The sequence below is a fragment of the Acipenser ruthenus genome, chromosome 27 (assembly GCF_902713425.1).
Source record: "Acipenser ruthenus chromosome 27, fAciRut3.2 maternal haplotype, whole genome shotgun sequence".
NCBI classification, from domain to species: Eukaryota; Metazoa; Chordata; class Actinopteri; order Acipenseriformes; family Acipenseridae; genus Acipenser; species Acipenser ruthenus.
The window spans coordinates 20850534-20917898 of NC_081215.1; the positions used below are offsets into that span (position 1 = coordinate 20850534).

Consider the following 67365-nt stretch of genomic DNA (forward strand, 5'->3'; position numbering starts at 1 on the left):
AGCAAGGTACTTTACCTAGATTGCTCCAGTAAAAATCCCAACTTTATAAATGGGTAATTGTATGTAAAAATAAATAAATAATAATAATGTGATATCTGTATAATGTGAAATAATGTATAATGTGATATCTTGTAACAATTGTAAGTCGCTCTGGATAAGGGCGTCTGCTAAGAATTAAATAATAATAATAATCTATCAGCTATTACCTGTTGTGTCAACCATGTCCCTTTAAGTATTTAGAAACAGGGCAAGTATTAATTTGCATTTTCGATTTTCACAACTAGTTCTGTCAGATGACAAAATGTAGCAGAAGTAGGTTTAGGTTATGTTTTCATTCTGCACATACTCTTATTATATATATATATATATATATATATATATATATATATATATATATTAGCTATTTATGAGGACAGATGTAATAATTATGTATTGATTCAAATTGTATATCCTTTCATTATGTGTATTCCATAATCCTAACATAAGCCAAGTATCAGTCAACTATTCAAATCATCATTTGAAAAGATTGCATTTTCATTATTATAGATAAACACGTGGTTTGCCGATACGCATGTTTAACATTATTTAAATCAAAAGAAATGAAACCTCTGAATTGGATAACTGTTTCCGTGCCTTGTTAAAAATATATAGAAATCAGATAAAAGCATGAAATAAAAATCAATTTTCTCATCAGTGGAATTACATAATTAATGTATTGCTCTAAACCAGATCCCATAGAAATGATCACACCTGTGATTATTACCAATACATCATCGTTCCATACAAGTTTGAAGATTCCAAGACAAACAGGCTTTTGAAACACAGATGTTGCACGAATCAATAAAAACATAAAAAGTGATGTTTGTTTTTATTAGCTCATAATAAATATCTGATCATAACACATTTTTTTGTGAAGTTGGAAAAAAGATCTACAAATGACATTGATATATTGTACATTTCAAGTGCACGTTAACACTGACCTTACTGAGTGGATGCATGTTATATAGACTGTTCACATATGGTACAAATGTCTGCACAGAATCACCTTGCACTTTACTTTACATTTTAAAAAATGATACAGCATGAAAAGTGAATATATCTGTGTGGTTCCCCCAGTACAATCCGCATGGGATACATCACGTTTTATAACACCAGACTGCAAAACCCTGTTTTATTTTTACAAGACTGAGCTCTTCGTGAAAATCAATCACCAACAGTTTGTAGGTCATGACCTGGCTAGATGGGCCTAGCTGAAACCAGAGACAAAAAAAGGAATACTGTGCTGAAGATAACTCTGCCTTTACAGCGCTTGCTTTAGGTCTAATGGTCTTTTAAAATGTGCGCAGGCCAAAACAGTAATTGTTAGATTTTTGAAAATCTTGGAAAGTTGTCAAAATAGGTACACTAGTCTAATTTAGATGATGTTAATAGGCCACATAGGTAGGTATATAAAGGATATAAATGACAAATCTGGAGGTGTTCTAATACATTTGCACACGACTCTAAGGTCAAATAGTTTTTTTTTTCTATCGCGACTTTTTATTATCACCTGATGAATTTTGAATATATTTTACAATTAAGATATTATCCTTTTGTAGAAAAAAAAAACTAACTCAATGAGCAAATAAACAATGTTCATGACGACCAACTCTCAATTGCTGTATAAACTATGGTACAAAGGGCTCATCTTGGCAGTTCAAATAAATGGCATTTAAGTTATCATAAAACTATGAACACTTCATTTAAAACTACAACTAACAGATCCCAATTAGCACCACCTCATGTTACCTTAGGTAAGGAAATTCAGTTAGAGATAACATTTCCTACCAAGTAACATAAGCATATAAAGTGTGTTTCTTTTTGTTACAGACACGAAACAGTCAGCAAAACACCAAAAAAGAAACCATTTGTATTTAGAAAGACATAAGTTAAATGTACATATAGAAACATGAAAACAATCTGACATAACTTTAATGCAGCTCTAAGCCATTTGATTTCAGCTAACAGGTGGGTTTAATCAAAATACAGAACACTTTAATATAGTGAACTTACCTGTTCACGAGTTCACTAAATTAAAGTCCACAAAAGTTTTAGCACAGCAGTGCTGTTAACAGTGGTGTTCATAGATAGCGTGGTTTTATTGAACCTATCTCCTCTCACTCTCACTTTTGCATGAACCCTCCGAACGTGTCACTGGGATCTGATTGGACGATACAGTGGTTTTGCAGACACTAAGCTGCTGGCTTTTAGTTTACTTACAAGAATAAAAGGTTGTTTTGGGCCAGCTGGCTTATATTATGGATATTTGTTTTTTATTTTTTATGGTCAATGAAAATCTTTAGAACAATTCCACACACACTCTACCCTCCAAGACGAAATGGGACAGAATTTAAATACTTGTCGAAGAATAGTTGTTATATTTAGAGGTATTACTTTGCAGAAAACTGTAACCAGTTGGAATCTAGTTTCTCCTAGTTCAGCCATTCCTGGACACTGCATTTTTTTATTTAGGCTTCTAAATTCCTTTTCTAAGTGCAACAAGACAAATTCTTAGTAGGCAGTTTCAAAAAAAGTTTCAATAATCACGTTTCTCAAAGTCTTACCATTTAATCTGGGCTAGATGGAAACAGGTCCCCAGCAAAGATAGTTTTAGGGTTAAATATCACTTTTTTAAAAAGTAAATATTAATAATATGTTATGATGCAATGGTACCCGTTGTATATATTATTTTTTCAAAATGTTTTATTCCAGTTATATTAAATTCCTTGGTCCCACTATATTAAATGGGCAACAATTACCAGTAATTACATAGCATTAAATGAGGTAATTATCCCTTACACAGCAATAGCTGTTAATTAACAGATTAAGACTAGGGTTAGCATAATACAATTAAATAGTACCGGATTACTTTGTACCATTTTATAACAATGGCAATTATTGGTAATTGGGCCTGGTTAATATAAAGAGTTATGTCACCTTTTTATTGATTTTGTAAAAAGTTCTGAGATTCATGTCTAATTCCAAACAGACAGCTAATCAAGGAACAGTGTAACCTGGCTCCAGTGAACACACACAATCTGATCTCTCACCTCAAGAGCTTTCTTTTAAAACACATACTCCTTAAATTATTGCTTTGCAAGTTATTTGACAGTTAAAAAAAACATTTTTTAACAATGTTTTATAGGACCAAAATGAAAAAGTTTACAAATTAATAAATGCAATAAAGATATATAAAATACAAAACAATAAATCAGCAAATACAATACTGGTGGGGGGGGGGGGGGGCGATAAATAGGCAGCAACACTAAAGAACAATTTAAAAAGTAGGTTTCATTTTGTCTTTGTTTTTTCCTAATAAAATTCCAAAATGGCATGTTAAACATATACAAAGAAGCCCAGAGGATGACGATGATGTGGAGGCCTGTCCCGGTGCTGAGCTGCAGAGAGGTGGAGGACAGGGTGAGGGGGTCTACTCCAGCTTCTGTTGTAGTTTCTTCTGGAAGCAGACCGGTAGAATGGACAGGACAGCCAGTATCCCCAGGACAAAGAGAGAGTTCCAGGACACAGCCTCCCCAGCAGTGGTCAGCTTGTACAGTGTCGTGCCGGCATTAATAGCCACAAACGATGGAGGAGCTACCCCTGAGAGAGAGAGCGAGAGAGAGACTTGCGTTAGCCAGCAGTCTATACATCAATGATCCCTAACTCCCATCAGTCACTGGGCATCTCCAACAGTCCACCAAAACAGAACATGTAGTCTATAGGCCTTATTTAAAGTCAGAACCAGAACAGTCATGTGGACCAGAAATGGTTGCATTTAAAAAAAAATCTTTAAATCACCTTCATTTTCATGGCGAATTAGTACATGCCAAAGTGTTTTTGTTTTGTTTGTTCTGGTTAAACTATATTATTATACTGTTTATGTGTTTTAACACTTGTCATAGTACAGTACAAGGTCTCCAATGCCTAGGGAAACTCCCGTATTTACTAGGGACCATTGATTTAATTGATTTACAAAGATAAATGTAGGCTATTCATCCATAACTTCAAAAAGTAAAAGGATAAGAATCGATGTGATGAAGGCACAATCCAAAACATTTGTCTAGTTGAGTTTCATTTAACTTTCTCATGACAAAACTGGCCTGGTTTCTAATAAATGGTTTGTCACTAGGTGGCAGCATTGACCACTAAATCACAAGGCTGATCTATCTGGGCAACTTCCTCATGCATAACTTGGCCACAAGGTGGTGCTGTGGCTTAAATGAAGTGCAGCTGGTTAGTGAGAGTGAGCAGTGGGGAGATTCACCCAGACTGACCATGCAGTTAACATGCAAACTCTTACCAAAGAAGGTCCCTATGAAGAAAACCCCCAGGGGTACGTTGATCACTGGGGCGGTTATGTTAATAAACCAGTTGGGCAGGAAAGGGGTTATTCTCAGGAAGACGATGTAATTAATAAGGTGACCTCTGTGCTTATCAACCTGCAATTCAAAAATGAAAAGGTTTGTAATTCGTCCCAGGCGGCTGAACACACTAATGTCTATACAGATTAAGGTTATCTTGGTAATAGACAGTTACACTGTATCAATTAGTGTTTTGGTTTCAAAGACATTTCTCAATGTAAAACAATGAAGCCATTGGATTCATATCTCCAGGTGTGCCCTTGTTAAACCTGTTTCAGCCGACTCATGTAATTCTGTGACAGTGTGGTCAACACGATTTGAAAGCAGGATTTCCTGGATTCCTGTCCTTATCTCTAGTCACAGTAAATCGCTCAATAAATTGTTGCAAATTGCCCATGTGGAAAAACGTTATGTGTTTTGCATATGCATGAATATACAGAGAGATAGACAGTGTATTAAATTGCTATGTATCGTATTATGTATATTTAAAAGGAAGGTAATACATATACTGAATGCACACAAGAGTAAAATATATTATTATGGGTTATATATCCTCTCATGCATAAGGCACATCTACCTGTCCCTAAGTTTCTTATGTACATCTTTAGCATCAAAATAAAAAAAAAATATATATATATATATTAAGTGGAAAAAAAAACCCAAAACAAAACAGGATTGTGTGGGTTACCTGCTGGGACCATTTCACTGCCTTTTCTGTTAAATATTTGTAGACCACGGGCCTTCCAACTAGATATGACAACATGTAGCAGAAGGAGGCTCCGAGGCCTGAGCACTGCAAACACAAGAGCAACAACAAGAGTAAGGAAAAGGAATACGGAGCAGGGTGACACACACGGACAAGGGCCTGCATCACCCCTGGGGCTTTATTCCATTAGCAACGTCTCCACACTGCTCCTCATTCGGGATGCTCTGCTGGAGCCTCTCTCCAACGAGGGAGCAGTGATCAAAGACAGGGCCCCACCCCGACTCCCGCATGCTGACCCTACAGAATAACAAGCATGGGATTGACGGGAATTGGGATAGTAACAAGTGTGTGTGAACCTAGAGACACTGCATTTTTTATTTGCTTTCCATTAATGTAGCATTTTGTGACGCCCTCGATAGAATACTGCAAATGTATAAACTGTATAATAAAAATGTAAAAGCAAGTCTTAGATCCTCATCTTCATTCATCTACTGCGGATATGTATTCTCCATTGAATGTCCAGAAATACAATATCTAGGTGGGAAATTTATGAATAAAAAAACAACATTGTATTTTACACACTGTTGACTTTATTTATTTATTTATTTATTTATTTATTTATTTATTTATTTAAAATCAAGTCCTTAAAATAGACCCACATATTTTATAATTTGTTCAACATTAACCTTATACATCTGGATCATTATATTTCTGTTACTGACTTTATAGACATTCAAAGGTTACACGATACAGTTTTGGGTTTGTGTTGTGTTAAATGCCTAAATCACTTTGAAAGATATGATGATATAATGGGAGAAGAAATATTAATACACTGGGAAGATTCTGCAAGAGTGCTTTGACATGAAACCCTTTTTGACACCAATAAGCATTAACAGCAGTGCCTTCATTCCACTCACCAGACAGACTAGAAACAGCGCCAGTGGGAATGGGTAGAGATACCCAGACAGGATGCTCAGGAAGATGGATCCAGGGATGGCAAACGTCTGCAGACTGCAGCAGCAAAGATAAGGACTATAGAAGCGATCACGCACACTGCAGCACAGACGTACTGCCTTGCGATCTTAAAACTCCAGTGACTTGTACGTCATTTGATAGGCAGGTATTGATGGGAGATGCCATCTGATGCACAATTTCATTAGTTTTCAGCATAGGTCACAGTTCACCATTTTGTATGCAGTTTGTGATTGGACCTTTCAACTCAATTCTTTTTTCACATCAACAGACCAGGAAACTGATCATCATTCCTAGCAGGGACCATTTTAGTACCAGACCTGGTCTGTCTGCATCCATGTTGTGTAACAACATTATAAATAAATATGAAAAAAATAGCAAGAACCAACTTAGTTCCATGTAAGGCATTGATAAAGATGTTCTCCTTCTTGTATAACACAAAGTGTTTTATTCCTTTCCAAGAGAACAGAGGCCGCTTTTCCTTTTGTTTGTAAATTGTAAAACATTTTGCAATACTTTTGGCAGGAATGGGCAGCATTATAACCCTCATCCACATCCACACACACACACACACACACACACACACAATCACAAAAGAACAAGCTTAACTAGAAAGCATAATAAACACCAACCATATGGAATCCCAAAACCACAACTCACTGAACTCTTTACCAAGTCAAACAAACATGTTTAAACTTCCATCGAACCCCTCCCCCCCCCCGTCCCACCCGCATTGAAAGACACTTCTGTCCAACAAGAAGTGTAAAGCTTGGGGTCATCCCATTTAAATAGAAAGTTTCGGTTGCATCCTTTAAAAAAATCTCAATAGGCATTATCACCTCCTGGTCAACATACAATAGAAGCCATACAAACAAGATGGCTCTTTTCACCATTGAACAGACAAGAAACCATTCTACAAAACACAATGGCCGTCTGACACAACGGTAACAAATGAACAGCTTTGTTTCAAACTTCACTCCTTTCACACTTCAAGTCCCTCAGTGTTACCAGAGTCGACTCGGAAGCTGAACAGGTAGGTCATTGTTGGCAGAGAAGACGAATGGGCATTATTTAAACACAAGCACGGATGGTAAATACAATTACCCGCTTGGCAAAGCCTTTTCCATTCAAACCACAAGCAAATTATCTGAGTATGCGGGATCTGTCCAGGAGGGCAGACTGTTTTAGACAAGGGTTCACTTTAACACTAAGTAACAACTGAAATTAAACAGAAATAGACAAATACATGTTCAGCATACACAAGACTAGCAATTTGCAGTTTTAAATTGAGTTATCTTTCAAAAACTCTATACAGGTCTGTAGCGTTTACACACATTAGGAAACATAAAAAACTTAGCCCAGTCACTATAAAACTGAATGTATTTGTAGTTACATGAGTCACACCTGACGTGTAGTTTACAGAATGAAAAAAAAAAGTAACTTTATTATGAGGTTTGTATTACGGCAACACAATGAAGCTTCCTCTGCCCAGCTTTGTGCTTCCTTCTGTTCAGATAAGCCCTGACAAAGTGCAATAATGTGACCACCAGGTGGTGCTCACAAGCTTTTCAGGAAAGCCCAGAAGAGGTTTTTAACTTCACAGGAGAAAATCAAACCGGAAAATCTGGTTTAATGTTTAATCACCAATAAAAATTTCAGACAGGCAATTTAAACAATCCAGATCCTTTTTATATACAAAAAGGCTACTCGGTAAGCCTTTCTCAGCTATTTGCTAAGTGGACTAATTTTTACAGCCTGAAAAACATTGGAAACAATTAATGTTGCTAGTTGTATTTTACCAGAAGCACCTTAATTAACTATGTTAGAGAAGCTTTCAGATGCTAAACAATGTCACAAGTTTTAACTGGTATAAAATACTCAAACCTAAATATCCTGTATACCGAATGAAGCAATATCGAGAGAAAAGACTAAAAGTCTTTCAGAGATGTTTGCCGAGTTTCACAAAACAAACAGTCAGTGTGGACTGCATAAACACTGTGAGACAACCCAATCTCTTACTTGGAAATAGCTTACTGATTGAAAAGATTGCATTGTGTCAGCTGCAACTGTACACACACCTGAATACAGTTCAGCACAGAAAGCAGGCACCAAAACTCAACTGTAATCACAAGAAAACCCTTTAAAACAAGTGTAAACCATTCACAGGCCTTCAGCAAATCTCCAGAAAGAGCAACGTCTTAAGGTTTTAAGTTTTAAGTTTGTTTTTTACAGCTCCTCCAAAGCTTTAAAATATTCTCTAGAGTGAAGTGCACAAAAAACAAATCCCTGAAAATACCATGGGGTTTGCATCCTGTTTGTCTATTTAAAAATGGAGCAAAACTCACTGGAGAATCCTAATTCCTGTTTTTGAGGTGTCCTTTTCAAACCTCCTCCCTTCATCCCCCACCTTAGCTGTCTGCCAAGAGAATCACCTTGACTAGCTTCAGTGATGGTTTGTTTAACAGTCTCTAAGAACAAGTTTGTGGGTTCAGATGTATGGGTCAGTCAGTCAGGCAGGCCCACTGAATTCCACAGCAAACTCAATGAGAGCCAGCCCAGTTTCTTCCCCCAAAAAGGCAGGCTTATCTGGACTTAAAAAAAAAAAAAAAAAAAACACAAAGCGCCACCTTTGAATACCAACACAGGGTGTCCGCTTGTTTTTTAGATCCATTGTCTTTAGGTACTTAAAATAATTATTTTTACTTTGTTATTGCAGTAATACATTCTTCAGTATGGACAGTTTCAATCCCCTAAAATCTGTTAAATATTTCACAGGTACAATAAACCAACACACACACACACACACGCAAACAGCCTATACACAAATACACTGCTAAAACATCAAGGTGGTAAAGCACGTAATGGTGGGAATACAGCACTAGCTTTTTCTAATTTAGACTTGATTTTTACATTTCTTTTCAATGATCAGTATTTCACACACACCGTGTGGTTTACCCACAGCAGCAGCACAGAATGGCCCTTTATTTCTGTTGTGCGAATAAACAACTGATGTGAAGGAAAAAAAAAACGACCCTTTATTTTCAAGGTTGCTATGGCTACAGATGATCTTAGATCTGATGATCCTGAGATACATAGTGTGGTGTGCACTCAGGGTTATGTAATACAACTTCAGCAGCAAAGCATTCACAAACGAGAGGTAGCAAATTGCTATGGTTGTTTGCCAAAACTAGGAACATTGTCAAGGACCACTCTTATAAACACCTCTGGAATCATAGAATTCAGTCCAATATGCTAAAAACTTTCCAGCTTTTTTTTCTTTTTAAAAGAGCTGTTCCAGTATGTAGCTTATATCTTAATAATATACGCTGGAAATCACTAAAGAACAAAGACTTCAGCCCCTCCCCTCCCCCATACAGTCCTCGGGCTATTTTTTAAAATCACTTCTCCTCCCTCCCCCCCCCCCCCCCCCCATTCATCATTGTCTTGAGGCCATTAAGCAACACCACACCCCACCCCCAAAACATTGTTCAGCATGTCCTGCAACAAAGTTGAAAACAAATTTGAAATCAACCTCTTTGCTGTCTTTTGCTTATACCCTTATCAGTTACAATAAACTACAGATTGATATTAAACAGACTTTCATGGCCTCCCCCATTTCCCATAAAAAAACCTGACAAACTAAGATTTTTTTATGCTCGGAAATTTCCACCATATAGGCCGAGAGAGACAAGGGAATGGCACACACTAGTCAAACGCAAACAGGTTTGCTGTGCCAGTATCTATACCAAGGATTCTGAATGGTTGCTGATTTTATAACTCATTTCCACTTTTGTTAAGCCCTAATAAAATTTGTGAAAGCTACTAGTAAAAGCAGAGCGAAGATTAGCAATCGCAGCAGGTAGGTACATTTTCAGTCACCTCTGTAACTGGGCTCACTCATTAAAATGCCTTCCCATGGATTCTGGAAATATAAAATTAGGAATACCATTTCTCTGTCTATGAAAGTAAAATAAGACTGCTGTCCTCACTGAATTTACCATGCGCAAGGTTAGCACTGACTTTACTTTCATACTGCAATCTAATCCCATGTATTAATCCCATGGGCAGCAGCGTGGAGTAGTGGTTAGGGCTCTCGCCTCCTGACCGGAGGGTCGCGGGTTCAATCCCAGGTGGGGGACACTGCTGCTGCTGTACCCTTGAGCAAGGTACTTTACCTAGATTGCTCCAGTAAAAACCCAGCTGTATAAATGGGTAATTGTATGTAAAAATAATGTGATATCTTGTAACAATTGTAAGTCGCCCTGGATAAGGGCGTCTTCTAAGAAATGTAATAATAATAATAATAATTATATTACTATCGATACAACAGCCACACTGAAAACACAACTTGTTTTCAACATATTTTGAAAGTACGTAACGGAGGTCCTTTTCAACATCAGTCATAACAGCAAGGTTTTTATTCCCTGCTCTCTAGGCAGCGCATCATCAAAACTAGACAACTGCAGCAGCGACAAGCTCTTCAGTGTGAATAGCGGCTATGTGTACACTTGTGTCCATATTAATGGGTTGGCGTGGGCTGTTCCACATTCCCACACACTCCCAGACAGGTGGAGGAGAGCCGGGCGTCCAGTTCCAGTAGACCACAGATCAACCACTTGTGTTTCTCTGAACACAGAGGCACAGTACCGATTTACATCTTCCATTACAGAACTGAATTGAAAACCCTCCACCAGCCTTTCAATTGCACTGGGTAAGAGTAGTGTTTTTGAGTAACCCTTTTAACAAACAGGGAATATTTAAAACACTTAAATCAGGTTTAAACCTGTCTAAACGTATGTATGCAAACTATAAACTAGTTCCAATTTATAAAAATTCAACAGAATGTGGGTTTGAAAAAAAACTGAAAATGACCAACTTTAAAAAGAGGAACAATAGAAAAAAATTATATATTATATAATTCATTTCCACAAAAGGATACAATATGTAGGTAGTGAAGTAGGCCACCAGTACTTGTGTGTAGTAGGTGTCTTTGTATTTGGAGAGCACGGTCCCCAGGGCCTTGGCATCCTCCATATCTTTAGGGATCTTCATCTTCTCTTTCTCATCACTGCGGAAAAAGCAAAGGGAACTCACCACTGTGAACAGCATCCGCACAATCAGACAAAGCACTGAGCAAATACAGCAAGCCTGGCCAGTTAACAGCAGCTAACCACCATCAACATAGCTCCTATCTGTTCAGTTTGCAATTAGACTACACTATTTGGAGTGGGCAGTCAGAAAGTGTTCTAAATGGTTGACATTCATTTGAGTCTTGACACCAGAGCTGGCAAGTCTAATACTACTAGCAATTGTATAGTAGTAGTCAAGTTGCCACTAGACTTTTAAACAAGAGGGTGTTGCAGAATGCATCATCATACACATTTCAGTATGTCAAACTGGATATACATTAACTGTACAATAACTTACTTGTTTAACTCAGGGAAATTTCGGTACACCAGATACATGACTGAAGCAGCAGACAAGAAAACGGACAACAAAATCAGAAGAGACATGCGGGCTGATCCGCCTTCCAAATGGGCATTTCCTGAAGAGAGGTGGAGTTTGTTCCATTAGGACAGACAGTTAACAAAAAATACATTGCAATTACATTTGTTTACTTCAAGATTTTAAAATGTGTAGGTGATTTTACTGACACATTGTTCTAAAGATGTAGGGATGATATGAAATGGTCTGACAGGCTTCTGAAGTAAAACCTGTCTTTACACACACATGAACTAACTTAACTTTTTGGTCATTGTGCGCAGACTGAACCTATGTAATAACTCTAGCAGTGTTTCATCATTGCTGTTTTGGTGACCCCTGGGAGCAATTAAAACGTTTTTTTTTGCCAGAGTCTACTGGTTGTCAAATTACGTGAAATTATTTCTAAGCAAGTTGTCTGAGTGATGCTTAACAAGCTTCTTCTGAGAATTCCCTGTACATATAGTGTCATTTAAAATGGAAGCAATTCTAATCTATTCCTCTTGGAATGAAGGAAATTAAATTTGTAACAAAATGATCACCAACTTTATTTAATCATATATAACAATATATGCACACTGTATATGGGTTTTAGATACCGTGTCTTTTTAAACAGATTTCTGGGTCATTAGATACAAGTTTTTGTATGCATTGCGTGCATGCTAATAAGCTTTACATGTCATTTGAATATCTGTAACAGCCCTATACTGAAGCTATGCCATAGTAAGTTAAGCATTTCTGCAGCTGTTTGTAATGTAATGAAATTGTTCCATTCAAATGAATTAAACATTTCTATAGTCTGGCAATCTTTTCTTGTGGTTGTATGTATTTATTTATTTATTTATTTTTAACTACCTCCGCGGTACAATAAACTCAAGGGTGTCAAATATGGAAATGCATCATTCACATGTCCAGAGGCTGAAAACAATATGGCATTGAAAAGGTCTATTTCTTCTGGAGGCCACCTGTAATGGAGTATTATACAGCTTGGAAAGACCCTGTCAGGAATGCAGCATTGAAAGGGTGTTTAAATTGACAACACTGCTGATAAAACTTAAGTAAGGCAATCAAAGATTACAGCTGCTTATGGTCCCCAACACAATACGCTTTATATGACCCTCAAGCCTCAACATCAAGTGGTTTCTGGGAGGTTTCTGAGGCTTTGCCACTGTGGGGGCAGACCAGGAGTCAATTACAATTTACTTAAGGTTTAGATTCAATTTATATATCATTTTCTGTTTCAGTCATCGCATCCTGAGGACTTTTTCATCTGATTTCACAGACCCTGATTAGCGCAAATCCTGGACCACTAATGTTACTTTAGATAAGGAAGTTCAAGACTAGTGCTAATCTGGGTCTGTGAAACCAGACATTAAAACTCAGAAGTTCAAAGCTCTCCAGTGGCCTTATAAACATGTCTTCTCTTATGATGTAGGCATTAATCTGCCCTCTGCAACACTCCACATTTCTTGCAGGGGGACAGGTTAATTGGATGCACACTTGTGTGCCAGCTGAACTTACACACAAAAATGTCAGAGCCATTTTGAGGCCAGCATTATGCATCTCCCAAGGAGTAGTCCACTTATTTTTCTAGATGCTTCATGGTATCAGAGTACAGGTCCCCATCATTATTAAGAATATCAATCATTGTAATGCTGACTAGTTTAGACAGCACAGCTAGTGGAAGACAATAAAAACAAAACCAGGGAATTTACTTTCTTAGGTGTGATTGCCTTTAAGCATCAGGATGCATAAGCAATGCTAGTCTGTGCACATAGTGAAATATTTTGTGAGCTGACCATTAAAATAAGCTGTACAAAGTAACCCAAAGTGACACATGGTGAAAAAAAAGAGGAATAAGAAAAAGGGTCATTCTATGCCAACTCAACCAGTGCCCGTCCGTTTCAGATTTTCCTGAGGGTTTTCAGACATGCTTGAAAAACTTCCCTTTCGACCTGAGACCTTGCAAAGGTCAACCTGAAGTGTGAAAGGTACCTTGACCTGAAAAATCACCCTGGGTGCAATTTAGATGCTACCATCATGTGTAGCACCTTGTTCTACTCGTATTGAATTGTGCTTTTCTGAAAAAAAATACTAGGAGCACCCTACTCACTTCTGGGAAATTGCCAGATGAGGGGTAACTGATGAGTTTTTTAAAACCCAACTAAGTAAGGTTTTGATAGTTTGAAATGTGTCATTGTAACAAAGACGTCCCAAGTCCCATGCAAGTTCAAAAGCCCTCAGCTCCAAGCTAATGCCAGTGGAAGCACATACTGTTACTTTTTCCTCTAGATCAATCCTCAGAGAATGCAAAGTTGAAGAAACAGACAGTTTTGAAGTTTGAATAAAACTTGTCAGTTACACCTCGTCTGGCAATTTGCCAGATGCGAGTAGGGTGCTCCTAGTATTTTTTTTCTGAAAAGCCCTATTCAATACAAGTAGAATGAAGTGCTACACATGATGGTAGCATCTAAATTGCACCCAGGGTGATTTTTCTGGTCAAGGTCCCTTTCTCACTTTAGGCTGACCTTTGCAAGGTCACAGGTCAAAGGGAACATTTAAAAAAAAAATAATGGCTATCATTTCTGAACTCAGCATGTCAGAAAACCACCAGGTTAATTTTTTTTTAGGAAAATCTGAGACAGACGGGCAACGAAATGTCCCTTTTCTGGTTGAGTTGGGGTGGAATGACCCAGAAGTAAAAAGCCCAGTAATGACCAGGATTTGTCTGTGCTGGTCAAAGCTGTTAGTTTTCAGGTCACCTGCAATTGCAGAAATTTTCAGCAGGGACGGAAAACAGCGTGTTTCCACTCGTTTGACAAACGGAACCGTGAGAGATCAGTACAGACTACAGTTCAGTTCCGGTAGCATTTTCACTGTACCTAATGGGAATGTCGACTAGTCATTATCATGTGACAGTAAATAATTTAGGAACTAACATTAGGCCTATTACCTTCTAGTAATATAATTTATGAACCAGCATGGAAAAGCCCGTGTCAACATACTGTACACAGAATATCATTTTACCAGAAGTCATGCGAGACATTTAAATAATGTGTGAACTGAAAGCACTGCTTCAGGACTATTTTCTTGTCCAAACTAAAACATTGTAAGCCTTTTATATTTTTTAAGCACTAGACACTAGTACATTAAACTATATCACTTTAGTACTGTATTTGTGAATATATTGTACCTTTAGGTCTTTGCCCATCCTTGGTTTTTGTGCCTTCTCCCGTGAATGACTCTGCCACAAAAGAGTCCACCTCTCGTTTATCACTTCGATTCCTTGCCATTTTCAGTAAAAAAAAAAAAAAATCTGAATCGTAATATTACCAGATGTCCTTTACAGCCAGATGTATGGACAGAAATGTAATGTACAGAGCCCTTTCTCAAAAATCCAGTCCTGTTCCAGATCAGTGACAGCTCTGTGACCTTTTACCTTTTGCACCATCAGCAGTCTCTTCATTGAGCAATGCGAGAAGAATTGGGGCAAGAACGTCTCTTTCAAGTTTAAATACAGTGCAGACTTTTCTGTAGCGCCCCCCATAGGTTTCAAACTACACATAGCGCTTCTTACACTTAAATGGAGGGTATCGTGTAAACTGGTGTTATTGCTAATACATACTATAGAAGTTCACCTTGTGTGTGTGTGTGAGAGAATGTGAGGGGTGTATTCAGTCATATGTGCTACTATCCCCTTGTATACAAAAATATTGCTTTAACAAATAATTCTGATTTTGGAAATATAATATTGTAATACTTTTTTTTAGTTTTATATCATATTAACTGTGCTCCTCTTTACAATAGCTCTACATGTTTAACTACATAACTATCGCAATATTTTACTGCATTTAATCCTGTACTTCAGAATACTGTAATCTGCCAAGTTTTTAACCTGTAGTACCTTGTATTTAATCACATCCTGATGTAACTATCACTATTACCTGCTGTATTATTGAATTGTGGTTTGTCAAACTTGTACTTTACTTGAACAAAAGTTATTGTATTTCTTGCTCTTATTGTATTACTTGTATTGTAACGCTTGAAATGTTTTTGCTTACGATTGTAAGTCGCCCTGGATAAGGGCGTCTGCTAAGAAATAAATAATAATAATAATAATAATAATAATAATATTACCTAGAATTTTCCAACAAAATACCGTTGAACTCCAATTCCCAGTATGTTTTGCGCGACTGGCGGAAGTTTCCTCACGAGAAATTGGCGCTGATCTATCCGGGTCCTGTGGTTGCTTCTTCCTTTCGCGCCGGTTGCTGGAGAACGGGGCGTCCATGTGCGCATCGATTTGGACTTCATAGTTAAAGGAATCTACCGAAACCGAGCCATAACCGAACCAGGACATGGATGCCAACAATCTGATCGAAGCCCTTCGGGGCACCATGGACCCGAATCTGCGGGAGGCCGCCGAGAGGCAGCTGAGTGAGGTAAGGGAGATGCGCGCTGGGATAGCGGGCCTGAGCCGGATAGGAATGGCATGGAGTCTGCTTGAACACGGGTGCAGACATTCCGTGTTAAGGGAAGGAGACAGCCGGGGACAACGAAACGCAATTATATTTATAGCCGTATTTCTAATCCAGCGTCCGTATAATGCCAGTTCACCACCCAACACTTTGACTCGATTCATAATCGTGCTTTCGAGAGAGCCTTGTGGTGCCTTTATTTATTTATTTTTGTATCAAGTTGTTTCTTTGCGTGACGTTAAGATTAAATACTATAGAAATAGTTATTTGATGTGAAATTCAAAAGATTATTCGGCAAATGTTTTTGGCGTTGTTGTCATTTGTGGGAAGATAAGACGTGTTAAAAGTTAAAGTGAAAACGAAATCCTATTTACGTGATCTAGCCTAACTGGTTGAATGTAGCTGTCCTATGCGTACGTTTATTTTGTGAAATAAGTTGTTGTACTTGTTGGATTAGCCTGGCTGAAGAGTGGCCTGAAGTTCATTTGAAATTAACAACTAAATCCGTCGAGATCAAGTCCTTTAAACTTAAGTTTTAGACCGTCATCTAAACCCGATTACGACACGGCACTGTTTAAATCATTCTATTCTGATTGTGTAAACTGTACAACTACTAGTGTTGACTGTGTGTTCTGTTTCGTGTTTTATGAATTGAAAGGAAAAGCAAAAGATTGTTCTGTAGACACAGCAGGCATTTCTCTGACAGCATGCTGACCCAGTGACATTTCATTACTGGCGGTGGGCAGGCAGTACAGAAGAATTGCCTAGCTAAGAGAGATTGTTTAAACGGACAGGAAGTCTGTTTATTAAGTACAGGCTGCAGCAGTCATGTTTTGTGTATAGGCCTCGACGTGAACACGGTAACCTGGTAACCGGCTCCGCGGCATTCTGTAGCTACGTTACACCTTTCAATTGCAGCCAGTCCATAACCATTGGCATACTGATGCGCAATGTAAATAAGCGTTACATACTACGCGACGAACCGTTTCAGGAGTTAGGAATTTTCATATTTTGTAATGGTTAAAATAATTAGAATCTTTTTTTTTTTTTTTTTTACACATGGAGAATCTACTCTTGTTATACATTTACGTACCATATAGGCCTTTTTGATTGCTAGTATATCTATATAATGTCATAATAATAATAAAAACTTAACAGGGGTATATAAAATAAGGACAATACAATCTGGTCACAGGAAGCTGATTTACGATTAATGGTATGTGAGGACATGGTTGACAGTGTTAATATACTTAAACAGATTACATGGATTATATCTGCACAGTGATAGCTTGGTTATTGATGCTTAGATGGCAACCTTTTAAGTATCTTAAAGGTTCATTCATAACAGTGGATTGTGACTTTTGCCTTGCTGATGATGAAATCCAAACATTTTTGCATCTGTGTCAAGAACTTCAGAAAATTAAAAATTGCTGACCTGGTTTATTCCTCCTATTATGATTTAGCCAACAGATTCATACTTCTTAAAGTTACATATTTTCTGATGAAATACAGTGTGTGAGAGTTCCCCCTGGTCTTGGTGTGAGGAGGTAATTGGGCAAAAGATGCAGAAAGCTGAAACAATGCCTCGATATCCCTGAGAGAGGGAAACTATATAAAGATCCTTTTGAAGCAATGTGCAAATTGATTGATGCAAGCAGAAAGTAATGAAGCATGTGTTTTTGCCAGAGGCTGGGCAGGATTCCAGGCTGGCTCCTGTAGACTGCAGCCCTGGCTTTGGGAAGATTCTTCTGTGAAGGCTGTACCAGTGACACTGCATTTCCAGGGCAGGAACAGGGCAATGTTCCTTTCATAGAACATGCCAGAACAGTTTAATTGGATTGTGCTGCCTGTGAAAGTATCAGTGATATTTATTGTCAAAGGTTACTGGTAATGGACTGGCCAATCTCAGAACAAATGTCATTTACCCAGACTGGAGTGAAGTTAATTTACAATGCATGGCTAGGTCCTACCTGTGTAACACTTCAAATTGAAACTTTTCTTTAAATGCTAGTGCTGTATTTCAGACAAAACAAGCTGTACTGGAATCTGTGTTAGACTTGGCATGCTACAATGTGGCTATCCAGAAATGACTAATTGTCTGCACTGTGTTATTCTGCAAAGAACCCATTATGTCACTTGATGAGAGAACATTCTCAGTGTAGCGTCCCATAGCCTGCTGTTCACACTGTGCGAGAGACTGAAACTGAGCTGCTTCTGAGCTTACTTCCTTTCATTAGAATTGGATTAGAAAGGGAAATATAATGTTTATTACTATTGTTGCCACACTCAAAACAGATTTGTCTGTAGGAGTTTATAGGGTATTTCACAGGTTTGGACTGTGGAATGAAGTTCAGAGCCACTCCCATTGTCCAGAACAAAAATAGTGAGTGTTGCATATGGTAGCAAGTCCTGTGGGAAGGGTTGTTTTATTTAAGCTTTTAAAAGGTAAAAGCAGACGCATGGTGTCTCCTAAGACATGACCCGGCTCTTTCAGCATTACAAACACATTCATATTAGCGAAAAATTAAACTTCAATTGCAAAGGTGTCAGTCTTCACTCAGCATACATAACTAACTTTCATCCAGGGTAAAAAAAAAAAAAAAAAAAGTGAGACAGAGCGCCACTGCATTTTATCAGGAGGCAGGAAAACATTCCCTTGATTTACAGCAGAACTAGTTTTGAGATTTTAATCCAAATTTAGTGAGTTATAGACTGAAATTGACAAACTGTATGAGCTTCTTGCCTTGTGTGCATCACAGTCAGTCCTGTTCTTTGTTGCCCACCCGAGTCATCACCAGATAACCGGTCTTAACCAGAACAGATGGTGTAAACTGTATTGTATTAAATCAGGAACCCAGTCACGGTCCTGCAGGGCTATTCCACTCCAGGTTTAACAGGTACAGTGAGATAATGAACTACTTCAGGGTCGGATGGAGGCTTAACTGGTTCAATTAAACAATTCAGAGCAGGGTTGGAACAAAGACCAGGAGTGGAAGAGTCAGCTATGGACACCCCTGTATTAAATAGTATAAAAACATGCAGGTCCCATCTTAGATCATCTTCTAATTTGCCTCCTGTCATCCAACACCTTGATAATTTTGATTTCTGCGTTGCTAACGAGTTATTGATGTTTCTTTTGTGTTCCAGGGCCATAAACAGGTGAACTTTGTCTCCACTCTGCTTCAACTCACAATGTCCGAACAACTGGACCTTCCGGTGAGGCAAGCAGGTGAGTTGAGTTCACTTGGCTGGGGAACAGTGATCTAGGGCCCGTCAATATTATTCATTAAAAACTGGAACTTGCAGAATAATCAAGATGAAATTTGCTGGTAATCACCAATAATTCCTTTTTCTTGGCAAATGTGTTAGTAATGCCTGTCTGAATCACTTCGTTACAAGTTAGATAGGAGAAGGTTTTGTTTAAGCACAATACCATACTATTTTTTAGTCCCGAATTTGTGATAACAGACAACTTACTTAATTGCCTTAATGGGTGTCATGGCCAATTTTATCAATAATTGTTTAAAGTTATCTAATGTTATTTACATTTTTTTTTGCAAGAAAGACACTGTTTGTACATTGATTTAGAAATGCATTATTCTGAGTATTAAATGTACAGCTTACTAAATGTAGTGAGTCATGTGGAAACCAAACATGCTTTTGCCTTGTTTCCACTGCCAGCTGTGGCTGGTCACGGCCATAAAAGGAGTGTTTCCACTGCTGGCCACAACAGTCCTGGCCTGCTTTGCTTTATCGTACCCGATGTGGCCAGACTGCTGACAAAGGAACTACGTCATCACGTAGCAGGGAGGCCTGTGCTTGTATAGGAAGCTGACAGGAACAGAAAAACATGTAACCCTTTACAATGGCTGCCATTGAACAAAATTGTGGTGGCATGTTACTTACACACATTTATCAGCACAGGTTATGGCATTTGCTAACCCTGCACTGCTTTACATTTAGCAGTGTTATATTTCTAGGTTTTAAATGTTAAAGCGAACACACAAACTGAAATAAAATAAAATAATAAACTTACCACACAGGCTTTGCGGCGGCAAATTAAATAATTATCGCTATCTTCCGATGCAGAGCTATCGGATTAACTTTCAATCAGTCTTATTGGTTCGGAAAACTGGGTCTTGAGCGCTGTCTACAATTGTGTACAGCATGAAAATAACAATAGCGCCGAAACTTTTTCATTTGCAGCATCCATGGCTCGGGCAGCTTGTTTTTTTTTCTTTTCTGAACTTCTACTCCTACAGGTTTCTTTAAACGCAGCCTAGTATTATTTCTGTAGTAAATGTAATAGCTTTGCACCTCACAAGCCTAGGTGTACAGTTCACTTTGTTGTAGTGCTCTGTGAATGAGGCTTGGTAACAGTAATAACTATCCAACATCAAGTCCAGGGTCTGTCTTCATTGTGACTGAGCCTGACAGATTTACGAAAGGACAGTCCTGTGCAAAGCAGCTTCAATGTTGATTGTTAAAATACCTATTTGTTCATTTTTACAAATAACAAATGGTTTCCATCTAGCAGTGTGTGCATTATTCACATCAACAGTTGGTGGAAGGGGAGGGTCTCTCTATCACCCCAGATCCTAATTTTAATGTCATGATTCTTGAAACAGTACTTGAGAGAATCCTAGAAACGCTTCTCATTGCAATCCCACAATGACTTGCACCCTCCCCTCTCTCTTCTTCACTATCTTGTGTCCTGCTTTATCCTGACCTTTTTGAGTTCCTTGTTTGGCTGTATAACGGCTTCCATAGCAACTGAGTGTATCCCTCACTGGTGCCAAGAAATGTTTCTCTTATCTGTTTGCAGTGGCTGTGCCTGACCAGCTTTGCTGGGCAATGTGTATGTGCCATCCAGCTTTCTGTTGAGGAATGTGCTAGGTAAAGCAGTCAGGCAGGGGCACAAGAGTAGAGGGCTGCTTCCTGGTTCAGCTTGGGGTCAAGTTCTGTTGTCACAGAAACAAGTATTCATCATATTGGGAAAATAACAGGACTGATGCAAAATATTTTAAAGCTGTGTAGCCCCAAAACAAAATAAAAAAAAAAAAAAAAAATTGCACGTGCAATCTTACCAGGTTTTTTACAGTGTGTCCCTGAAAAACAAATATTTAATGATGGAAGCGTTGATGTTCAGGTATAAGCCAGGCTTGTTCACTGATCAGAAAGAATACCACTTTAGAGTTGCAGTTTTGCCCATTCATGATGTGATCTTATCAGAAATTGACTAATTGTCTCTTTGTTTGGGGTTTTTGCTTTGGGAGTGGATGATGGAGAGTGGACGAAGCTTTGTGATCTGACTTTCTGCCATGTATGCTGTTTGTCTGGATTATTTTTGTCAAGTAGCACAGACGTCCATCTGTGTCAGCAGTCTACTGTCTGCTATTACGGTTTCACAGAGCAATTTATGCCCTCTCCAAATTCAGTAGAACTCAGCTAAAGTACACCCACTGAAGTATGACCTGAGATTTAGCTTGCACTTCTGCAAAGCAAAAAAGGTGATTGATTTTTACACACTGGAGCCTGTTTGTGGGTCCAGTGAGATTTTGTCTGACAACTGAACATTAACCGGATATATTTTTGCTATTGGTCCCTTTTGAATAGCTGTAGATGGTGATTAATGTTAAACAAAAAATGAAGTAAAAGCATCAAAAGGAAGTAGAAGCATTTAAAGGAAGCAATCTTGCTTACCCCCAGCTGTTAAACTCACCAGTACTTTTTTGTTTTATAAGTTTGAATTGGAGCCCTCTCCATTTTTCAGAATATTTCTCTAGTTTGCAGTGGCTGTGCCTTTGCTGGTCAGTGTGTATATTTGCATTCCAGATTTCTGTTGAGGGAACCTGCTAGGCAAAGCAGTCAGGCAGGCTGTTTCCTGGTTCAGGTTGGGGTCAAGCTTTTCACAGAAACGAGTATTTATCATATTGAAGCAGTGTATCCCCAAAACCAAATTTAAAAAAAAAAAAATAAATAAATTGGACCAGTAAATAGCAGACAATTTTAAAGGAAGCTAAATCTTGCTTGCCCCCAGCTGTTAAACTTAGTTTTGTGTTAAGACAAGTTTCAATTGGAGCTCTGTCCATTTCAGAATGATGGGTGAAGCTGTGTGATTTGCTGGAGCTGGCATTGCAACAGTATGAGCAGCAGTTTCAAATCCCATGACTATGAAGACTGCTGCTCTGTCCTTTTAAACTCCTGACTGTAACTGGAATGGTACAGCATGGTTTTCAGGATTAATGCTGCCATTACAGGCATGAGTTCTGAGAGATTACTCTCCTTCAAGTACAAATAGCTGGTATTTAATCCATATGCTCTGCTCCTTTTAATCTCTAAGGGGTAATTTACTTGAAGAACATGGTTACCCAGTACTGGCATGAGGGTGAAGGCACAGGTGCTGGAGAGGTCCCTGGCTTTACCATCCCAGACGAGGACCGCCAGTGTATCCGTGACAACATTGTGGAGGCCATCATGCACTCACCTGAGCTCATAAGGTATCACTCCTGTGCAAACATACTAAAAATAAACCCTTTGTCTTCTGTGCGTACAATGTCAAGTGCTCCATGTTGTTTAATGGGTAGCTTTACATTTTAAACATAACCCTTTTACTTTATATAAAATCCCGTAAATGTTGTTTGATTTTACTTGTGTGGGCTACATAGTTCAGAAAGATAACATTGAAAACGAGACCCTGATCTTGGGGTTTATTTCCTAGTAAATCCCTCTTTCCCCTGGACGATGTAAAATAATAATGAACTAGAAGCTGAACTAGACAATTCTATAGTTGTGTTTTATTATGCAGGGATGGAAACAATATTTATTTGATCTTTTCTTTATTCAGGGTGCAGCTCACTACCTGTATTCATCACATGATTAAGCATGATTATCCCAACAAATGGACTGCAATCGTGGATAAGATTGGATTTTATCTTCAATCGGACAACAGCGTTGGTTGGCTTGGAATTCTTCTGTGCCTCTACCAGCTGGTGAAAAACTATGAGTAAGGATATTCATTTTAATCTGCCTATGTGCCAGTAACACCTTATCACACTGACAAATTCAAGCTGTTTAAGACTTCTCAGGGTAGATACTATTCTGTGACTAATGCAGCTTTAGTGTTGTGCGCAAGTGAATAGAAAATTGCCAGGTTATAAAATTATATTTTGTCAGTAGGTCTTTTCTCAGTGCCTGCGCTGTACAAATTCTTAAGGCACATTTGGACAAGCTTTACTCCTCGATCAATATAGCAGATTTTTTTATTCTGTTTTACTTCTGGTCAGGTTTATGCTTACAGGAGCTTTAAGTGTGTACCGCCTTTTCAGTCTTGACACAGTAGAAATATGTCTGCTGTTATTTTTCGTATCTCTAGGTACAAAAAGCCAGATGAGCGCAGCCCTTTGATTGCTGCAATGCAGCATTTCCTCCCCATGCTTAAAGATCGCTTCATCCAGCTTCTTCCAGACCCCTCGAATCAGTCTGTGCTGATCCAGAAACAGATCTTCAAGATTATCTACGCACTTGTGCAGGTACAAAGTACAATTTAAACAAATGTTGAGGTCCACTCTGCCATATTGTGGCCTGCAATTATACTGTTTTACCATATACAAACGGGTTAAGTATGTGGGACTTTCCTATGCAAGGGGAAGGTCTATAGCAGATAATGTAGGCAGATGCTACGATTTTTTCAATGATGAATACAGACTGGTTTCTAGTGCATTAAAGTGACCTATGGAGAAACCACATACCACTCTTCATTGTCACTGCAGTAGGCAGGGGCTTCAGATCAATTTTTAAGGCAGATGGAAAATGTATGTAGCAGTTGATGCGGTTGTGGGGCGGATCTGGCTAGGTCTTTTTCCTTTGTGAGTAAGTTTTACTTCCTCTAATTATGCTTTGCGTTGAACACAAAAAAAAGCTAAAGGGATACTCTGATATAGTGGTTATCAGACCAGAGCACTGTATACAAGGTACCTGTCTGCCAGCATTGAGACATTGTCTGGGATGACCATCTGTTTGCCTGCGTCAGGACATGCATCTGTTCTCTCCTGCAGCGCTTCACTATCACCTTTAGAATTACTGAAGTAAAGAACATATTTCTTCTGCATAGCCAGGTGGTTTTGTGTACTGAATACTGCAGTGTTTATTGATGCCATGTCAAATGTTTCTATTTTTCTGTGTGGTTTCTTTATCTGAGAATAGAGTCCCTGTCTTCTGGGAGTTGTTTGAAGATTTTTTTAGGAATATAACCATAGACCAGTATAATAAAAGCTAGTGTGCAGGCTTTATTTTCTGTGCCTTGATCATCTGATGGAGCCAGTTATTCATTTGATACTACCTGTGATGTGACCATTTATAAATAATTCATAAGAATAAATCCATTACAACAGCTTTAAATGTATGCAAACATCAAGTTTGAAACTGTCAGACTTTTTTTTAAAGGAGCTCTTGAAACAGTATTAACTTGTCTGTCCTTGCTGTGTCCTTTAAATGGGCTGTGCTCTTGCAGTACAACCTCCCCATGGAGCTCATCAACCAGCAGAACCTGACCGAGTGGATGGAGATCCTGAAGACTGTGGTGGACAGAGATGTGCCTGCGGTGAGTAAAGTTTGCATGTCTACTTTTTGTTTACAGTTACTTCTTGATGATGGGGCTTTTCTTTTCTGTTCTTCACGGATGTGTTGCAGATATCGATTATGCTCCTTCAGAGGAGAGAGGCCGGTATTTGCCTGCTGCTAGCACCCAGAATGGACATACCATTTGCCTTTAACTGATTTCTTATTTGTCAGTGTCTTTTTGTACTTTTCCCCATGTGTCTGTGCTGATGGCTTTGCTTCATTTTTATTTATTTTTTTAACCCCTACAGGAAACACTGCAGGTGGATGAGGATGACAGGCCTGAGCTGCCCTGGTGGAAATGTAAAAAATGGGCCCTGCACATCTTGGCTCGGCTTTTCGAAAGGTAGGGCAGTTTGCACGTTATTTATTTTCTAAAGTTGATTCTTGTAATGTGAACGTAACGTTTTAACTTTTGTCCTGTACTAGGTATGGAAGCCCAGGCAATGTTTCTAAGGATTACACAGAGTTTGCTGAATTGTTCCTCAAGGGATATGCTGTTTCTGCTCAACAGGTAACTTGTTGTGTTATTCAATTTAATCTGCCTATGTGCCAGTAAGTGGCTTTTATCATTTAAAAGTAAAAATGAATATGTGAACTTTGATTTTGGTTTCCTACAGGTTCTATTGAAGGTCTTGTATCAGTACAAAGAAAAGCACTATGTAGCTCCCAGGGTACTCCAGCAAACCCTCAACTATATCAACCAGGGGGTTGCACATGCACTTACATGGAAGAACCTGAAGCCTCATATCCAGGTATGCTAAAATCTGACGTGTTATCGTTTATCCTTTATCCCAAAGTATACTAAACGGCCACCAAGATTGTGCAATGAATAGACCAAGCCTAAGTCATGATCTGTTTTTTTATTTTGTAACACCAACGTAGAGTTCCAAACTCGGTTGTTACACAGTAAGAACAGTTGCAAGAGCTGTTTGGTAAACTTAATTGTGGTTATCTTAGCGACTTGGCAAGGATTTCACAACAGATTAATCAGTTGCATTCTAAATCAACCATGCAGAATAAGAACACTGCTGAATATGAACCATTCCCTAAAATAGATTCAACCCACTAATAAGATTAACCGTAATTGGCTTGAGAGCCCAAATTAATCACTTGAGCTGTTAATAATTATCTCAAGTAATGCTTTAACAGACTGATCCAAGGCGGTACATAACTGTTATTTCCTCAAGTATTACACTGATCCTGAATTTATTACGACTGCAATATTAATCCCTAATTACTGTAATAAACGCCACAGCTAATGTATATTATATAATATCTTGCGTCAGTCTTGTACTTGATATCCTGGAGGGGTGATTACAGTATAACTGGCTGCAGGCTGCGTCTTGCAGTTTGACAGCAGCGCTCACACAATGCCGGCAGCCAAAGGGAAACCTGAGGTCTTAGTACTGGTCTAGTGAAGTCTCTGACAATCTACCAGCCTCCAAATTCTCAGATGTTTAAAATAACGCTAGGTAGCTGCCCCAACTAAAATGTGTTTGTTTTATTAATGTGTGTGTCTTTGTGTGTGTGTGCACGTGTGTTACAGGGAATCATTCAGGACGTGGTTTTTCCACTGATGTGCTACACAGACACCGATGAGGAGCTCTGGCAAGAAGATCCATATGAATACATCCGCATGAAGTTCGGTAAGAACAGCCACTAGATATAACTAGCACTTTACTGTTGTAAGGTTCTGTAGACTCCTATTGGTATGTCCAAATAATAAATGTATATCTATTTTTCTAGATGTTTTTGAAGACTTCATCTCTCCAACAACTGCTGCGCAGACCCTACTGTTTACTGCATGTAGTAAGAGAAAAGAGGTAAGGTTTTGTTTTTGGGGAAGGCTTGTGACTAGTAGAGAAACCTTTTGTGTGTGTTTGTTTATTAATGGTTTGCTGTTGATTAGTATATACAGCAACACCTGAATTAACAGGTAACTAGAGAGACTAGGTATTTGTGACTGTATCAAACTGTAAAGAAGAAAATTGTTCAGGGATTTACTGACTGAAAAAGGTAAGGTTGTTTCTTCTCTGGGCACATTTCCACTGTAACAGCTGTGTCAAGGAGCTGTATTCCAGGAATTCTACTTTTAGATTTGCATGTGGGCTGACACAGGCATTGCCTTGAAACAAACTCACGGTCTCTCAATTGCAGATATGCCTGTTTTCCATGCGTTTTACTTTTGCTTTTCCCAGACAATTAAACAGGAGGTTGTATTGCTGAGACCTGCATCTCTTTTCTTTGTCCTTCCATGTGTAAAGCACTCTATTGCTAACTGCAAGCTGCCTGTGTGCTTGATGATGTTTAGTGTTGGTTTGTCTTCGTGTAGCAGCGCTCACACAATTCCTATAGCCAAAGAGAAACCTGAGATCATAGTACTCGGGCTAATGAAGTCTCTATGACAAGCTACTGCTGGCTAAAAGTAATGCAATAGGAAACAGGAATTTGCTGCCTCCTGAAGTTCTGCCCTTTAACTTTTTTTGCATTAGTATTTGGCATGGGAACTGCTTTGGAGATCAATAATAGTTGTTAAAGTGGTTTCTAATTTGTTTGGAATTACTGCTTGGGTGATAAAGGCAGCGCTAATATCAATGCATTTTCCTTTGTAGGTTCTGCAGAAAACTATGGGCTACTGCTATCAGATCTTAACAGAACCCACTGCTGACCCACGCAAAAAGGATGGCGCTTTGCATATGATCGGATCCTTGGCTGAAGTTTTATTAAAGGTAAAAAAAAAAAAAAAAGTTTGTATATAATAAATAAGAATTGCATCCACATATAAATTACTGGTCCACTGGGTGCAGATTCCCTAAAATGGTTCAATAGAAATGTGAAGTGTGTTTTTTTTTTTTCCCCTCCTCCTTTTAAATTGAAACTACTACCTCTGTTCAAAGTGTAGTATATTTAATTATGTCTTTTAATGCTAAAAACAGTTTAGAAATTAAGGATTTCAGAAGTGAACAAGCCCTTTTCTTTTTTCACCAAACAGAAAAAGATCTACAAAGATCAGATGGAGTTCATGCTGCAGAACCATGTGTTCCCCCTGTTCAGTAGTGAGCTGGGATACATGAGAGCGAGGGTAAGTGAGCTTTCAGGGGTCTGTGTTCTAACCATGTGTTTTAGAGATGCTATTTTGGAGCTAGTTTACAACGATTTAAGTCCTTCAAGTGGATTCCATACTTGCGAGGGAGACAGTAGCCTACAAGTACATTTGATGTGCCCTCTAGTTTATATCTATTTTATAACAAGTGTTTTGGTCCTTTTATTTTAAGGTCCTGGAGTTTAATTAAAATAAATCTGAGCAACTTGCCGGTACTTCAGACAAATCAGTAATTTGGCTCAGCAACAGGCTTCCATTACTATGGCCCTTAATGACATGCGTTTAATTGTATTGAATCCTAATGAAAGTGAATAGCAGAGAGATTCCACTTATCATGTAATCTATTATAAAGAGCCCTCACTTGCCTTTCAATAAGTGAACCCTGCAGCACAGCTCAGGGGCTCCACTGTTGCTGGCTACAGGCTGCCTGTGTGCTTGGTGATGGTCCATGTTTAGTGTTGCTGTTTGTTTGTGTCTTGCAATCGGACAGCAGCGCTCACACAATGCCAGTAGCCAAAGAGAAACCTGAGATCATAGTACTGGTCTAGTGAAGTCTCTGTGACAATCTACCACTGGCCAGCCTCCAAACTCTCAGACAGTAAATCTATCCTTAAGAAGGCCAACAGTATGTTTTCTGAAAAGTTTAAATGAGGCTTTTGATGCCTCTAGAGAGAACCTAGGTATTTGTCGCTATTTAATGTGCCTTATGGTTTTATTCCTGGTAAGCGTTGGCATTTGTTGAATTTAATGAAGTTTATTCATGGTGAGCCTATCCTATGTTCTTCCAACATATATCACAGGCATAAACATGTTCACTCCAATCTTGTATTTTATTTATTTATTTAAATAGTTTAGTAATTCCGATGTGTGAAGTGTTATTGACTCCCTCTGGCTTGTAATGTGCATTGTCATTTTCATCTGCCTTGCAAAATGCTAAGGTAAAACGCTTATGTCAAAGGAAAAATGATATTTTTATCACCTTTTGCTTTAACTATTGATGATTTTCTTCTGATCTCTGACCTTTCAGGCCTGTTGGGTCCTTCACTATTTCTGTGAAGTGAAGTTCAAGATCGACCAGAATCTGCAGACAGCCCTGGAGCTTACAAGACGCTGCCTGATCGATGATAAAGAAATGCCTGTGAAAGTCGAGGCTGCTATAGCACTTCAGGTTCTCATCAGTAACCAGGAAAAAGGTACTGGTCTCTTACTGGTTTCAGCCTTTGCTTTACTAAAAACACCCATTTAAATTGCTGGGTGGATGGAGTGAGAGAACCATTACTTTATGAAAAGGTTGGCAAATGTACACATTGGCAGACACTCGTCTTTAAGTGCACTTAATCAACAAAAGAGCTTTTAAATGTTCTCGGAAACAGTTCTCTGAATTTTTTTTTATTAATTCATTGTCTATTTGATACCACTTTAGTTTAAAGTAGATATTGTACAGAATTAATTTTTCTGTATAAAAAGTGTAATAAACCAAATGGAAATGAGAGAAAAGGTGGAATTGTCCTCCTAATTGTTCTGCAACCTGTTTACCAGCCAAGGAGTACATCACCCCCTTCATCAGGCCTGTGATGCAGGCACTCCTCCATATCGTCCGTGAGACGGAGAACGATGACCTCACCAACGTCATCCAAAAGATGATCTGTGAATATAGCGAGGAGGTCACGCCCATTGCAGTGGAGATGACCCAGCACCTGGTTAGTATCCAATCAGCAGCAGCTACCTCTCTTTTAAATAAAATATCCATTGCTTGTATAACTGGCTGCAGGCAGCCTGTGTGCATGGTGATGGTCCATGTTTAGTGTTTCTGTTCGTCTGCGTCTTGCAGACTGACAGCAGCACTCACACAATGTCAGCAGCCAAAGAGAAACCTGAGATCATAGTACTGGTCTAGTGAAGTCTCCGTGACAATTTACCACTGGCCAGCCTCCAAATTCTCAGACAGTAAAATGTATAATTTAATAAACCCAAATGCGGCCTACTGCAATGATTTAGGAAATTTTGGCTGTTGTATGGTTATAATACTACTCTGAAAAGTTTATAATGAACAAAATAACTACTTAATATCCCACTGTGAACAGCAAACCTTTCAAATCTAATTTCTGTTGATTCAGTACGTGATCGGCCTTTTTACTTGCTTACAGCATGTACGGGTTAAATTGGGGAAGTGGATATTGAGTGGCAGCAATTGCCAAATAAAAACTGTTGTGCAATTTATGCTGTATCCCTTTAAACGAATTGATCATAAATGTAAACTGCTCTTCTGCGGCTGCTTTTGCGTTGGTCGCACACTCGCTTGTTGACCTCCCCCTGTGCCCTGCAGGCGATGACATTTAACCAGGTGATTCAGACGGGTCCTGACGAGGAGGGGGGTGATGACAAGGCAGTGACCGCCATGGGCATCCTGAACACCATCGACACACTGCTCAGTGTGGTGGAAGACCACAAAGAGGTGAGTGCTGCTGCCAGCTTGATGAAAGGGATCAAAGCTGTAAACAGCAGAGGGCAAAACACAAAATAGGCTAAATGTGATCCAATAATAGTTCATCTTCCCTTAGGTTGTGGCTGTGTGCCCAAAGTGTGTAGAGATAAGAAACTAGTCTTCAGTGGTCTGTACATCTAAGCACATTTACACTGGTTTACATTTACAAATACTAATTTAACTTGTATTTTGTCTTACCTGGTTATTGATGGCATATCATCTGTGTCATGAAAATGTAGGGCATGAGAGTAGAAGCTGTAGCCCTTTATTTTTGCATTTGACGTGTTCTAAAGTTCTCAAAGAATTCATCATATTCTTTCAGAAATGTTTTTTCATCCCTTGGGGGTTAATGGTGGCCTAGTAACTAATGTACTTCTTTACCAGAAGTCATATGTTCAACAAAACTTTATTTCAGATCACACAACAGCTAGAAGGAATCTGTCTTCAAGTGATTGGTACAGTTTTACAGCAACACGTTTTGGGTGAGTACCTTTCTTGGGCGAGCTATTCATCAATGGATGGGAGTGATGGGTATAATGGGCAGTCTGCAACTTTTGCAAAAAAAAAAAAAAAGCGTATGAGAAGCAGATTGGAAACCCAGGAGACTGAAATAATACTGGACTTAGTTTTGATTTCAATACTGATTTTTGAAGTGGCTGGGCTGTGTTTCAGAGTTCTACGAGGAGATCCTGTCTCTGGCTCACAGTCTGACGTGTCAGCAGGTGTCACCACAGATGTGGCAGCTTTTACCACTCGTCTTTGAGGTCTTCCAGCAGGACGGCTTTGATTACTATACAGGTACTAATAGCTCTTGATGTTGTGCCTATAACTGCTTTAGAAACTAATAGAAAAGAAACAAGTTTAACTGTACTTTTAGGATGTCCAGTGCAGTGTTTCACCTTCCTGAAAATAGCAGTGGAACCTATTTTAATGTGTAAAAAAAGTTCACTTTACTTAACATTTAGAAATACTAACAAACTTTGTTCAATTCAATGACAAACGATAAGTCTTTCTCCATGGCTTTATTTCACAGATATGATGCCTCTCTTGCATAACTACATTACAGTTGATACAGACACACTTTTGTCTGATACCAAGTATCTTGAAATGATCTACAGTATGTGCAAAAAGGTAAGGCTATTTTAAATGTGTTTTTGTGGGTGTCATTCATAATTTACACATGTTCTGCGTGTCTTGCTGGACACACTGGTTCCCAGTAAACCTTGTTAATGTTGTTAAACAGCAAACAATACAGGTTTAAAACTTAAACTATGAATATCCTCTTTATTCAGATCCTGACTGGCGATGCAGGGGAAGATGCTGAGTGTCATGCAGCTAAACTGTTAGAAGTAATCATTCTTCAGTGCAAAGGGCGTGGCATTGACCAGGTAGGCACTGACTGCTTATACAGCAGTTTTATGGCATGTATTTGATGGGGCTTCAGTTTGCAGTCGTGTCTTCTGTGTCCCTGAAGTCTGTTTCTTTTTCTTGCAGGTGGTTCCCCTCTTCGTGGAAGCGGCTCTGGAGAGGCTGACCAGGGAAGTGAAGACGAGCGAGTTGAGAACCATGTGCCTGCAGGTAGCCATCGCTGCTCTGTACTACAACCCTCCTCTGCTGCTCACCACATTGGAGAACCTGCGCTTTCCCAACAACACCGAACCAATCACCAACCACTTCATCACCCAGTGGCTCAATGACGTTGACTGCTTCCTAGGGTAAGCCATCTACTGACAAACAACAATCACTACATTTCAGCTTCATCTCTTCAGCAGGCTTGTCAGGGTGCATCTTTACCTATTTCACTACAGTAGTCTCCGGCTAAGAGAACACCCCTTGGGAAGCAAGCAAAGTGTTCTCTTAGCCAAAGTGTTCTCTAAGACAGAGTTGACCAAACTAAATTAACACCACGCCCCTACACACGTTAAAAAATGCAGCAGCAGCTCTAGATTAATTATTGAGTACATGTACAGGAGCAATATTCAAGACCTGCACAAAAACAGTGGGACGTTTCAGCATTTGTTTAAATGCCATTTTGTAGTGCTGAGGTGCACTTGTGGTAATCAGAATATTAAATGACAGCGGTTCTAGAAAAATTGAATAAACCAATCAGTGTGCCTCAAGTCTCGTGATGACAAGTCACATTTGAAAAGATTGAATAAACCATTTGAATTTAAGTTTGAGTTATCGGGTTACAAAACAGTACTGTGTCAGTTGTGAACGAATCGCTAGCGATGCCAAAAAGGTGTTCTTTTAAGCAAAGTTCCTGTTCCTTTAGGCGGAACATTTACAATGGGAAAAATCTGTTTTGCCACAAGGGTAGCAGAAGTGTTCTCTTCGGAAGTGTTCCTATATGCAGAGACTACTGTACATGATTTGGTGATTTAAGTGTCTTTTAATACTGTTTTAAATTGCTATTTCAGTCCTGTATGTATTGCTTCAGATGTGTATGTAGTTGACTCCTGTCGTGTGTTCCAGCCTCCACGACCGGAAGATGTGTGTGCTGGGCCTGTGTGCTCTGATGGACCTGGAGCAGCGGCCACAGGTGGTGAACCAAGTGGCTGGGCAGCTGCTGCCTGCCACCATCCTCCTGTTCAACGGGCTGAAGAGAGCCTACGCCTGCCGAGCCGAGCACGAGAACGATGAGGATGATGACGAAGACGGAGATGAAGACGAGGAAAATGGTGCGTGAGTTTTTTATAGCATTTAAACTGAATTTTTTACAGCTCGGTTGAGTGACTGCCCAGTGGTTATGAAGTGGCTGAGCAGTCCTGTAACTGCAGGACCACACTGCTCCCCTGGTGTGTGTTTAGTAGTTCAGGGAGGTGTGTATTGGAAGCAGAGTACAGCTGACATGATTTTGTCTTTTGTCACAGAAGAACTGGGTAGTGATGAAGATGACATTGATGAGGAAGGTCAGGAGTATCTGGAGATGCTGGCGAAGCAGGCGGGCGAGGACGGGGATGATGAGGACTGGGAGGATGACGATGCAGAGGAGACGGCTCTCGAGGGCTACACCACTCTAGTGGACGACGAAGATAACCTTGTGGACGAGTATCAGATCTTCAAAGTCATCATGCAAAGTAAGCGCACTAAATGAATGCCATAGAAATGCAACAACACTGGCACATATAGGAACCGTTACATTACTTTCTTGCTAGTTTTGAATAATGTATTTTTAATTTTGCTTTTTTTTTTTTTTTCCACTGCAATAAAAGCTTTTTTAAACATGGTCTTTTTTTCAAACCACTCTTGGACCATTGGAGGCATTGAATATAAAGGGACTGCAGTGTTTGGCTGTGGGACAAACCAAACAAAAGGCAAACTACAATAAACCTGCACAATGAATAAGAAATAAAGTATGTTGAAAGCAATGTTAATTTTGTTTGCTTCATCCTGTAGCTTTGATCAGAAGCTAGCTGGCCAATCCACATTTTTCCCTTTAAGAGGAGCTGTGATCAAAATCTCATTGGATTTTTAATTGCTTTCCTTACCGCTGTAGTATCTTTTTGTCATCTTGTGGTTTAATCAAACAGTACCCCCTTGAGAGTTTTTTGATTTTCATTTATATTTTATTTCAGATCTCCAGACTCGTGATCCAGGGTGGTACCAAGCTCTTACACAGGCTCTAAGTGAAGAACAAGGAAAACAGCTTCAAGACATTGGGACTTTGGCAGATCAAAGACAGGCAGCCCATGGTAAAGTTATTACCTTGTTTCATATGTAGTTTATTCGGTTTAAATATAACTGAACTGAATATGAAATATGTGCAGTCTTTGTTGTATGAAGGGCCTTGTCTTGTTTTGCATTGTGTATAATTGTGTACAAATCAACAGAATAAAATATTTAAACTACAATTGGAGTTTGATTTGTTTTTATTTCTTCAACTACATTCTTTCAAGGGTCTGATTTTTATAAATGTAAATACTGAGTTTTTGATTGGTTCAGAGTTTTAGTAATGCAATGCAGATCCACTAAACCCTCTTTTTGTTTTCTTCCTTTTTCAGAGTCTAAAATGATTGAAAAGCATGGAGGATATAAGTTTACCGCTCCGGTTGTGCCAAACAACTTCAATTTTGGAGGCAGTGCCCCTGGAATGAATTGAGGCATCACCCCATCCTTTTCTAACAATGACTGATTGTAGTGAAAAAGCTTGTGTTGTTCCCTCAAGTAGTGGTTCCAGAACTGGTTCTTCTGACCCACTCTTCAATTTAAACCAACTTTATATGCTGTAATGAATTGGACACAGGGGGAGTGGGGAGGGGAGGGGAGGGGAGGCGGGACAGAAGATGTGGGAAAGCAACCAATGTGACATGACTGGGAAAATAAACCAAGATCATCTTGAACCTCAAAATCAAGCTCCAAAACATTATATTATGGGAGTCCAAATTCTGGAGGGGGTGTCATGACCGCAGCGTTTTCTTCCACAGGAAACTAATGGGGGCAAGGAAATCCCTGACAACAGGATAATATTTAAATATACCACAAGTTTCACAGTGTAGGCTAGAAGGCCACTCTTTTAAAGTACACCTGTGGCAGTAGTGTTTATTTGTCTAGATTTTGCATTAACAAATTCCCATATTTGTAATGTGTATATAAATCAAGGTACTGAAGGAGGTAGCCTTGCAGATTAACTTTAGACATTTAAAGAAGGGTGTAATCGAGTGATATGGAGCATATTGGATACCTGTCAGCACTAAGTGATGCCCGATACCTTTAAATTTACTAGCACTTTCATATTCAGGCCTCCTAGCCTTCTTTTATCAGATTACAAATTTGCTACATTAATTAGGGAGGATATAAAAATGACAAAAAAAGAAATTAAGCTGCAAGATCAGCTGGCAGGCAACTAGAATGATCTGACAATGGCTGGTTGTGGTTGCTGTATTGAAAAAACGGTGGCATTTCCTTGCTGCTGAAAATGGCATTTCCAAAGCTCTTGGTGTTCAATTTGGGTGCAAGACATTGTGTTGTATGCACTGAAAATCATTGAAGCATGTAAAATTGGATTTGAGGCTCTTACCTGAGTTACATGAATCTCAAGTAATTGGTTGATGTGTGTATGGATGAACCATCTATATATGCAACAAAATATTAAACACAAATTGAGTTTCGTGTTGGGGAGTTGTAACTTATTAGTGTATGAGCTTGTAATGATTTATTGCACCATTTACATTGTGTGGAAACATTTTTAAATAGTGAGCAGAGGCCAGCTTCTGAAATTCAGTGTAAAAAATATGAATTTAAACTTTTGGTAGGTTCATGAAACTAGCAAGCTGCATGTAGTTGCATAAGAGAACTCCAGGTTATACAAGTGTGTGTGTGTCATTATATATATATATATATATATATATAATATATATATATATATATATATATATAATATATAATGAAATGTTAAATAGAAATTATAGCATTGAGTTTGCCAGCTGCCACCAGGTTTTTTGTTTTGTTTTTTTCATTTCAAAATTCTGACAATTGAGTGGAAGTGTACAAACCCATTAAAGTGTCTGTTGTGGATTTTACGTGTCAGCTGGCAAAAAAAAAAAAAAAAAGAAATTGAATAAAATAAGCTATTTTTTCCATTGTTTTCCTATTGACAGTTTACACAAGTTCCAAAGTGGGTGTTTGATTGTCCAATTGTACATCTTAACTGTAATGTCACTTAATGTATTTGACTTGTCAACATTTCAAATGAGGTAAGTTGTTCCTCCAGGCTCGTATAAGAGCAATATTACACAGATGACAATCGCCTCGCTGCAGAGCCTGTCTTACACCATTTCTGCTTTAAAGCAACAAGAGCTTGATGCAGAGGGAAAGTACCTGAGATTATGGACTGCTTCGTCTTGCCAAACTGGTCTGTAAATGGTAACTTCCGGAATGGAGGTGGGCAATTAGATGTGGCATGCACTGTATGCTTAATTATTACTTTTTATTGGTGATGTGTTCCCCCTTCCACTATTTTTGTTCTAGCTTCTGCTTTTGACAAAGCTGTCAGGTTACTTTTATGCCATTGGATAACTTTTTCTTTTTACAGTATATAAAATGTAAATTGGTTAGTGGTCTCTGTCGTTCTGACGTTTATGATGGGTAAATGTCAAACTTGGCTAAAGTACCTTTTTTTTTGTTACAGGTTAGTATTTTAAATGTAGCTGCTTTTTAAGTGGGTTTTACATTTTTGTATGTTTTCTGGCTGAGTTGCAGTCTGTATTTGGCAAGTCAACCTGATAACCTCTCTGGAGTTTGCACTTCTTTGATATTGAACTAGTGCAAGCCATCTAACTTCATTTAAAAATCCCCAGCAACCAGCCTTCACTCCACTGAATGGAGCAGAGACAGAGAAGCCTAGACTAAAGCTTTCTGTTCATTTATTATTTATTTCTTAGCAGATTCCCTTAGCCAGGGCGACTTACAAGATATCACATTATGTTTACATACAATTACCCATTTATACAGTTGGGTTTTTACTGGAGCAATCTAGGGAAAGTACCTTGCTCAAGGGTACAGCAGCAGTGTCCCCCACCTGGGATTGACCCCACAACCCTCCGGTCCAGAGCCCTAATCACTACCCCACACTGCTGCCCTATTTACAGGCATAATATTTTTTTCTCCCCAACCAGACTTGCTAATATTTATAAATTTGTATTGTTTTTTAAGTAAATGCCAAGTGTCAGACATTTGATTTTCTCCTTGGAGTGTAAAACTGGTGCTTTAACAAAAGCATGCAGATGAAGTGTTGATTCAGTGAATAACCAAACAAAACATCACTACCACTTTCAGCATCCGACAAGTTAAAACTTTACCGCGCTACTCGCAAATGTCGTTTGGGATAAAAGATAGAAACACGATCCTGTTACCTATAGATTTTTCCACTCTAGGTGTTGCACCTAGTATATTTAAAAAAAAAAAAAAAAAGCAAAGTATTTGTGTTTAACCAACCTGGTTGTGCAATAGGTACAATAGGTCCTTGCCAAGTTTCACCACAATTTGATATGTGGTTCTCAAAAAAATATAAACGTGAATGAGGTAAAGAACAGATACGTGCCTCAATTGTACTGTATAGCCCAATACCTCAAGTTGTACACTCTTATATAATTCTAGTGCTGGGGAATGTCCTTACCAAGTCATCACTGCCCAAGAATCATTTGCATTTCACTTCACCACTGTGTGGACAATATTTGAAAAGCTGCATGTAGTCTGATTTTTTCAAGCCTTGTGTGGTCAGCTTTTTTTGGGGTGGGGTGGGGATTGGTAAAAGAATGTGGTTAGATCTTTTCCCTGTTACGTTATTTCCTTATTTATCCATACCAGTCCTAAATTGTGGAGGTAGAACACGCAGGAGTGTCATGTTATGAATGAAAGCTTTCCGACTGATTATAAATAGCACAGTGCCTCAATTCCTAACAAATTGGACGGTTCTACAAGTGAGGTTAATGCTATTTTGTGATGTTATCTGAAGCAATACAGGACCTACATACTCAAATCCATCACTGCAACCACAGATCACAAAATGGCCGCTGGCAGCCACCCCGGAATGTGTATATTTCAGACTCGCAACATACACCAAGCAGGGTTCACCAGCAACAAAAACAAGAATTTTAACATGTGTGGAGCAACGAGTGCTTTAATGTACTTCTGTAAGTTTGGTTCCAGCCCCAAAATGCTTCCAGCGGCCCGGGATTCAACGTGGGTAACGGGCTTCATGGTGCGGTACGTTTAAAATGTGATCGATAGGAGCCTGAACCAACAGAAAAACAAGGTTGCCTTGTCAATCAAAGTAAACGTCCAATAGAAATAGCCTCTTAGCGAACCCCCTCCCTCTTGTGACAGACCTTTCCATTGTGAACCTATTCAGATTCCGGGGCCTTCTGAACGCAGCGCGATTGCAGGCCGTTTCCTGCCCTGATGCATGGTGGTCGGACGGAGGAATTGTAGGAAAATTTCAGAGGTTAGTATATAAATGTGTTTTTACCCAGTGTGCCTTATTTCAAACAGCCATCTCCAGCGGGGAAAACTGTCCGTGGAGAACGGAGACTGGGATCGAGGGAAAAGGGGGCACGATTACAACACATGGGAAAGACAGAAACCCCAAAATATTGTATTATTAATTATAATGGATACCGGGCTGTGGTGCTGCGAGAGTACTTACTGCTTTGCTCCTTTGCTTTGTACATTTTCAAATCTCCTACGTAATGTAGGCAACCGTTGCGGAAACTAAATACCACCTTGTTTTGCTAAAGTTTTAAAAAAAAAAGCGTTATTACAAATACATTTCCTAAATTGTCTGTATTTATTGAATAAATGTGCTTTTTAAAGCATATGTTAATTCCCCGAATGCCCTAAGGTGGGACATTTGTTTATGTGAAATACAGTAAGTGTAATCAGCCCTTTCTCATGTTTTTTTTTTTTTTTTCTTTTTTTTTTTTTTTTTTTAAAAGGTCTACCGACATTTTATATAAAGTATTACAGGCGGACACATTTGGTCTGGATGCAAACTACAAAAGCCAGAAACATGTTGCATCTCCCTGGTTAATAATTACGGAGCGTCAGTCTGTCCAGCTCTTTTGAAAGATGACAATGCTAAAATGTCATTTAAGTTTCTACAGTATATTCTGTACCGAAGCTCCAAGTTCTTAAGTACACCAAAGCCTTATTGCAGTTTCAACCTCTTTACTTACATTATACCAAATCCTATGCTGTCACTTTGTGCCTGTAATGCCAAACTGTAATGGGGGTACATGTTTATTTTTTATTTTAGTTTTGTACAGTGCATAACCCATAACCCCTTTTTATCTTAACTGTTCCAGAAATTCAGATATTGGGAGTTTAAACCCACCAGAGCAAACGGTGTTCAGAATTTGTGGGGAACACTTCTCTAGTTCTGAACGTGATAGGGAGATGTTTAATGCAAACATGAAAAACGACACCTTTTGATTATGCTTAATTCATATAAATGGGATATATATAGAACCTTGTGCTCTAAGACTATCATCTGTTTGGCCTCAGTAAAGAGCTGCTGGAAATATGTAGATCAGACAGGCCCAGGAAAGCATTGGTATATCCACGGGAATACAGATGTGGATGAGTATGTGAGAAATGCAGCATTCCCATGTTTTTGCACAGTCTGCTTCCTGGTTATCTTTTGTTTCCACATACGCAACATTCCTGAAGATTTCCAAATACTAACATAATGGTGTAAAATGTCACACTACTGTACAGCATTCAGAATGTTGTTTTTTGTTCTCCCTCAAGGGGGCAAGGTGCTAGAAAGCAGACACTGACTGAGGCAAAATAACTGCCACAAAGAGCAGACACACAAGTGAGTGTTATTAGCAAATCCATTTGTTTCACACGGCTTCTAATAGTATTTGCTTTAACCATGATAGCAACACTTTCACATATGAGCTTTTTATTTGAGGTATCGTGGCACCCTGGGGAATGTGCTGAATCATTAGAAGTTTGCATTTGTTCAAATAGAGTGCAAATGTTTTGGGTCATTCCATTTCAAGAATGGGGAAACAGATGTGCTGTGACAGATTGCCAATGAAATGCATGCAGAATGGTATTAATGAGAAATTGAAAAACCCAACGTTACAACTGTCCTGGCATAACAGTTTGTACCCCAGTGTTTGGGGGAATAATCATTTCTCTCCCTCCATATTTATGTTGGATCTCTTGAATCATTTGAAGTAGCTATTAATCTATCGAAGCACACATTTTCACAAATATAATCAAATTAAACGACATCAATGAAAAAAAAAAAAATCTGACATTTTCCATTTTGTCACCCATATTTCAAGATACACCTATTTTTTACCACGATTTCTACAAGTAATTCACCGTTGTAGGCTGAAAATGTTGTTGTATCTTTAACTCACCTTTATCCTGAAATAAAATATAGTTGCTTGCGCCATATTAAAAATCGTCCCTAGCTTTGGAGACAATTTGCCATTTTGAACATTTGAGTGCGTTCCTTTCAATTAAAACAAGCTATTCATAAAACTATGGTAATAATGTTAACAACAATAAAACACTGCTGGGTCCTAGACAGAGCCAACATAGAAGCAGTAGCCCTTGCAACAGTAGCTGTAAAGAGTTCCACATACAGGTAGGCCATATAGAACCTGAAATGAAGAAAGAATGACAACCAAACTTGATTCTCTTGCATGGTCAGGCCCTCCCGTTCCTCCTTGGTGTATTAAATCTGTTTTCTTGTCCAGGTAAATCATGCTGTTGGCTCAAATTAACAGAGACTCTCAGGGAATGGCGGAGTTCCAGGGAATTGGGGGAGACGCTCAGCACGTCACTCTCTGCCTGGCAGAGACCTTAGCAGTAGCAGGTTGGTGGAGTCCCGTATTTTGTGAAGCATTGCTAAGTGTTGCGCTACTGTGGAATCTTCATTATAAACCACCAGCTACTCAATAGTTCACGGGTGCTGCTCCAGTCCCATGATCTGCTAGTTTAGCTTTGTTTTTGACAGCTTTCAGTCTACATACAGGGAACATATAATATCACTGGCCTCTGTGGCCAACATTTAATTAAAAGACTGGCTAGCATATTTAATGATTTAAACAATTAAAAGTTGAGGTTGCATGTAATATTGCACAACAAAAGGTATATATTCTGTTGCTTTGTATATGTTGAATTACTAAAGTATGTGATCTTTCTTTACACACAAACTTCTGTATGCATGCATATCAACACATTTGCATTATTAATACATAGAGATGTACAGGCAATTTTAAGAATGAATACTGATTTAGAATCCTGTCTCAGTTGCACAAAACCCATCAGCCCTGATAAAAGCTGCTGAGTGAATTGTGGTGTTTATTTGGTACACCATTTTTAAATGAGATCTGAACCATTTCTATATTGAACTCTTTGCAGATGGTGATCAGCTGGAAAACATGGATGCTGTGAGTTTACAAGCTGTGACACTAGCAGATGGCTCCACTGCTTATATACAGCACAACCCAAAAGGTAATGGCATTTTCCTCTTAACCCAAAAGTGGTGGCAGAATATTTCAAGCTGTCACTTTTAATGCTTGACAATTGCATAAGCGGGAGGATGGGATGGTGAGGTGTACTGTTTATTTTAGAAAAAGCTCAGTATAACTGAAGACTACAGTATCTTTTTCAGATGGCAAGTTAATGGAAGGGCAAGTTATTCAGTTGGAAGATGGATCTGCAGCGTATGTCCAACATGTACCAGTACCTGTGCCAAAGACAGGTACAGTGAAGTGTCTTGCATGCTTCCTGTTATGGTGTCTAAATCTTAATGGCGCTAATCTTGGACTTCTCCATGTTAAAATTTAGTTAAAGTAGTCCAAGACTAGTGCTAATCGAGGTGTGTGAAACCAGCTGTAAGTGTATTCACAGTGTGCTTCAGTGCAACTCCTATTCTTTTGAGAGGCCAGTTGTGTGCCATGAGAAAAGATTGGGCTTATCAAACCATATTGTTTATTTCTGTATGGACCTGTTATACCAAGTATTTACCAGCATACACAAGGAAACATTTCCACCTATTATGATGTTTTCATTAATTCCAAATGGTTTCTACTTATGTTGCTCCAACACTGAGATTGTTATACATTTTTGCATTACCTCTAGGAGGGGACAGCCTGAGGTTTGAAGATGGTCAGGCTATACAGTTAGAAGATGGAACAACAGCATACATTCATCATGCCCCAAAAGGTACTTGCATTATCTTCATAGTACACTAAATCCCTTTGTAAGCTCTGCCTAGTTGTATTATATGGTAAATATAAAACTACAATACCAAACACTGTTTTTTCTTTTAGAAAATTATGAGCAGAGTGCATTGCAGGCAGTCCAGTTAGAAGACGGCACAACTGCATACATTCATCACGCAGTCCAGCTTCCACAATCAGACACCATACTGGCAATCCAGGCTGATGGAACTGTGTCAGATATTCACACAGATGGCACCATAGACCCAGAGACCATAAGTGTACTAGAACAGTACACAACAAAGGTAAGCCTCGTGCAGTTTCTAGCTACAGAAGGATTTTTAAAAAATCAATAAGTTATTGATTATTACTCAAAATCTTAAACAATCTGTTAGGTACCAGTGGAAGTGACTGACTGCGTTACCAGCACTGGAGTGATGAACCAAAATGAGCAGGAGAACAACATACAGATGCAGGTAATCTTGCTTCGCATCACTTTTATGCAAGTTTCCAGTTCTCAGACGCATTGTAAATCTGTAATCATCAGCATTTTAAAGGGTAAAGCTGAGTTATGACGCTTCAGTATTGAGAGTTATTGTTTATAAATATTGCCACGTTGATGGCAGACATGTCAAGATGCAACGCCTCATGAGAGTATTCTGTGAGCAAATGTTAAAGAAACTTGGCTGATGGTGACACTTAGATATGCAGCTTATACAGTAAACCCTGAATGCTTTGTGTGACGGCATTTGATTCAGAAATTCTGATTCTTTTTTCTTTATTCTGATCTCTCACAGATTGTTCTTCAGGGCCATGGAGCTAATCGGATTGCAACAAAATCTCAGCACCCCAGTGAAAAGGCTTTCCGCTGTGAATACGAGGGCTGCGGGAAACTCTATACAACAGCACATCATCTAAAGGCAAAAACATCTGCTTAGAAATATCCCTGAGGCAGTTTCATGCATAGAAAGACTTGAAGCGAGTTTATTTTAAAATATAAAGGATAAAAAAAAATAATAATCTGTATTGCTTTAAAGCATAACAATATTTATTTCTGTTGTGAAAATAGGGAAAATTGATACAACAATGAGCCAAAACAAAAAATGTCTTTTTTATTATTGTCATATTTGTTGGTGGATGCGTTCATGTTTTCATTGTGGTCTATTCTTTGTATTCAGGTACATGAAAGATCCCACACTGGTGATAGACCGTATCAGTGTGAGCACATTGGGTGTGGAAAAGCATTTGCAACAGGTAATGAGGTTTTACTGATATTAAGTCCATCTAACAATGTAGTGTGTATAGAATGGTGTCCTTCTGTCTACATATTGCATGCATTTTAAGTATATTTACAGTGGATATAGGTCATGGAGATCTATTTATTCTTAATACCAATAGTTGCTGTGGTGGGGGTTGTGTCTTACTGACATACTGTACTTATTAAAAAGGTTTTGTTATTGTTCAGATAATTATGTAAGATATATTTAAAGCATGTGTTTGAAGGAAGAAAGCGGACAATGACGTTGGTTTTGTTTTTTTAAAGGTTATGGCTTAAAAAGCCATATCAGAACACACACAGGAGAAAAGCCATACCGCTGTCAGGAAATGAACTGCAATAAATCATTCAAGACTTCAGGAGACCTGCAGAAACACATCCGAACTCATACTGGTACAGCTTCAGCACTTCCAGCAATATGGCGATACTTTGCATTTGTTTTTTTTCTTTGGTTATTACAGTGCATATTCTGTTGATAATAACACTTCTGACTAGATGGATATCGCTGCTTGCACATATTGGGGGCTTTTTATTACACGGGCATGAACTTTAAGTTACCATTTCATGCATTTTATCTGTATCTAATTATGTGAATTATGACTAGCTTTGAAGGAATCTTGGCCAGCATGCAGTGCCCTATAGCATTCATAGCAGGATAAAGGAAACTGAAATGGTAGTCTTAAATGATATTGGATTGCTTTCTATAGCTAATAAAGCTGCTTGAACACCTCTTAAAAATTAAAGGCTCATCCATCCTAAATATCTTTATTTCCTGCAGGTGAAAGACCATTCAAGTGTCCTTTTGAAGGCTGCGGCAGGTCTTTCACAACGTCAAATATCCGCAAGGTTCACATCAGAACTCACACAGGAGAGAGGCCCTATTACTGCTCAGAGCCAGGCTGTGGCCGGGCCTTTGCCAGCGCAACCAACTACAAAAACCACATGAGGATACATACAGGTATGTGAGCCTCCCCGTGCCTTCCACTTACTTACCCTGTGAAGGTGAAAATAAAAACCTGGGCATTGTATTTAGTGAACACCAATTTAAAAATAAAAAACAACATGCAGTCAATTGCCTGGGCCTGTCTCTTAATTATTTTTCTGACGTTTCATTTGTTTCTATCGACAGGGGAGAAGCCTTACGTATGTACAGTACCTGGTTGTGATAAGCGCTTTACAGAGTACTCCAGCTTATACAAGCACCATGTGGTTCATACCCCTTCCAAACCGTATAACTGTAATCATTGTGGGAAGACCTACAAGCAGATTTCCACGCTGGCTATGCACAAGCGCACTGCACACAATGACACAGAGCCCATTGAGGAGGAACAGGAGGCTTACTTCGAGCCACAGGCAGGTAAGTGTGGAGGAGAACTAAATATTGTTTAAATGGATCAAAATGTTAAAGAAACAAATGGACCTTCAATTGTATTAAGTGAGGGTGAGGAGGGCAAGTCGACCTTGACTAAAGACAGAATGCTACTATTCAAGTGGAAACCTTTTTTTTATTTTTCAAAGAAAGACATGCTAAATGCCACATCAACACTTTATTTTTTTTTTTTATCAGGGTTTTAAACCTGTAATTAAACATTAACCATATCATTACCTCACCCTCTTACTAGTCATTCATTTACCTAATAATGACGTAATGCGCTGCGTAATCCTGACAGGAGTATATTTTTATTGACATTTACATCAACTACATGATTTAGTTTGAATGTATGAAAATGTGTTCTGTTTCAACAGATCCCATTGAAGATGTGATAAAGTCACAGGTTTCATACGTACAAGGGGTTGAAATGGAAGACACAAGGACAGCACAGGTTGGAACAGAAAACCCATCTGGAATGGATCAACACGTAGCACTTATTACACAAGATGGGACCCAACAGGTAGCTTCATGCCATAAATATAAGCAGCGAAATATAGCAAACACTAAATTGCTCAGTTAGCAGCCATTTAATTAAGCAATTTAATGGACACTGCAAAATTGACTGACTTTTTAACAAAGGTGCTATCTTTTGACCATTCTCCAAATCGTCTGAGGGTGTTCATGGGATTTTCTGGAATGGGATGTTTCAGGTTTGTTTTAAAGCTATGTAGAAATGTGAGTACATCATAATTCTGTCACACATTTCTATGATCTAATATTACTTTCCCCCCCCCCCCCCCCCCCCCCTCCCCCTCATTCACTCCTTGTCCAGGTCAGTATATCCCAAGCTGACATGCAGGCTATGGGGAACACTATCACTATGGTAACACAAGATGGCACTACAATCACTGTCCCAGCACACGATGCAGTCTTCTCTTCAGCAGGCACGCATTCTGTCACCATGGTAACAGCAGATGGCACCGAAGGACAAGTAAGGTTTTTGTTTGGTTGTTTTCTTTTCTTTTCTACGTGATTTATGTTCTTAAGACACGGGATAAAAAATACGCGACGGCTCAGAAGGTTGAAAAATATGACAATTACCACTTCATCATATATACATTATGTTATTTATCAATAGCAAGATATGGAATTGCTGTACTGTAAATGAAAATATATGTAAGTCATGCATTTCTAATGTTTCTTACTTTTGATATTGTATGCTCCTCTGACAACAGACAACTTAAAGTTGTCTCGTGTGCAAAATAAAATAAGCTTGTTTTCTCGAGAATAAATACCTGAAACCTGACCTCACTTTTCTCATGTTAAAGGTTGCCATTGTGACACCAGACTTAGCCACATTCCATACAACCCAAACCGATATGACCCAGGAACAGCGTGAACACCACCCTGTCACATTACTGGCAACATCCAACGGTACCCAGATAGCAGTTCAGGTAAGTGCCACCATGACTTCAGACATGGAAATATTAAAGCAAGTGCATAATGAAGTGATTCATTGCATGGGTGTATTCATCCAGTCAACTTTTCTCTGTTTCACTTGTCAAAGTGAGCTTTTGTTTCGTTCACAACTAAGCTTGCAATATATTGCATACATACCAGTACTATTTCTACTTCCATTGACTTACCTAATTCTAGAAATATCAGTAGAGGTGCATTATAAAGTGTTATATGTGTAAACAATTGCGCTGTCTACAGTTGGGAGGAAAGTCCTCCTGAATAATGTTAGGAAACAGGTGTGTGATATAGAGAATGCAGTTTAGCAGTATCTGCTTGGGGGAATGCACTACAGCATTCTACCCATGAGGAAAAAGCATGTAAATCAATTTGATGTTTCTTTGAAAAGCAGCAGCTAAGTGTGACAGATTCTTTAGAATGTTTTGAAGATTTATTGATCACAGGGTAAGAGATTTTGATATATAACAACAGTAATGCTGGCACTGTTACAGGAAAGGTCTGCAGAAAGCTAGATACATGTCAATGCTTGTTAAATTATTGTGACAGTAGAACACAACAGCACTTCATATCCAAAGCCTGTAGAAAGTGTACAGCTAATGTCAGGGCTTCCTATTTGCCAACAATGAATTATAGTTTGTTTTTGGTATTTCTTTGTTTAGAAACCATTTAATGTGATATAACATTCCCCTTTTATTATACCCACCATCCCTCCTTTATATTAAAAAAAACTCTCATTTTTAGTTTTTAACACTAAATATGTGTGCTTTTAATTGTTTTAAAAACAATTCGGAATCCTGCAATGTTTTCTGTAAAAATTATACAAATCTGGTAGTAGACTGCATTTCTACTATGTTAATCCAAACCAAACAAGTTGTGTAAAAAAAAATATGTAAATGTTTCCAATACTCTGTAAAACTAATCATACCAATCCAACACTATTGTTTTTTAAACTTAATTTTCACAACACTTGAAGGTGTCATGAATGTGTTTGTTGATTATCGAATTTAAATACGTCTCCTGCTTTGTTGAACTGCTAATCACATTAATCTCTCTTTTAAACACACATATGCACGGCAACAGATTAAGCTAAACATTCTTTAATGCTATAGCATTTCACAGACAAGTCAAACACTTGATGATTGTATAGATTAGATTACTTTGCCACTATTTGTTCATCTTAATCAGGCAACTTTCAGTAGAAGGAGTTAAGGACGGTTTATTTAATGTAGATGAGCTGTAGGAGCTAAAGCAATTACCATTAACAACAGTCTGTATAGTTTGGTACAAAGTAAAAAAAAAAAAAAGGTGATTATGTTGTTAAATCAGCAGCCAGCCCAATACGTTATGTAAATGTAATATGGGATATACACACTAGTTAAATGTTTTACTGTAAACCCCACGTGCATTTTGCACTATTTTATACATGTTTGCCTCTTGCTGTTAGCATGTACTGTACATATTATAATTATAAATGTCCTTTTTTCTTTTAGCTAAGTGAACAACCGTCACTAGAAGAAGCCATCAGAATAGCATCAAGAATACAGCAAGGAGAAACGACAGGACTTGATTGATGGACAAAAAACGCATTGCAAAGCAATGCAGTGAAATAAAACATTTCATCACAGACATACAAGAACAATACAGCAAAAAGAAAATGCAAGCTAGGATTTTCCAAATAGCTTGCCAACATCTTACACACAACAAACCAATTGCAGTTATTCTTGTAGATTTTGTGTACATATGCATTTGAATATGGAATAAATGATGTATTTTCCTGTAGAGCTAAAATGTTCGCCTCCTTAAAAAGTATATCAAAGTAATAGGGGGAAGAAACTGCACAGAAGTAATAATAAATACATTTTGCATGCAGTTAAGCACATTTCAGGACTGGGACAGATTTAGACCTATAGGTTAACAGTTTTTTTTAGACTTTGATACAATTTTCTTTGTTTGTTTTCTTTTGGTGATTATTGATTAACTCTGTAAATACGAGCTGTTAATGCTGCAAATGCTCCTTATATTTTACCTTTGATTATGTATAAATAATGGACAAGCCTTGTTTGTGCAATATTAAAGCAGTACAATCTACTGCCTCTTGTTTTATTCTGTTATTTAAGTAAAGGTATGTTTCAGATAAAGCCTTTTTAACGGCATGGTCACTTAAATAAATAATTTGTGCTCTCTACTACATGATTTACATTGATTATAACAGCTGTGCTATTTATGAAATATAAATTTTAAAAAATGACAGGACGTAGGTAATGCTGTAATTCCATCTCAAGGATTTGATGGGAATTAAAAAAAAAAATGAAATAAATACTTGCACCAGCCATCAGATCAAAACAATGGAATTACAAGGCGTTTTACAATACATTCAGCACAGGAATTACAATACATTCCCTGCCATCTCTATATCATTGCAGCAAAAGCAATTACTTCTTTTGTCTTCTTCCTAATAATAATAATAATAATAATAATAATAATAAAAAGTATATAATACCTATTTTAAACATGTCACATTAATGGTGTATTTTAAGTACAACATTTCTTATTGTGGTTTAAAAAGATATTGATGAAACAGCATATTTGCTACAACAAGTTTGCAGTATTGTTTTTATTAATTGAATAAAACATGTGCAACTCCAGAACACCATTTAAAACTTCACAGCTAGTACCGCAGACCACAATAATGAGTACTGTTGGACTACCTTATCCAAGGTTTGAGAATTGTGTAGTGCTGGTCAGATTAACAATAGAGGTAACTCATTTCGATTGTCCAAACAAGCAACAGAAATATTTCTGAATCGTTCTAGATTTACCTCATGGTGGTACAGATAGGTGATATTTTACTGTTTGTAGAACCTCCATAAATATGCGTATTATTATCGCAGAGCCAGAGAATTGTATGTAATCTAATTTATTTTGTGTTTGTAAGTTTTTATTGTTTTGTTTTGCCCCACCTTGTCCTGTGATTAAAATGATTTTGTGTATAGTAAGTGCATGTGGTTATGAGGTTGCTTTTTACTGCTTAGTTTACTATTTATAGTTCACGGATTCATCACCTGTTAACAGTGATGGTATTGTTATTTAAAATGTTTACAAATTAAGGGCAATTGACCCCTTTTAATTAACATGAATGAAGTGGAGAAAAATACATATCAAGATTGTTGTAAAATGTACCTAAAATAACATGATATAGAAAATAAAGTACAAGCTATTGTGCATAATCAGATAGTAAAAAGCCACCAAGGATTGGTTGTTTTAAAACACTGAATGTGGTTTAAGGGGCATTTAAATCCATCAATAATAGCCAGGATCACTGGGGTCTGTGCGTATTGGGATAACCGGACCCATTAAACCCTGTTTACAAATAATACGTGTAGAATGAACAGAACGCCTTGTTTACAGTATGGGCTTGCCAAGTACACAATGTACAAAGTCTGGAGATCTGCCCAATAGACACGTGTGTCATAATGACCTCATTATGTAGGAGTTATAGCATTCAAAACGCCCTGTATTTGAAAACATTATGTTCCAGACGTGTTAAAAAATATGTCTAGTGGACCATTTAAAGTTACTTCCAACAACATAAAAATATGGGCAGCAGTGTGGAGTAGTGGTTCGGGCTCTGGACTCTTGACCGGAGGGTCGTGGGTTTAATCCCTGGTAGGGGACACTGCTGCTGTACCCTTGAGCAAGGTACTTTACCTAGATTGCTCCACTAAAAACCCAACTGTATAAATGGGTAATTGTATGTAAAAATAATGTGATATCTTGTAACAATTGTAAGTCGCCCTGGATAAGGGCGTCTGCTAAGAAATCAATAATAAATATAAAGCAAGTACCGGTATGTCTGGCCACGCCTCAGAGTACAGCTACTGAAAGGCAGTTTATTTATGTTCAATCATAATGATTTTTTTTTTTTAATGCATTTAAATAATCTTTTTTTTTTTTTTTTCCAAAAACAAATACATAAACAAAATCATGAAGTCATTAAACATTAATAGGCTGTCATCTACATCAGTGTTCGCTCTATTTGTTAACTAAATCAAATTAACACGTTGCCTTAGTGCCGGTTTAATCTATTTAAAAAATCTACAGTACTTAGAATGACCACATGTGCTATTTGGAACCCATGAGTCTGTTGCGGGTCGAGATTCCTAAAATGTCCTCGGGTTAATTACCCCTCCCCCACGACCAAGTCCCAAATTTGCAGACTAATGCAGTTTCGGCAGCCTGTCGTTAATTTGTGTCCATGCGTTTTTTCCAGTAATAGCCAAACTGCATTTTTTCCCAGTAACTTTGGTATGCAGGTTTACTATAAACTAAGATGACTTGTGAAAATGATACTGCATCAGGCTAACACCGTCCCTATTGCAATCAAACCTCAGTTTCCTGAAACTGAACTCCCTTTCAACTTCACTTTCACATAACACATTGGGTTTATGACGTAACATAACAAAGCCCGTGCAATATATATATATATATATATATATATATATATATATATATATATATATATATATATATATTATATATATATATATATATATATATATCGTACTGCAATTAAACTACGTTAAACTAAATCATTTTACCACTCCTATACATGTAAAGGTACAATTAACAACAATGCACCAAAGATTTATAGACAGACAAATACAGAATTCCTCACAGATGTACTTCATGCGGACTGCAAGATCACTACACAATTAGTCTGACAACAGAATTATATGGCATTGATCTGCAACATCTACAGAAAGGTTTGAAAGAGTAACCTAATTCACAATGGGTCATGGGACAGATTCGCGCCAAAATGACGTTTCGTTTACAATCCCTGATCAATGACGTGCGCTAGAGATAGAAGTCTAGGCCGCCTAGATTTCAAACACACAGCTCGAGCTGTCATTGGCTGACGGGACAGTCATTTGACCAACGGTCGCGGGAAGACGTGGAGTGGGATCTTGTAAAGTTATTCAAATTGATTCAGTAAACAAATACACGGCGAGACAGCTCAGGTAAAAGTAAAAATTTTTTGCTGTCTTATAAACGTGAGTGCTTTTGAAAACTGATTAAATCATAACTTTGGACTGATGAAAGAAACGTCTCAGTATCACAGACGCAGTGCCAGTGCAGCCATTTTCGTGTTCACTACTAGCTGCTTCTTGCGCTACTCGGACTGACTTGCTTCCATACCTCATCGGCAGTGTTTATGGAAAGCAATATGCATAACACGTCTTCGGTTCATATTTGTGTTTGACAGTTTCTTTAGATCGTGTGGAATACACCGTTTCCAGCACCATTGCCCTCCCGGGTTAAACTTTTGCAAACTTTAAGTTACTTTCCAGGTTTCAACTTATAATATAAGTTATTTTGCTTGCGATGCTGAAAGTCATGCTTTTTATTTTCTTAGTATTTTTTTTTAATGTCGAATATCTTATGATTTAAATTCCAGAATACATTTTTATTTATTTTTGCAATAGCACATTTTTTGATTTTTTTCTAACCAATCCTAAAAAGGACTGTTGTGGAAAATGAGTTTTAGTTGCAGAAGACACAGCAGTACTTCCCCAAAGATGCGCCTACTTCGACAGAAACTCCAGTTTTCCCCAAGTGACGGAGAAGACGAGCCCGCAGAAGAGGACGCTAACAGCACTGGTGCAGACTCGGCTTTCCAGGAGCTGGACTCCCCGGTGCAGTCGAGGCAGAAATCGGGAAAGGAGCGAAGCGAGCAAGCAGGGGGCAGCCCCGAGATTCGAGATGAAGACCGGGATTTCTGGGAGGAAGAAGGATTTGGATCGCCTTCTCCTCTAAAGTCTCCCAGTGATTTTATGAGGGGCTCCCCGTCTCCGAGGAAATGTAACCGTGCTTATAACAGTTTTTCACCGGAGAGTTCGTACCACAGAGAGGAAAGAGAGGGGTCTAGCTCACCGATCCCCGACTGCCCCGATACGCCTCCTCATAAAACCTTCAGAAAACTTCGACTTTTTGATACACCACATACACCAAAGGTAAGGTTTCATTAATTTTTTGAAATTTTAAAACACTACCTTGAGTTCTGGTGTTTTTGTGAGGGAGACAACTCAACTTAAAGTATATTATTTTTAAATGTTATTCCGATCAAATAGTTTTTGTCTGGTGTACGAGCTTGGAGAACTAGGGCCGCCGTGCACGTGTTTAACAGCGATTCTCACAAACGTGAATATTATACACGCGTTACCTGTTTATGTTCTGTGGCTATACCAAATAGAGTTGTGATTGACCTTTGACCATCATGGGTGATTTGCCGTTGAAAAAAAAAAAGTTTGTTCAAACACCCCTCCCCCCCCCGAATCATAAGCAAGTCGCCTTGTTATGCATCATTTACGTTTGGAAATTTCCCCAACGTGATGTTTGTGCAGGTGATTTTGTAAACGTTTTATCTGCCTGTCACATGTGTGATGTTTTAATCGGCAGTAGTCTTGATCGCCAGTAGTCTTGATCGCTGACTCACCCATGTCTGAACGCCCAATTTAGTACATGAATCACGCCAGGTTATATGTGTGTGGGTGCGCGTCTAACTTCAGATAGCATGCAGGCATCCATTGGAATGATGTTCAACACAGTGCAATACGACCTGCACTTACTACATTTTTTAAATGTGTTTTTTTTTGCAAATTTACCATTATGTAAGTAAAGATGTGTGCAAAAGTTATCTCCTAGATGGATCGTATTAAAGCTTGTGTTGGGCGTGTAGCTGAATCCAGCTATACTTGGCAACGAAGTTATACAAATGGTGTAGATTGTGTTTAAAATCTGTATTGCTTAGTGCATTTGTTTTTTAAAGTGTGACATGTCAAACGTTTTTATTTTAGAATTCACTTAGTGAACAAACATTTTACATCGGCTTCAACTGTGTTTCATTGACTCTTTATTTGCAGAGTTTGCTGTCGAAAGCAAGGGCGTCCTCCGGCCCAGGGTCCGTTCGGCTGAGGGGAGTGGCACTCTTTAAGAATCGGGAGTCTTCTGGGAAGAGTTCATCTGATTGCAAAAGAAACACAACACCCCATGTTAATATAAACCCCTTCACGCCGGATTCAGTCTTCATCCAGTCTGCAACACTACAGAGAAACAACAGAAAGAGGACACACTGGAATGAGTAAGAATTTAGTAATAACACTCAATTGAAATAAACTACTCAATACAGCCAGGCGATGTTTCTGTGGCTTGGTTGCATGTTAAATTCTATTAGTTCCCTTGGCAAAAAAATGTTTTTAAGTGTACACTTAGGTTACTGGAATGACTCAGTGTTTGAGAAACTGCCTTTGCTTTTCTAAGTTCGTTAAATTGGTTGGTAAACAGATGAATAGTGAAAGGAGATCTGGCTGGAAACTAAGGTGCAGATGGCCCAATGTTCGCCATCTGCTTCCTGGAAGCTGTTACTGTTCTAGAGTGAAATGCATGCTAATTTAACTTTTTTTCTTCTCCTAGCTCTTGCGGAGAGGATATGGAAGCAAGTGATGGGGAATTTGAAGATGAAACCATCCCACCACCAAAGGTAATTTACCTTTTATTTGTGTTTTTTAAATTTGTTTTTATGATTGTCAAGTAACTTATGATTTACACTATTGTGCATAGTCTAACAAGAACTGCAAAAAATAAGATGCATCATGTTATACTTAATACCTTTCTTCTCTCCTACCCCCACCTTGTTTCAGCAGAGGATTACTATAACTGAAAGCAACATGAAATCCCGCTATGCAACAGAGTTTCATGAGCTTGAGAAGATTGGGTCTGGGGAGTTTGGTTCTGTCTTCAAGTGTGTGAAGAGGCTAGATGGCTGTATCTATGCCATAAAACGATCAAAGAAGCCTTTGGCAGGATCTGTAGATGAGTAAGTATCTTAAATGGCATTTTTCAAAAGATGTAAAATGTTTTAATTTATAGCTATCTATATAAATAAACTTATCTATTCCGTTTGACAGGCAGAATGCTTTAAGAGAAGTTTATGCACATGCAGTGCTGGGACAGCATCCTCATGTAGTGAGATATTATTCAGCGTGGGCAGAAGATGATCACATGCTTATCCAGAATGAATACTGCAATGGGGGTAGTCTGTCTGATGCCTTGGCTGAGAACTATCGGAATATGCAGTATTTGACTGAGTTGGAGCTGAAGGATCTACTACTGCAAGTCGCCCGCGGACTGAAATACATTCACTCAACGTCACTGGTACATATGGATATAAAGCCAAGTAAGTGTCAAAGAAGCTTTGTAATCTCTACTTTACAACTTAGTTTAAACTACAACACATGGTATGATTAGGTATTAGGAAGCCTTGGTTACCTAATGGCTACAAGATAGTGTAGGTAAGAACTTTAAAAACTTTTGGTTTAAGAAAAGTATTTTAGTACTGTATCTGCAATTAATGAAACTTGATTTAACTTTTCTCCGCCTTTTTTCAGGTAATATCTTTATATCCAGAAAGACTGTTCCATCTGTGGATGAATGTGATGATGACGATGGTCTGTCTACCAGTGTTGTATACAAAATAGGTAATAAATGTTATATTTATCAATGATTTTAAAAACAGAAGTCCAATATTAAGCAAGAAATATACTATATTCAAGTCACTACCTTGTATTGTAAAATGTAGCTTTTGCTAGACTTCGTTCTTTAACACATCCTTGTGTTATGTACAGGAGACCTTGGCCATGTGACTCGGGTGAGCAATCCAAAGGTAGAGGAGGGTGATAGCCGGTTTCTTGCAAATGAAGTTCTCCAGGAGGTAAGTTATACACTAGGAATGAAATAAATTACCTTATTTTATGTGGTTAATCATCATTTATAATATAACTTGAGAAATAATATTCCATCTAATATAGGACTAATAATGTAACTAATACTTACTTGTCTTGTTTCACAACCTGTGGTTAGCCCTAACCATTCACTACCGTGCCTATCATTGCTAATCAGGGTCTGTAAAACCAGATTATAATTTTACTGGGTGTTTCCTGTCTGTTGGCTCATTTGTTAAATGTGTGTGTGTGTTTTTATTTATTTATTTATTTATTTTTTTACAGGACTACAGAAACCTTACAAAAGCTGATATCTTTGCTCTAGCACTAACTGTAATAAGTGCTGCAGGAGCTGAACCAATGCCAACAAATGGTGACAAATGGCATGATATCCGTCAAGGAAAACTGCCCAGAATTCCCCAAGTGCTTTCCCTGGAATTTATTAATCTATTAAAGGTAAGAATATTAACAATTCTTAGTAGCTCATATTTGGTAACTTCAAATACATTTGTTAGAATAGAAAGATGAGAATTACACACACACACCTAATTCTAGAAGAAACATTTTAACAAAGTCTGGAATTTTGTTTCACCCAATCAGTTGATGATCCATCAAGATCCAGAGAAGAGACCCTCTGCATCAGCCCTGGGGAAGCACCCGGTGCTGCTTACTGCTGCCAGGATGAGTGCAGAGCAACTCCGAATTGAGCTAAATGCAGAGAAGTTCAAGAATGCACTTTTACAAAAGTAAGTAAACAATTCTGCCTGAGTAAACTGTTTGTAGGTAAGGTAACTATGGAGAATGGTGAACGGGTCCAGAAAAGTATTGAACATTAACATTTAAAATGCTGCTACAAGCTCAAAACTTGAGTGAATGTTGCAATAGAGTACTGCATCTGAAGTTGTGAGACTAATGTGTCTAAATTTTCTTTTCAGAGAATTAAAGAAAGCACAGATGGCCAAAGCTGTAGCAGAAGAGCGAGTGTTATTTACAGACCGTATGACAACCAGATCATCAGCACAGACTAGCAACAGAGCCTCAAGACTTATTGGAAAGAAAATGAATCGTTCTGTTAGCCTTACAATTTATTAAAATGGACTGCAATCCCAGAGACTGGGAACATGTTTGTGGTGGACCAATCTGCAAAACTGCCTTAGGTGATAGGCAGGGGACTGTGAAGAGATGCTTGCTGTACAACTACACGCACGGTTTAGTTTTGGTTGCGCTGGAGAACTATTGGGTACTAATAACCTGCAACAGATCAATTTATTTTTGAATCTTGGTCTGCTAATTGCCACTAGTCCTGCCCTTAACTAGTGTCTCTCTCTCTCGGGAATATTAATCCCCAACATTAGTGGGTGCTCTTTTAATAATCATAGCTGTTTCTGCGGTATACATTTAAGTTGGGGTATACTGTACTACAGTGATTTGTCTCTAGCCTTCACTTGTTTTTAGAGTGAGGTCATGAAAGGTAATGGATGAGACATTAGCACCTTACATCCTTTGAAAAAGTACCTGATCTCGGGTAAATTAATTTTTTTTCCCCCCTTTGGTCAATATATGAAAAGTATATTAAACTGAGCACTTTGTAGGTATTGGTGAAACCATGGGATTTAGCTCATAGGTGAACTTGCCATGTGAAAACTGCTGCTATTAGTGTTTTATGTTTTCTGTAACCTTGTAGCATTAAAACAATCATTGCAGGATTAGTAGGCTTTCTCTGTTGGAAATTGTGAATAATGCAACTTTCTGTTTTAAATGCCTCAATGTAGGAAGTTTTCTATAAAGCTAGTTAACTGAGAATGTTCTAAAACTTTTTTGTAGTACTGTAGTTTTATATGCATTCATTGTCTTTGTATCAATCCAGCATAACATTCTGTTTAATAAAAGTTCTTGTGTTTATTTTGAAATTACATTTTATATTTGATTTTCAAAAAGGTATAACAACCTTGTCTTACAATGTCACAGTGCCTCAAATGTGAGGCAGCACATTGATGCAGGATCTACAGTATTCAGGCATATTAATTAAACCTGCACACCTGTAAACACCTGAATTCTTGCTGTTTTAACATTCGTGTTGTAAAGTAGTTTTGATTAAGTATTCTTTATTCCCTACTATGGGTGTACAGTATTTAGATTGCTATGCAAGGGCTCCAATACGTCTTATTTTTGGCCAACTTATTTTTTTAGCTGCTGTTCTGTAAACCCAACAAAAGCAATTCTTAATGAACAAGGGTGGAGTAGTCTAGTTTATGGAAGGTTATAGAATTTAAAATGTTTGTTTTTGTGAATGGTTACATGGATCACGTGTAAAGGAAACTGCACTTTGGATCAGATTTTCTTACCCAGTGTTTTCCATGTATTTCGCAGGCCATTGCCTACCATTGCCCCATGTCTGCATACACTTGCTACATCCTTGTCAATGTATAGAACATTTTAATGGCCCAAGGAATAATGCAGCCGAAAAGAGTTCAACACTTAACTACAGGATACCAGAAGTAACCTAATTAGCTAATTCCATTACGCAGGGTCTTTGAAGGGTTGTAATATAATGAAAAAACACTTCAAGAGGCACCTACTGTAGTATCTGTCAGATCTTCATTGTAGTGTAATTGCAATAAAAAGTACTGCACCATGTATGTTGTATTAATATGCCCCTACTGTCAGAACTACTTTTAATTAACTTTGCTAAAAGGCAGCAGAAGTATGCTATCTTCTGTCTGCAGACATGCCCATACCTTCTGTTTTCTTTGAGTGCTATATTTAGACGGAAGGGGTCGCTATTATCTACTCCTCTCAACCCTACCACGCCCCCTGCAGTCCCTGTTTCCCCATACACTCAACAGAACCGCAGTTTATCACTAGTAGTTAGAGTATTTGAAAAGACTAACAAGTGTACCAATAGATTACAAATTCAGACAATCAAGTATTAAGGTATTATTGTAAAGCAACTAGACTTGCATCTATTTATATTAAAGATAAATAAATACACAAATACTGTTAATATTTTCACAATCAGTTTCATACACTAATACATACATGATTAAAACGCCGCCATATTATTATTATTAATAATCCTATGCGTTACGCTCCCCCCACTCCCCCTTCTCGTATATTGAAAGGTTTGGTACAGAATCAACTCGTCTCATTCATTGTCCTATTGCAGCCGCTTAAGAGCGAATGAGACTGAGGCTTCTCTCTCCGCTTTGTTTTTCAACAAAGTACAGCCAGCTCCCAGTTTCAGTGGCTAATACGTTTTTATTGTAGCATAGATGGAATGATTGTATTTGTATGTGGTCAGAAATCATACATTGTATACGGTAGATACAACTTACTTGAAATACATTTGTGGCAGGGTGAGGTTCCCCTGTTACATTATTAGTAGATTTTGTGTAATTTGGCAGGAATAGGATTAAGGATTAATTAAAAAGATGGTAATTATAAAACGATGTGCAGTTCAGTTTAGAAGCAAAACATGGAGGGAGGAGACCTGCCTATGTCCTTGTGGACCGGTGCTATGGAGCACTCGTTACTTTGTTAAGAAAACCTGCTAAAAGGTGGCCTTTATTTTAGGTTTATGTAAACAATGTATTTGATTACATTTCTATTTTGTAAAGTATTCACATATGCCGATCCTGGTTTAGCTAATGTTACTTTACTACACGATTTAACACCTGTACAGATAGCTAAAATACCGTATTATGTTTATTAATTTGGTAAAAGACAGAAAAAAAAACTACATGACCACCTGAACTGTAATAGAAATGAAAAGTACCGGTACGTCCTGCACAGTCCAAAACGAATGCTGCATTGTCTACTATTATGTGATTGCCTGACTCACAGTGTCGGTCACATGACTAGGTCCCATGTATCTAAACAAAACAGAAACTTTTTTCAGGCAGACAGAAGTGAACTGTGTAAAATTACAGTTAAAGAAACTGCAAAATGGGATTAAGGGAAGACCTTTTAAAGTCTATCTGGCACGCTTTTACAGCCTTGGATGTCGACAAAAGTGGAAAAGTGTCCAAGTCACAATTAAAAGTAAGTTTACCTTTTTATTTTTTACTTTTTTTTTTTGCAACATGAACCAAAGCCTTGTGTCAGGAAATGGGAGCTAAACCAAGTGTGTGACTGACTGTGACTTCATAGCTTCTTGATACCGCGTGTTACGAGTTATGATAAATCTTTTTGTATAAGTTTCATCAACCAATATGAATAATGTGTACAATACTACTCCAATAATCAATTCATGTTTTATAATACAGTAATACCATACCCGCACGATTTCGCTGAATGTAAAACATATATATATATATATATATATATATATATATATATAGATCGATCGATAGATAGATAGATAGAGAGTTGTAGTCAAAAATGTACATACCCCATGGAAATGTACAATTTCTAAAAATTTCTTGAAAAAATATAGGAAAAATCTTTTGTAGCAAAAGTTTTGTCTTTGTGGGTGAGGGGGAAAAAAAACAAGAAATAGATGTCAACAATTATTTATTTAAGCATTTTTTTGGTGTAAAACTCCAAAAGTGTTATTTCAAAAGTATTCATACCCTGACAAGGAAAATGCAATTAATAGCTAGTTGAGGCACCTTTAGCAATAATAACCTCTTGTAAACGATTAGGATATTTGTCAATGAGATTTTGCCATGATTTTTTAGTGATTTTTGACCATACTTCAACGCAACATTGTTCCAGTTCATTCACATTCCGAGGATTTCTCTAGAGCACAGCCTTCTTCAACTCGTACCAAAGATTCACAATTGGATTTAGATCAGGACTTTGACTAGGCCATTCCAGAACCTTGATTTTATTCTTCTTTAACCATTCTGATCGTTGTCGTGTTGGAATGTCCAGTTGGGCTATACATCAAGTTTTGTAGCGGAGAGTTTCAGATGATTGTCCAATATCTTTTGGGATGCTATGGAACCCATTTTACCATTTATTGGAACTAAATTTCCTGTGCCACTGGAGAAAAAAACAGCCCCATAAAAGGATATTACCACCTCCATGCTTGACAGTAGGTATGGTGTTCTTTTGCCTCACCATGAGTCTTGTACATCTTTATATTAGAAACAATAGTTGAAATTGGGATACTCAAATGCTTGGAAATCGTCTTTATCCGTCTCCAGCTTTATGACAATAAATACATTTCTGCCTAAGGTCTCTGCCTAAGGTCTTCAGATAGTTCTTTACTTTTTCCCATATTGACTTATTCGCAATGACAGCAATCATCCTTTGCCTGTCCCTTGAATAATCTCTAAGAATGTTCACCTATAATCCTGCATTTTCTAGACTTTTCTAGAATTGGGTTCTGAATTATCATATTGAAATATCTAGCACCTTGTAGACAATACTATCATAGCATCTAAGAGTATGAATACTTTTGAATTAGCATTTTTGGAGTTTTGCAATCTATTTCTTGTAACTTTTTTTCTCATTCACAAAAGCAAAACTTTTGCTACAAAAGATTTTTTCTAAAATTCTTTGGTGTCTAGACATTTCTAGAAATTCTAAATTTCCATTGGGGTATGTAAACTTTTGACTACAACTGTATATTTATAGAAACTATCAGAATATAAGAAAGAGACGTGCTGTCCACTATTTGTTTGGAACTGGACTCGTTACTTACTCTCCTAATCCCGATCAGATGCTCAATGGTAAAGTTTGGCTCGGTGACGTGACGTGATATACCAATGTACCAGACAAGTCTGTAAAATACTGAACGCTTTAATGAATGTAAACTTATGAAAGGTGTTATGGTCATTGTTAGGGGAAAACACTGTGTTGAGTTTTCAGAGGTGAAACGTCTAATGCAGTATTACTTGGGTATATGGGTTTTAGTTTCGTATTCTGAGAGTGGACTAATATATATCTGTTTTACAATACCCTGTATTCGATATTTTAATTTAGCCTATTAAATTTTTCAAAAAGTTTGGTTTTATTCTTAAACGTACATCCAAGTTAACATTTACTAAGTGAATCATATTGCGACGCAAGAAAACATAGCTAGAGAATTGACCAAAGGCAGTTATTCATTGTCAGCAGCTAGTCAGTCACATGGTTTGGGGTGAAGACACTGTGCTGATATTCAATTTTGCCTTCCTGTTTCCCAAAGGAAAAGCACTGACATAAAATGACAATGGTATTGTCACATGGCAAATGTCTTTTGACTTGTGCAAAGTTTGACCCCATTTTTTTTTTTAAAAAGAATAATGCAACAGTTAATGTTTCAAAACTAGGAACAAACAATTAATAAAAAGTAGTACTATGCACTGTGGCAAAGGGAATAGATTGGTGAACAGTTTACTGCAATCTGGGATTATACATCAGCATATTTGTTATAAATACTGTAGCTCTGAGGTGGTTATGGTTTAAACGCACAGAGACATTTAAACCATGGGTTGAAGCAATGATTTCAAGTAGAAAGTGACTAAGTTGTGGAAGCACCTGTACCTATGCAACAGATTTATTACAGTTTTATGCACTTGTAATAAATGATACACTGGAAAGGTCAAGCGCTACTTCTGATCAGTTTTCTCAAGGGCTAATATATGTGCTAGTCAACATGGTACTGTGCACAGTCAGGCAGCATCAGGAGTATTGCTGAAGCAAACAAGGTTTCAAAAAAACATTCTTCTACTTCTTTCTTTCCTGATAAACATCAACAGGGCTTTCTGCTGTATTTTAAAAAGCTGTGTAACCACAAAACAGCACCCTTAATCTTCTACTCTTTATGACCATGTGCTATACTGGGAGAGAAAGTCAGCAATAGGAACCATTTCATTGTAACATGAACTAGTCCTGACTTCCTCTTAGAAGTCATTGAAAAGGATATATCCTTTTTCTTGGTGTGCTGATTGTGTGATTTTTTTTTTTTAGTTCTGCAATGCATGGCCCTTTCAAGCACAATTTTAAATGTCCTTTTTTATGTTCTTGGTTGTCATATGCAGGATTGCCAGCAGTTCAACTCCCACCATAGGCTGACCCCTTTATGGTTTGCCTGCTGATACATTTATAAAAAAAAGATTTATAAGAAAAACAAATCCTTTTCTCTTAAACATACAGTTCTGTCAATTTTAAATAAACACATACAGGTAGATGTCTGTCTGGTAAGTTGTAAGTAAAATAAATAAATAAATAAATAAATAAATAAATAAATATATATATATATATATATATATATATATATATATATATATATATATATATATATATATATATATATATATATATATATTAGCTCAAAGAGCCAGCTGCCCAATGTTTTGATATGTTGTACATATCTTTCTCAAGGGAGCCTGTGTTTGAATCAAAACATTGGAGGTATTTATAGGTTTTTGACGTCATGACAACTACTTGTCATTGTTTACATTCAAATCCATGATATATTCTTACATGATGTAATGGTGTTCTATATGACATCATTTTTACTTCTATCTTATATATAAAATCTCAACCGGTGGCTGCTAGATCCCTTTACCTCACAGATGGGGGGAAAAAAGGAAGATTTAAGATCCTCATTTCTTACTTTTATTACTTTATTACTTTATTACAGTAATTAACTTAACAAATCAATTTCACGGATATGCCCTTGTCCTGATGAGTTCTGATAGGAGGTTTCACTCTCATCAGTAATGGCATGCTGGCAAGGATTTTTTCATGTTCTTCTGAGATTTATTCTTTTTGGCAGCGTATTCCATTAACTGAAATAACTGGGTGTGAATTTATGTAGTTGCATTCCTGACAGGCTGGCACGAGTGTGGACTCCAGTCTCCTGTGTGCGCTTTGTCTTGATAAGAGAGAGAAACATGCAGTCAAGGCTGTGTTTTTTTTTTTTTTTTTTAAATTTAGTAGTCGCCAATTGTTTTTTTTTTTTTTTTTTAATCATTTTCTTCCAATTTAGAATAGCCAATTATTTTTAGGCTCAGCTCTCCGCTACCACCCCCACACTGACTCGGGAGCGGCGAAGACGAACACACACTGTCCTCCGAAGCATGTGACGTCCAGGCTATAGGGTGCCTCCTACACTCCACTCGCAGTGCCTTTACCGGATGCGCCACTCGGGAGCCCTAGTCAAGGCTGTTTTAATGATCACACTGTACCAACACACTTAATCACATTTCCAAAGTAGAACTATAATAAAATAAGTCAAGTAGACAAACGTTACTGAAATAGACACGTCAGTGCGCTCAGGTGAAGGCACTAGCTAAAAAGCTTGTCTACTCAATGCAGTTTTTTATAGATCTGCCTGTTATACATCAAAACAGTGCAGGTCTAAGTTGATCTTACAGCAAAGACTGAATGCTGTTCTCTCAGACTGAGGTGTTTTGAAAAGTATTTGGAAAAGTTTTCATTTCCCTGCTTTTAAGAGGCTTGTCGTCCTGCTATCAAAACAACAGACTACCGGGGAGGGTTATATTAGGTCATCAAATAGGTCAAAACAACTAAAAGAACGTGGTTATACTGTATATATATATATATATATATATATATATATATATATATATATATATATATATATATTGTATATAATGTACAGTATAGAAGAATAAAGGCTAATAAATGAATAAATAGACTCCGTACCATGATGTCTGAAGGTTTTAAATAGAAAAGAATAGCAGATCATTACATCATTAACTATGTAGTAAATGACATCACAAGTACATTAATAGATTGAAATAGAAATAAATGAGTGTAGTTGCCATGGCATCAAAAGCCTATAAGTACCTCCACTGTTTGTTTTGAAGCACACTTTCCCTTAACAAAGGTATGTTAAATGTATGTGTCTGGCAACACTTCTCAGGTGACAGATCATTTCCTACAGCTCAGGTGTGATCAATTTTAGCTGCAGACCAGTGGCAATCACATATTCTTAATACACTGATTACCTCACAACTATAGGTTGGTAAATATAAAGGGGAAGGTCAGATTAAAAATAGCCCTTTTAATTGTGTTCTCTTCAGGTTCTACTTCCAGTTTTAATGTGTGTGTATGAAACCAGCTACAGTACATGTTTTGTAATTGTATTTCTGTGTGGCAGGTTCTGTCTCACAATCTGTGCACTGTGTTGAACGTACCTCATGACCCGGTTGCTCTGGAAGAACACTTCAAAGACGATGATGAGGGCCCCGTCTCCAATCAAGGATACATGCCCTATCTCAATAAGTTTATACTGGATAAGGTACTGTACCTTGACTATCCCCTCCAACTTGGGGGCACTTTTTCATTGTCTGCTGCTGTTTCTTGAAATAAAAATGTAGCACCTTACTAAAATGCACAATGAATGATATGATTACAGCCCTTAAGACCGTCTCCAAAAAAATTTAATAAAATACACTCCACAAAAACTTCAAAGCCGTCACTTGTCCTTATTCAGATGTACATGGCTAATCTGCACCATCCCCATGCAGCTTAAATGAACACTTTTGTTTTTAGTATCTGTCTACCCATACATATTGTACACTACTTGTATGATGCCATTAACAGTTAGCTCAAGCTTCTAATTCTGACAGGTGCTTTTTCATAATACTCATTTATTTATTTGATACAGATGAATTAATGAATGCAGTAAATCGTTTTTGTATCTAAACTAGTGTAGTAAGAGATTAAGTTGAAGTGGCTTTATATAATCTGATATTAAATGAACATTGTGCTTAAACATCTTTGCTGTCTTGCTTGCACTATCAGTGATCCTGCTTTTTTATGTGTGTGTGTGTGTATATATATATATATATATATATATATATATAATTTATGACACAATAACAACTGGTAAAACTGTATCTCATTTCAGTTAATCATTTCTTAAACAATCTTGCCCTTCAGTTTCCACATTTCACTTAAAGAAGAGGACATTGTGCTTATGAAAGCAGGTGTATTTTTTATACGTACTTAGCTGATGATATTTAAATCACGCTGTTGTACTTTGAGTTAATCATTTGAGAGTCAGAGAGTAACACGTTTACCAGTTCCTCTGTGATACTAATGGATGTTTTTAAAATGCTATGCATGAGTTCTTAGTGTTTCTCAGGCAGTCTGTTGTGAAAGAATAAGGAAGTGTTTAAAGGGTGGAGTTCAGGATCGGTGTGTTCTACTGTGTTCCTGTTTAACCCTTTTGCTGCCATAATAAATAGTGGGCATATACTCTAGCCTTTAATTAACTTATATTTTTTAAAGGAGAGCATTCTGTGCCAGTGTTACAAAACTGAGAAACTGAAGACATATATATTCTAATACTTATTTTGCTTAGTTCAAGTTTTATATTAACACAAGCTTTTCTTCTTTCAGAATATAGGAGTTAATTAAAGACTGGAATAAACTCTTTGAAAATGTGTTCCTCTTGTGTTGGGCCACAGTACAAAATGACAACCTGTTGTGCATTGTTAGAATAGTCTCTGTTAAAGCAACTGAATCACATAGGATCTAAGAGCATTAATAAATACAATATAAGTCTCAGTACAAAATGCCTAAACACATTTGCATTTGCATACTGTACATGCATTTTGAAAGTTCACAGTGCTCTACCACAGTGCCACTTCCTGTTGTCTTGTGTGTAACCGTCAGAACAGGTGACACTAGTGGTTTGATACAGTGTGAGTTTTGATCAGTTGCTTTATTTCATTTAGAAGAAAACACAATTACAATAATAAACAGCATATAGTAATATAGCAGGAATCTAAGAACTACTGATATGAAAAAGCATACAGCCAACACATAAATCCAAAACAAACAAATCAGGACCTGTGAATTAATCAAAATGTGTAATTGAAGATAGGGAACCACACAATTGCACCAGGAAAAAACAAACAAAAAAAAAAGCTTTGACCATGTAGGTTACTCTGGCATAGTGTGGAGTAGTGGTTAGGGCTTTGGCCTCTTGACCGGAGGGTCGTGGGTTCAATCCCAGGTGGGGGACGCTGCTGCTGTACCCTTGAGCAAAGTACTTTACCTAGATTGCTCCAGTAAAAAACCCAACTGTATAAATGGGTAATTGTATGTAAAAAAAAAAAAAAAAGTGATATTTGTATAATGTGATATCTTGTAACAATTGTAAGTCGCCCTGGATAAGGGCGTCTGCTAAGAAATAAATAATAATAATAATGCTCCCTTCATTTAAATCGTAAAACTTACATGTACAATAGAATTATGGAGTTTATTTTTCCTGTGCAAAGGAAATTAACTGGCAGGTAGCCACGGAGGGAGTGGTACTAAAGACAGAAAAAAGAAAACAGTCAAACAATATATTTAAAAAAAGCTATAAAAAAAATGTAAAAAGTAAAACTGCCCACAATTCTTCCCTTGATTTGACTTCTGTGCTTGAGAACAATCTGTCCTCTGTTCCAGTACCAGCAACATCTTCTTTATGTTCTTGGAATGCTAACACTCTCCACCGATGTTTACTTCGGTACACAGTGCCTTCACTACAGTAGGACTGGTAAAGCTTGAGCTGTCAGCACTTCTCAGTTAAAGGCTCCTCTCATTATAGATTGTCTTATGGGTAATTCCCCCTGAAGTACATCCCATGTTTAATACATCTGTTTATTCTGTACATTGTGCTCAATACAAAAACAGCTGGGTGACATTGTCTCTCACCACAAACATTTAGCATATCGGGATTTGACGAGTCGTACAGTAGCTTTTTTTTTTCTGTGCTACTTTTTCAAAGGTTTTAAAAAGTCCTGTTTCTTGAGCCGTCCACTTGATACAGTTTCATGTATAAACCTCCTTCCCTCATTACTCTTGTGAATGCAAATTAGTATTTATTTAAAGGAGAAAAGATCTACTTGGCCTTTAACAAGGCGGCCATTGTTCAGGCACAGAAAGAAGGAGATTGACAGAATGCTTGTGGGGGAGGGGAGGTTAGAGTCTGTGGGTAACAGGAGGCTGAAAATGAATGCTTGCAAGATATCAGATCGTTATTTCACAAGAGTGGCGCTTACTTAACTATTGAAGTTAAATAATATTGAGCTTCATTACCCAAGCTTATGAGGCAAGATGTTACTGTTCACCAAGGAAGAACTGCTAAAGTACAGATTTACTGTATATGTGCTCTCCAGGTTAAAAAAATGATGTCCAGTGCCATTAATATCTAAATATATAGTATCAGACCTCCTTCTATTTTTATTGGACCTATAAATGTCCAACACAAAACTGTCAAGTCCATATCGATCCCTTGAGTTATAGCAACATAATAATAATTATCAGATAAGGGCTATCCCATTACCCATCCAGAAGACAAAATTACTGGGAGACCTGAGCATCACAGCATCAATGACTGTTTGATCACTTTGTCAATAGAAATTTGGATGTGTTCCAGATGTGAAGCTAATCTCCAGGTCTTCTGCAGTATACTGGGCAGGGGTTCCTTGGTGAATAGCTAACATCAATGGCAATTAGTAATTTACTGCTTGCACAGATCCTTTTCTTGGATCTTGAATTCTTGAATTTTTACACACTATTTTTTTTGTCACATTTTTGGTGAAAAAAAAAAAAGACGATTATAAAACATG

At 37.9% G+C, this 67365-nt stretch overlaps 5 protein-coding genes and 3 non-coding genes across 12 annotated transcripts in view; 7 read left to right on the plus strand and 1 right to left on the minus strand.

Moving 5' to 3' along the window:
* Window positions 1-851: 851 nt before the first annotated feature.
* Window positions 852-15028, minus strand: LOC117432443 (transmembrane protein 41B-like). The gene is made up of 7 exons (XM_034054376.2): window positions 14753-15028; window positions 11506-11623; window positions 11018-11146; window positions 6024-6117; window positions 5089-5193; window positions 4340-4478; window positions 852-3639 (listed from the first exon to the last, which is right to left on the minus strand). Exons 1-7 carry the CDS (start codon window positions 14850-14852, stop codon window positions 3470-3472), a joined length of 855 nt encoding a protein of 284 aa, XP_033910267.1. The 5' UTR covers window positions 14853-15028; the 3' UTR covers window positions 852-3469.
* A 737-nt stretch (window positions 15029-15765) lies between these two features.
* On the plus strand, window positions 15766-35358 carry LOC117432397 (importin-7). Of its 2 annotated transcripts, none has more exons than XM_034054277.3 (25): window positions 15766-16001; window positions 19185-19266; window positions 22381-22537; window positions 22885-23043; window positions 23413-23569; window positions 24550-24639; window positions 24908-25002; window positions 25086-25170; window positions 25277-25411; window positions 26206-26305; window positions 26406-26482; window positions 27272-27388; window positions 27652-27741; window positions 28790-28955; window positions 29302-29462; window positions 30089-30217; window positions 30663-30729; window positions 30920-31045; window positions 31281-31378; window positions 31540-31635; window positions 31742-31962; window positions 32723-32928; window positions 33121-33327; window positions 33826-33942; window positions 34252-35358. In XM_034054277.3, the coding sequence occupies exons 1-25, from the start codon at window positions 15918-15920 to the stop codon at window positions 34347-34349; spliced, it is 3120 nt and encodes a 1039-aa protein (XP_033910168.1). In that variant the 5' UTR covers window positions 15766-15917; the 3' UTR covers window positions 34350-35358. The 2 variants fall into 2 exon arrangements, with proteins under 2 accessions (XP_033910168.1, XP_033910169.1); XM_034054278.3 differs by having other exon boundaries at window positions 33124-33327.
* LOC117432471 (small nucleolar RNA SNORA23) lies at window positions 25949-26118 on the plus strand. The gene has a single exon (XR_004548787.1). It is a non-coding gene; the product is annotated as a small nucleolar RNA SNORA23 (small nucleolar RNA).
* Window positions 28184-28363, plus strand: LOC117432484 (small nucleolar RNA SNORA23). Its single transcript, XR_004548798.1, has one exon. It is a non-coding gene; the product is annotated as a small nucleolar RNA SNORA23 (small nucleolar RNA).
* Window positions 29533-29712, plus strand: LOC117432470 (small nucleolar RNA SNORA23). Its single transcript, XR_004548786.3, has one exon. It is a non-coding gene; the product is annotated as a small nucleolar RNA SNORA23 (small nucleolar RNA).
* Window positions 35359-38081: 2723 nt separating the features above from the next.
* On the plus strand, window positions 38082-48146 carry LOC117432093 (zinc finger protein 143-like). 3 transcript variants are annotated; one of them, XM_034053549.3, is made up of 16 exons: window positions 38082-38192; window positions 40465-40583; window positions 41132-41224; window positions 41373-41474; window positions 41855-41938; window positions 42046-42239; window positions 42330-42410; window positions 42732-42854; window positions 43113-43188; window positions 43478-43603; window positions 43989-44168; window positions 44340-44567; window positions 44957-45102; window positions 45415-45573; window positions 45911-46036; window positions 47549-48146. In XM_034053549.3, the coding sequence occupies exons 2-16, from the start codon at window positions 40472-40474 to the stop codon at window positions 47627-47629; spliced, it is 1911 nt and encodes a 636-aa protein (XP_033909440.1). In that variant the 5' UTR covers window positions 38082-38192; window positions 40465-40471; the 3' UTR covers window positions 47630-48146. The 3 variants fall into 3 exon arrangements, with proteins under 3 accessions (XP_033909440.1, XP_033909443.1, XP_033909441.1); XM_034053552.3 differs by having other exon boundaries at window positions 41385-41474; XM_034053550.3 differs by lacking the exon at window positions 38082-38192 and adding an exon at window positions 39051-39563.
* Window positions 48147-50914: 2768 nt separating this feature from the next.
* wee1 (WEE1 G2 checkpoint kinase) lies at window positions 50915-56745 on the plus strand. Of its 2 annotated transcripts, XM_059002272.1 has the most exons (11): window positions 50915-51076; window positions 51579-52069; window positions 52979-53196; window positions 53529-53595; window positions 53756-53931; window positions 54023-54291; window positions 54503-54592; window positions 54740-54825; window positions 55121-55291; window positions 55436-55581; window positions 55771-56745. In XM_059002272.1, exons 2-11 carry the CDS (start codon window positions 51593-51595, stop codon window positions 55925-55927), a joined length of 1857 nt encoding a protein of 618 aa, XP_058858255.1. In that variant the 5' UTR covers window positions 50915-51076; window positions 51579-51592; the 3' UTR covers window positions 55928-56745. The 2 variants fall into 2 exon arrangements, with proteins under 2 accessions (XP_058858255.1, XP_033909510.1); XM_034053619.3 differs by having other exon boundaries at window positions 50916-52069; window positions 53759-53931.
* Window positions 56746-58474: 1729 nt separating this feature from the next.
* The window catches only part of swap70b (switching B cell complex subunit SWAP70b), a 26254-nt gene continuing 17363 nt past the window's right edge, over window positions 58475-67365 (plus strand). The window contains exons 1-2 of the mRNA XM_034054218.3: window positions 58475-58876; window positions 63897-64037. Of these exons, the coding sequence (XP_033910109.3) occupies window positions 58781-58876; window positions 63897-64037 (237 nt within the window). The 5' untranslated portion in view covers window positions 58475-58780. The remainder of the gene's footprint in view (window positions 58877-63896; window positions 64038-67365) is intronic.

Coding starts and splice junctions, on each gene's coding strand:
- LOC117432443 (XM_034054376.2), bottom strand. CDS start 14,852: ATGGCAAGGAATCGAAGTGATAAACGAGAGGTGGACTCTTTTGTGGCA. Junction 4,479..5,088: donor CAGTGAAATGGTCCCAGCAG/GTAACCCACACA, acceptor TTTGAATTGCAG/GTTGATAAGCACAGAGGTCA. Junction 3,640..4,339: donor CTTCATAGGGACCTTCTTTG/GTAAGAGTTTGC, acceptor TCTCTCTCTCAG/GGGTAGCTCCTCCATCGTTT.
- LOC117432397 (XM_034054277.3), top strand. CDS start 15,918: ATGGATGCCAACAATCTGATCGAAGCCCTTCGGGGCACCATGGACCCG. Junction 30,218..30,662: donor TGGTGGAAGACCACAAAGAG/GTGAGTGCTGCT, acceptor ACTTTATTTCAG/ATCACACAACAGCTAGAAGG. Junction 30,730..30,919: donor TTTACAGCAACACGTTTTGG/GTGAGTACCTTT, acceptor GCTGTGTTTCAG/AGTTCTACGAGGAGATCCTG.
- LOC117432093 (XM_034053549.3), top strand. CDS start 40,472: ATGCTGTTGGCTCAAATTAACAGAGACTCTCAGGGAATGGCGGAGTTC. Junction 43,604..43,988: donor ACACATCCGAACTCATACTG/GTACAGCTTCAG, acceptor TATTTCCTGCAG/GTGAAAGACCATTCAAGTGT. Junction 44,169..44,339: donor CCACATGAGGATACATACAG/GTATGTGAGCCT, acceptor TTCTATCGACAG/GGGAGAAGCCTTACGTATGT.
- wee1 (XM_059002272.1), top strand. CDS start 51,593: ATGAGTTTTAGTTGCAGAAGACACAGCAGTACTTCCCCAAAGATGCGC. Junction 54,593..54,739: donor CAGTGTTGTATACAAAATAG/GTAATAAATGTT, acceptor TGTTATGTACAG/GAGACCTTGGCCATGTGACT. Junction 55,582..55,770: donor AAGAATGCACTTTTACAAAA/GTAAGTAAACAA, acceptor TTTTCTTTTCAG/AGAATTAAAGAAAGCACAGA.